The 72,089-nt window shown below is 42.7% G+C and overlaps 1 protein-coding gene across 1 annotated transcript; it reads left to right on the top strand.

Annotated features, from left to right (window-relative positions):
• Nucleotides 1-36,151: 36,151 nt before the first annotated feature.
• Nucleotides 36,152-69,768, top strand: LOC123944553 (aromatase). The gene is made up of 9 exons (XM_046009758.1): nt 36,152-36,296; nt 41,903-42,053; nt 52,809-52,963; nt 57,585-57,761; nt 60,121-60,235; nt 64,391-64,505; nt 64,936-65,098; nt 67,968-68,209; nt 69,414-69,768. Exons 1-9 carry the CDS (start codon nt 36,152-36,154, stop codon nt 69,660-69,662), a joined length of 1,512 nt encoding a protein of 503 aa, XP_045865714.1. The 3' UTR covers nt 69,663-69,768.
• The last annotated feature ends 2,321 nt before the right edge of the window (nt 69,769-72,089 follow it).

Raw genomic sequence — 72,089 nt, 5'->3', positions numbered from 1 at the left:
ACAGGTAAATTTTCCTGGATAGTTGGATCAGGTCTACTGCTGGTGACAGGGGCAAGGACAAGCCTTTCCCGAGCAAGTGATACACCGTGTCTGGCGTTGCTCTTTAGGCAATTATTGGAGAAGTAGTGGGAATGCACGTGGACAGGTGTATACCCTACAAATCTGGCATAAAATCTGGATGGGGGGGCAAGATGTTTAGAGAAATTTTTGCTGAGCAGCGCTGTGATGATGTGCCAAATTGGAAGGATGAAATGTGATGTCTTAATGCCACTGCAAAGAGGAGGCAAGACCGTAAGGGGGGAGAGAGAGGGGACAGGAGGTATGACCAGAAGAGGCAACTATAACCATGTGTCTTGGGGTCTTTTGCCATTGACCCAGGCCTCTGTGTCTCAAGGTCTTAGCATGCCAGAGTCCCTGTGGAATACTACGAAGATTTTTGAGGCTAGAGAGGCACTCATGATTGCACAGGGGCAAGCTTGGTTGCCATACCTCTGGCCGGGCTGAGCAGCTGCCTCCTGAGACACATCAGACCTTCTGCCCCTTCACCTCATGCCTCCCAAAGATACCCTAGAGTTCAGATTGAGGCAGTTGTGCTTTGCTGCCCTCACTGCCTAAACGCTACTTTTTAATAGTAACAGCTGAGCTGGGTGGCTAGAGGTGACTTTTCCAGGGCAGGCCTTTATCTGCTGCCCCCTGTGCCCTGGCTTCTAAGAGTAGCTTTCTGCCTAACACACTAACACAGGGCATCTGGCAAGGTAATGTTGTTTGGGAAAAGCAACCTTATTTAGTGCTGGTCAAGCTTCTACTAGGTTGCATGTAGAGGTCATCCTTGAGAGGACAGCAACCACTTGAAGCAGCGTCTATTCCTATCTAGCAGGTCATGGTCCTCTATAAGCCTCTTTTGGGAATTTCCTGGAGAAATATGAACAGAGTTGTAGACCACTACACTGAAACATCCCAGGATACAAGTGGATTCTTCCTACCTCCTACCTAAAAAAGGTCCAGTGTAAGCCTTTCTAGAAATGGGGTCTTGGCTTTTCCTGTAGGAGAGGAAAGTCCTGGAGGAACCACTGACCACTGGCAGTAGGCAGTTGATGGCATCAGGATCTTTGTGTTCTCAGGAGTGGGTTTGGGACACTGGTTTCCCCAGCAAAATGCACCAGCAGGGGCAGCCACTTCTGCCGAGAATGCCTTAGGGCTTAATGTCTCTCAGTGTATCATCTCCTGATGTCAAGGCAGGAGCCCACTGTTCTGAGTTCCCAGCTGTTCTCCCTAATCCTGAGAATGGGAGATGGAGCTTGCATGGGCTTCCCAGCAGAGGTGAGGTCAGGGTGTGGGGACTCTCTGTTTCCATGTACCTGTGAGTAAGTAGTCCGCCATACAGAAGGACCCAAAATGACACCAGACCACATTCTATTACAGTTACATGCATGCAAAAAAAAAAAAAAAAAAAAAAAAAAATTCCTTTCAAATCCTCAAAGTTGAGACATTTGCAGACAAAGCCCTTATGGATCCAAGTCTATTTCAATACTTCTGCCACACAGTGTTGACAACTGGGTGGATCCTTCACAGACAACCGCGATTCCCCACCTCCACCCAGGTAGATGAAAGCCTGGAGCCTGCAAGCACTGGGATCCAGAATCATGCCTCCTGATAAGCAGGAGAGGTGGGGGGCCTCATATCTCCGAGGTAGAAGCTAAGAATCCAAAGCAAATGGCCACAAGGCCAGGGAGAGCCAATCAGAGCCGAAGTAGAAAGACTAGAATGGATGGGTGAGAAGGAGGGCGGGCTTGTATTTTTGGATTGAGGTGTAAAAAACAAGTGTCTACAGAACATGCTCCTTGGAGGGAACCAGGCACACAGAATAGAGGGCCAAGTAATAATAGTTCAACCCCCTCAGGCCCCTTCCTCCTGCTCTTTTTGTCCTTTGACTTAGAATTTAACAAAAACATTTGATTGTGTTCTAAGCGCAAAAGCCCTGTATAAAGTACTTGGAATTGGGGAAAGAAAAGCAAAGATGGGGTTTTTTTTGTTGTTTTTTGGTTTTGTTTTGTTTTTTTTTTTTAAGATTTTACTTATTTATTTGATAGAGATCACAAGTAGATAGAGAGGCAGGCAGAGAGAGAGAGAGAGGGAAGCAGGCTCCCTGCTGAGCAGAGAGCCCGATGCAGTACTCGATCCCAGGACCCTGAGATCATGACCTGAGCCGAAGGCAGCGGCTTAACCCACTGAGCCACTAGGCGCCCCGCAAAGATGGGTTTTGCCTCAGGGAACAGATAGTCAAGTGCACTGCCCCTTTTCCCTCAGCCACCGAGGCCGCCTCTTTCTTATCCTTTCAACTAGCATTTCCTGAGGACCGACCATGAGTTTGGACATTTTCTTTATTTTATTTGACAGAGAGAAACCACAACTAGGCAGAGAGGCAGGCAGAGAGAGAGGAGGAAACAGGCTTCCCACAGAGCAGAGAGCCCGATGCGGGGCCCAATCCCAGGACACTGGGATCATGACCTGAGCCGAAGGCAGAGGCTTTAACCCACTGAGCCACCCAGGCGCCTCGAGTTTTGACATTTTTATTTCTCTTTCCTTTCTCCATCCGTAATTCCTCTCTCTCAGATCCCTTCTTTTTCTGCTTCCACTTCTCTCTCTCTCAAAAAAAAAATAGGCAATAAAGAGAAACCTGGGGGACTAGAAAGAAGAGGAAAGACTCTAAGGGAAAATGTATGCCTAGTTAGCACACTTGAGTTCATTCTGTGATGCTTGAGTGCTCTGTGTCCACGTCACTTGCAGCTTGGTTTGGGAAAATTCAGCACTTCATTTCCTCCTGTAATGAACTTCTACAAGCGTTAGCCCCTTTCCATTTGCACAGACTGTAATTTTTTTTAACTGCCATTTATTGCTAAGTAAATTGAAGCTTGTTGTGGGTCTTACATCTACCCTGTAAATGAGTGATGAGATGATGCTCTTCTAGCAGAGCTAGAGAGTGACCCTTCCGGACCTCTCCACCCCCTGCCCCTGCATCCGCCCCAGCCCGCAGCCCTCACTCCTCCTCCACCTGTACAGTGTTCATATCACAGTCAAGCCCAATGACAGGCATTTTGGTGGCTAGTAAAGGGGGAAAAAATCTCTAGGATCCCAGGTATTCTTTTTACCTCTTCTCTTATTTTATTTTATTTTTTTAATTTGCTTGCTTGCTTCTCACCTAAGATGAGACCGCAGAGAGCTGTGAAGGATGGGAGGGGGAGTGGAGGGAAGTGGACAAGGGAGTTATGTTATGGAGTCCTACAGTAAAGGGTTGTGTCCAGCTTTTTCTGGCTCCCAAATATCTGCCATCCTACCTACTAAGCTTGGAATGTCCCACCATTCCTTTAGAATGGAATTTAAAGGAATTTAAGGGTCTTTGATTTAAAACTAGGGTCCTAAAATGCCAACGTCCTTAGGAGGGGTAACACTTGGGTGGCAGTTTGAGAGGACAGGGGACAGGGGCTTTGTGGACAAAGCCACCCCAAAGGGGAAGAGGAAGAATGCCAAAGCCAAATCTTACAGGCTTAACCAGTTGTTCGTACTTCTATCTCCTGGTTAGTGCTGCATCTGACTACAGGGTAGGAGAGAAAAGGTAGATTTGTTTCGGAGCCCCCCTCCCCATAGCACACACACACCTGAAGCACTGACGGTTGTTCAGACATGAAAACATCTGGCTGAAGGCTAACATCACCTCAGATTTCTACCCTACATTTTCCTAATTTCCCTTTGGAAACGGCTCAAGTGGTTTCACAATTCCCATGTTTTCAGACTCCAAACTGCGCTCAAGTTTGCCTGGGACAGGCGTGTGTGTGTGTGTGTGTGTGTGTGTGTGTGAATCTATATTCCCAGGATGCACCCAGGACACCCACTGGGAGTCAAAGTTTCCGAGAGCCTCACGACCATGCGTCTCCTTCACAGGGAATCCGTAGCATTACTCTCTGCCCATGCGAGCGTACACACAGATCTTTTCTCCTCCTCATGGTTGGTTTTCTATTTGTGATTAGTAATTGGCTTCTCTTGGTACGTTACGATCTATTACAAAAGCCAAGAATTCAGAGGGCCAGATGAAATGACAAAATTTGGTTATAATTTATGTTGGCCCCTGACATATATATTTTTTTTAATGATTTGGTCTCTAAGCAACTGATCTCTTAGCAACAAGAAGCACCTTTATAAAAGATGGCACACAAAGAGTGATTGCCAGAAAAGCCACCCGGTTCTTAAACAGCCGTGCATCATTAGCAAAACTCACCATCTTCAAGAGTCCAAAAACTAGAAGTGACCAGCAGACCCAGGTAACCTTGATATTTGCACATTTTCCTGAAAAAGAAAAAAAAAAAACTCATGCAACTATTGAAGAGAACAAAATTCTTTGAAATATGTGCATTTCTTTTGAGATCTTACTAGTTGGTTTTGGCTAACTTTTAATAGGATGTTCTATTAAATAACTGCTTCTTGATTTTTTTTTTTAGACAACTTGGACTAAATTTTGTGATCAGAAAACAGTCCACTCAAAATATTTCATTGCCATGAGGATGGAAGGGGGGAACAATCTATCCTTTTCAGAGTTTATTTCTGTAGGTTTTCATTTGAAGGGGGAAAAAATCTACACTGTGGCAAAAATAATGTGCAGAATGTCACCCTGAGTGGTGTGCACTGCTAGGGGGTTACGTATATTCCCCCCAGGGTATTTTTAGACTGTTAAAATATTTAAAGAATAGCAAAATTATTTTACCTCCAAATTTAAGCCATTTAATACAGTTGTCAATTCCAGTAGCAAGTGATGTTCTTTTGTTGCAAATAACAAGGACTGGTTTTTCTCTCTCTCATAGCACAAAAACTAGCATTTTTCTATTTGTTTTCATTGCCATTGGGAAAAGTTTCATCCTAAAACTAAAAATAGGAGAAATTCCAGCCATCTGTACCTTGTTTGCTTTTTCAGGTACTCAGGTATTAAAGACTTAAATAAATGTCTTTCCAGAAAATTGGAGCTGGAGATGAGGAGCAATTGTTTTTTTCATCTGTACCCCTTCAATTAAGACTGTGTAATTACAAACCCACTTGGGGTACTCATGGGGCATAAAAAGGGGATGTTTTGTGAAAGTGAAATAAAAATCTTCCTGATTGAGCTTAGCAACATTACACAGAGACATCACAGATCTAAGCAAACAGACTTTAGAAAATTGCAGCTTTGATAAACCCAAGTGAGGATGGTGATACTTTGTTTTTTATGAGAATTGCATGTGCCACTTATCTTTAAATTGAGAGGCTAGCTGAAATACATCTTTAGAACCAGAGGGGACAGAGTCTACTGTCATCTTCTGAGAATCAGAAAATGGGATACTTTGTCTCAGATACAGAGCTTGGCAATAGGTCAGGGCATCCAGAATTGGGACAATCCTAGAAAAATCTGGGACTTACTAATGTTCTGCTGAGAAAAGGCTCCTTATCATCAGCACGGTATGATTACGCTTGATTTAAAGGCTGCTTATGACTTGTATTTCTGTTACCGCTAACAACTTGAGGCAGAGAGGATTTCTTCTTGTGATTGTTTTTGCTCGGAAGTTAGCAACTTGGGTATTTTAAGTTGAATTGTGGCAACTCTTTTTAAAGCAATGTAATATGAAAGTACAGAGAAATGTATAGCTTTGTCACTTAGAGCTAACGATTTTATGTACTTATATTGTAGTGTGAGCATTATTGTAGAAACATGTCTGTAGCTTTAAGTTAAGGAACTTGAATAAATAACAGTAAGCTACTGCTTTTGTTGGCTGTGTCTGGATACATTTCCAGTTTTAGGTATACCATGGTCTCCTAAATATGAAGGGGGAAAAATAAACAAAGATACCGTCACATATTACAAGTGACAGCTAAGTTGTTGCAGTGGTTCTTGAAGATTTTTCAAACTCTGTCCTTTGAGGTTCGAGTCATCTGTGTTTTGTCTATACATAAGGAAACAAAGAGGGCCAGGGGCACGGTAGAGCTTGTCATTTTGGCTGTCTTAATGAGCCGTCTGACGGACAAACAATGGCAAGATTTGAAATCTGCAATGAAATACTCCGACTAGGCTGGCCATTATAAACTAAGGCAATGCATTCTGCTGTGTCGGGATTAGTTACTTGAGATACACACATGTACACAAGAATGGTCTCAGTACAAATCCTAAAGCGGGAAATCAAAACAAGCCTCTCTATTAGCGAAAGCTTCCTAGGAAAAAGGACAGTTTTAATTTCATGAATGAGAATTTTCATCATAATCGTTATTTGGTATCTAAAAAATCCTAGACAAAACTTGGGGGCTCTTTTCCTTCACGTCTTGGCTAGGACTGGGTTGGTGGGGGTGAGGGTGTGTTGGGGGGAGGAGGCGTCGTGGCGGACACACCCACTCCCAAACATTCCTGGGGTGTGGGAGAGCTCGCAAACGAATCCGTTTAGTTTGGACACCGTAATACCTGAATTGAAATGATTAGGCAGGAACTTGGTCAAGTACTACTTTTAACAGAAAAATTTTAGCCCTCCCGAAGGAATCATACTGGGGGTAATCTGGTCTTTCTCTACTGAGAGGGAAGCAAAAAAACAAAAAACAAACTCTGGAGCAGCCACTGTGGCCTAGGCACTTTGCAATGTGCAGTTCTGTTTAATCCTCACAACAGCTGTGCAAAGCCATCAGCATCTCCATTTTACACATGTGTAAACCAGGTTTAGCAGTTTGCTGATATGTTCCCTAAACAGTGAATGGGCACACTGGGCTCGAAACCCAGGGTCTCCTGACACCAACCCCCTCCTGCTTCCCCTGCCACCGCCTAGATGCTTTCTTGTGCCACAATGGCACCAGTAATTATTTTAAGCAGACATTTAAATAGTCTCTGCAGTCTTAGTGAAGCAAAAACTCTGAGCAGTTGAGTTGGCAGTAGAGACTCGAGTAACTTTTCACAGACAAGACTTCTAACCCCCGGTTCTGTTGCCTGGGGGCGACTCCAATCCTGCATTTTCAATGTCTGCCACAGGCTATGAACTGGAGGTGGGCACTCGGCTGGGCTATTGCCACGGTGGGCCCCGGGCGTGTCGCCATTCCTTGCCATGATGCACATCCCAAATGAAGTGGGGTGTAGGGCTCTATGAGGGACACTTTCCTGTGAGGACAGAGACTGAGACAAGGCTCTCTGGGGGGCATCCCCACACCACAACAGTTAGGGATTGCACAGGTGGAGAGGAAGCCAAACCAAGATCCTGAATGGGTCAAGGCCAAGTTAAAGTGGCGGGGAAGAGGAACCGGGTATGAAAGCAGGGGGAGGGAGAAACGACGCTATAGAAAGCAGAGTTTTGTCCCAAGGACCTTGCTTCAAAGTTGCAGGACTGCAGAGCCCTGTCCCCTCTGATTCTAAAGCCTCTGGCTTATTTTGTTGCCCCCCCTTTAGGTTTCCTTAACAAAAGGATCAGTCTTAGATAATTTTAAAAACTTCCCTCAATCAGTTTTTGGGTAAAAGATTTGTAAAAGAGTTCAGCCATGACTAGCCCTGAAACAAAGCACCCTACACATTCCCATTTCTGTTAATCCTTATATCAATTGGCTCAGAGACCTAAACTATCTTGCCCAAAGCCATGCAGTTTGTATAGATGGGACTCAAACTTGGGTCCTTTAATTAGAAACCCTTTGGCTCTCTCCTACATCTGGAAAATATGATGGTATATATGGGCACATGTAGAGTCTGAGGTGTTATATGGATCAGGAAGGTTTGGAGCTGACAGTGCCATGACCTGCCTTGAACTTTGCATGATCATCAAGTGAACACCAGGGGCAGCTTTTCACCGCTACTCTGGAGTCCATCCCTGGAGAGGGGACTAACACACCAATAGGTAGAAGAGGCAAGCTCCCACTTCTTTTTCCAATCCCTCTCTGCTGGGGTATGCTGAGGGGTAATCCCTCCAACCATAAGTCAGAGGGCTGGTGCACAGTTTAGGAAGTCTGAAAAGAATGAATAGTGATAGGTTCGATTTTTGTACAAAAATAATGTTATGCTTTGTGCAAAAGCATCCCAAGTAATCCACATGCCTCTGCTTCCCTGGGTTCTTGTCCTCAATAAGATATGCATATACCTTCTTTGAGGTCCTGCCTTATGGTTGGCATATAGACGCCACGTATCTACTATGGCCAGCATAGGCTAATTCCCCCTCTCTTCAGAGTGCACAGAAAGCCTTCTCTCACCTGGCATCCTTGGGTAGAAGAAGGGGGTTATTTAACTTGTTTCCTTCCTTTAAAAAACCCATCATTTTAAGTTTGGGAACTGACTTAAAAATTGCTTAATTTACACATCATTTTGGAGGTGAGGGGATTGAGTTGAATGATATGCCCAAGGTCTATGCAGCTAGTCATAATGAAGGATAGAGCTCTGTTCTCTTGACTCCCAGTCCAGTGCTCTTTCCTCTGTATCATGATAAATGCTAATCCTAAGGGGGTGAGAGTACAAACTATTACCCCTAGTTTATGGATAGAAGAACTGAGGACATATTTTCATGTTAGGGACAAATGGCCACCAGAAGTATTAAAACTACTAAATCCATGAAACTCATTTAACAGATCTTCAGGATTAATAATTCTCACTCCCCCTGCTAGTTATAAATATGCAAAGTTCAGTGTTACAGTGAATACAGTGAGTGTTCTTCATGCTGTTGATATTTCCTCCGCCATGTGAAAAGTGAAGAAGGGGAGGGGAAGATCATCTCCACTGTCAATGAAGCCTGGCATCCAAACAGATTATGCATTTATGGGATCCCTTTAAAGGATAAACCAGCATGTATCTGTATATCAGAATTTTTGCAGCCAAGTCCCACACCAGAAATTAACAGTAGTCCTATTGGACCAAGATTATTACAACTCCCATGCTTGCAATTGATACTGCCTCAAAAGAAGACCCAGCAAAAATATACTGACATGCAAAAGCAATTGGGAGAAGTCCACGGTTCTGATAATATTTCTATAAAGTTAGTGGGAATGTGTGAACTCAAACACATGGCGCCCTCTGCCAAGTTCTGTGCTAGGACCTTTACATAGGTTTTCTTATTTAATGTTCATGACTTCTGATGTCAGTATTCTAAGCACAATTTTCCAGATAAGGCAGTTGAAACTCTTTTGTATTTAAGGAACTTGCTGAAGGGGGTGGGGGTAGCACCACAAAGTGGTGTTAATTTATCCAACGTATGTTTACTGTACTTAAATGATATGCCTGGCACTGTGCTGGGTGCTGGTGATATAAAGTTAAGTAAGACATGGTCCTTGTCTTGAAGAAGCTCATAGCCTCATGATATTCATTTCCAGTTAATGTGGGAACTTCTGTTCACCAGAGCTAGCTTAATAGCAAATAAGATATTTACAAGCATATCCTAAAAGATTTACCCTGGAACTCACATCTTGAAGGCTGGAAAGAGTTAGAGGGGAAGTCCTAGGATAAGAAAATAGAGGCCTCGGGTTTATAATGAGGGGGAAAATTTGAATATTGGCATTCAGGCAAAAGCAAGCAAGAGAGAATAATCAGGTCACATTAAGAGGACCAGCAGAGCCTGGGTTTCAGCTCTTGGCTGAAAGAGTTCCATATGGAGCAACAGTATGAATAATGAAAGTGGTGATAGGGGATGCTGATAGATGGATGACCTTAAACATCTGAAAAAGGGGTTCATATTTAGTGAACAGAAATTAGGGCGCCAATACGAAATCTGCTGGTGCAGACGCCTGGCTGTTGAATATCACTTGATTGTGGATACCCATGACAAAAAGTGCCAGAGGGAAAGGAAAGATTCTTGTCCATGTATTATTGACCCTGGCTGAAGGAGTCTATAGACTAGAAGGTCAGTATTTTGATATCCTTGACTCAATCAAAAGTGAACTGATGTGGCCCTGGCCTGGGCAACAGCTGCAGAGATAGAGCCCAACCCAAAACAGGTTAGAAGCAAACAATGGGCTAGGGTTAGTGGTTTAATGGGAGAAGTGAAGGAGGCAAGGAAACAAAAGGGTGGTGGAATCCCTAAAAGTAGGAGAAATTAGGAATTAGCTACCCATTTAGGTAGAATTATCATGAGCTTGTTTTTCAATGAGGTTTAGATAGATACTCTAAATATGCCCATCCAAGGGGGGACATTTCTAACATTTCTAAGGAGAAATGCTAACTATGTCCCCCAAAGTACAAATCAGAGGACAGATGGAAGGTGACCAGAGACTTTAGAAGAGAACCAAAAGCAAACTAGATCACCCAGGTCCAAGATGTTCTGTGCTAAGGCAGCAGAGAAGTAAAAAATGCTTAGGCCTGCAAACAGTCCATCAGATGGGTGAGCAAGAGGTCACGGATACCCTCCAAAAGCACTGTGGGTGGAAGAGGAAGCTGGGAAACAAGATTGGGCGGTCGGCACCCTGGGGGCCTCCTGACCTGAAAGCTCATTTGCTAAATGAATGCTAGGCTGAGCCAGTCTAAAGCCAAGGATTTCACAGCTGTCTACCTCTGTCAGCCTGGGAATAGCCAGGTTAGGGCAGGCGGAAGGAGCATGAACTCTGGAGTCAGACAGATGCATTTTAATCCTTCTGTAGACAGCAACTGACTCTGAGGCCATTTCAAGGAGATTTAATCTCTTATTTCTTCACCTTTAAAAGGGAATCATTTCTACTAATCTTCAAGGTATTTCTGTTTTCTCTTAAAGACTAAAATGGGATAAAACACCTATAAAATATTGGGGGAGACTCTGAGTAAATACCCCCTTCTCTGGAACAGTGGATTGTTTAGCTATGTTACTCAGAGTCTTGGGGCTCTTCAGAAATTCCCCAGATCAGTTTTGAAGGGGTGGGTTCTGGGGAGGGAGACAGAAGCTGGTAGAAGGAGGTAGCATCAGCTACCCACACTCCACTCTTACTACAGCACTGGGGTCCCAAGAAAATTTTATTTCAAAAGGAAAGGGGAGCAGAGACAAAATTACTGGCACTAGTATAGTAGCAAGGTTTCAGGATGCAAGACTAATACACAAAATTCAATTGTATTCTTAGGCATTAATAACAATCAATTGGAAAATAATTTTTAAAAATTCCAATATAGTAGTCCCAAAAGACATAAAAATAGTAAGTCCAGCAAGAGATGGCTAAGACCTCTACACTGAAAAGTACAAAACATTGTTGGGAGAAATTGAAGAATACCTAGGAAATGGCAATATGTATATGACATAAAGCTCAATATTGTTGAGGTAACAATTCTTCTCAGAGTGATTACAGAGTCAAAGAACGGCCAATTAAAATTCTGGAAGGCTTTCTTCTTTTTTGCTTTTTTTTTTTTTTTTGGTAGAATCTCATAAGCTGATTTCTAAAATGTATATAGCAATGCAAACACCTAAAATAACCAACGTTTGTCATTTAAGGACCTTTGAGAAGGTCAGACTTCTCACCAGGACTAGATTAGATATGGTATGCAAGAGATTTATAGGGGAAAATACTGGGAAGGATAAAAGAAGGGGGAGCAGGAACAGGTATGGAAGCAGTCAGAACCCAGTGCTAGTCTGACACCTGTGAAAGGAGAGAGGGAAGGAAGAATTGTATGGAGAGGGCTCGAGACCACACCGTAGTCCTGAGCAAAAGTTTTGGCCAGAAATGGAAAGCCCTGAAACAAAGATTTCCTGTTAGAAGAGTCTTGTCCTGCATGGGAAGAGCTAGCGCCAGTACCCCCACTATACCTAGTCACCAGTTAGGAAGTACCCAGAGAAGTGGACCTTTCTGTGAACTTAGTAGGGAACCACACTCCCAACAGCAGGTTCCTGATCAAGCAGGGACCCTGTCGCAGGGGCTCAATCCCAGCACACTGGGATCATGTCCTGAGCCGAAGACAGACCCTTAACTGACTGAGCCACCCAGGCGCCCCTATACTGCCAATTTTTAACTAAAGATACCAAGGCAGTTCAAAAGGTAAAGGAAAGTCTTTTCAACAAATAGCACTAGATCAACTGGATATCTAGGAGGGGAAAGCCCATCAACCCTTACCTCAACCATACAGAAAAAATAACTCAGCATGGACCAGAGACCTAAAAGTAAGATCTAAAACTATTAAACTTCTGTAAGAAAGCAATAGAAAAATCTCTGTGACCATGGAGCAGCAAAGTTTTCTTAGAACACATACAAAAGCATGAACCATTAGTAAAAGAAAAGCTTGACAATTGGGCTTCATCAAAAATTTAAAATTTTTGATCTATAATAGACATTAGGAAAATAAAGCAAACCACAAACTAGGAGAAAATATCTGAAACACAAATCAGACAAAGAACTTGAATCCAGAATGCAGTTTATAAAAATCTCTTAAAATTCAGTAAGACACACCAATTTTTGTTTGTTTTTTAGAGAGGGAGGTGTGGGAAGGGCTAGAAAGAGGGGTAGAGAGAGAATCCTAAGCAGACTCGACGTGGGGCTTGATCCCACAAGCCTGAAATCATGAGCGGAGCTGAAATCAAAGAGTCAGGACACTCAACCAACCAAGCCACCAAGGCGCCCCAAGACAAACTGATTTTTAAAAAACAGGGAAAGTACTTGACCAGACACTTCACAAAAGAAAATATATGAATGGCTAGGAAACTACTAAAAAAATGTTCAAAATCATCAGAAAATCAGGCAACTGCAAATTAAGACCCCAATCAGATACCTCTAGAATGGCTACAATTAAAAGCCTGGCACGCACCAAGCGGTCTGTGAGAATGTGGAGCAATTGGAACTCTTATATACTACTGGTGGGAAAGTAGGGGTATGCGGATCATTTGGCAGTCTCTTAAAAAGTTAAACCTTTATCTACCGTACAATGCTTTTGTATACTAGCATTCACAGTAGCCTTATAGGACACAGCGCAGGCTGGGAAACAACCCAGGTGTCCATTAACAAATGAAGGGATAAACGGACGTTTGACTATGCAATAGAACCCCACTCAGCAGCATTAGGGGACACACTGCTGATGAGCACAGCCGCGTGAATGGCTCTCAAAATCAGTGTACTGAGTGAAAGAAGCCAGAGAGAAAAGAGCATGGGCTGTAGGATTACCCTGCCATAAAAATCTAGAAAATGCAAGCTAATCAATAGTGACAGGAAGCAGATCCACAGCTGTTTGGGGGACAGGGCGCAGGAAGGGATGGATTACCAGAGGGGGATGAAAATACTATCTTGGTTCTGGGGATGATTTCACAAGAGTGTACGTGTATGTTAAAACGTATCAGACTGTACACTTTTAAGTATTTGAGGGTTATTGTATGTCAATTATACCTCAGTAAAGTGGTTTTAAAGGGATGGAGGGAGATGGGGTCTGATGTAAAGGACGCAAGACCCCCCTGTACACTAAAATGGTTTGAATGGTGTTCTAGAAGAAACCTAGGGAGCACTGAGCCTTCTACTTTGCTCTCCTCTTTGTCTGTTTTAATATGGACCTTCGCTCAGGATGGGTTGGGGGAGTGGAGCCAGGCACAATGCCTCGTGCACACTGGGACCAGCCCTGGCATTCAAGCTCCCTTGAGCATGAGGAGGAGGAGCAGGCAGGCCAGCTGCTTGGGCAGCCCATCAGCCAAGACAGTCACACAGGACTCAGAATTCAGGAGGGGCACCCACGAGCAGGTTTAATGCTCTGCAGTCAGAGGACGGAAGTTCTTAATCATTTTATCTTTGAATTTGTAAGCGAAGTCCAATGGGATAGTGGATGTATGGGGAACTTGGACCCTTAGCTCATGCAGGGTCACCTCTTCTGTGGCTTCCCTGGGAATGGGGATAAGTTCTACACGGCCTGATCTTTCTCCTCCCTGCCCAGCCAACACTGTTGCCCTCTGCCTGACAGTGGCCTGGGCATAAGAAGAACGGGGGGACTGGGTGCACAGCCAGGGGACTGAGTCATAGGGTGGGGGGGCCCCTGGGCAACTGGGAAGGTCTGTATTTGCCCATCGAGTATCCCTGTACCCGAAGTAGCACAACATTAAATGGCGAATGAAAGACACCATGACAGGTCGAAAGAAAGACTGTGAAAGAAAGAAAAAGTCCTTTTGCCTGCTTTCTGAAACCGGAAGGGGCTCTGCATTTTCATTTTGCACTGGGCCTTGCAAATTCTGCGGTCAGTCCTAGTTACAGAGCAGCCTGTTTGGGAACAGTGCTCTCCTTCCCCACCCTGCCTGCCCAGGGGCTCCAGCTACTGATTCCCGCAAGGAGAGGAGCTGGACTGGTTTCACTCCAGAAAGCATCCAGTGCCCATCAGGGGAAAGATTAGGCTCCATTCACCCTGACCAGGAGTGACAGAGACTGAAGCCCATGATGGAGAGTCTGGAATATAGGTTAGACTTGCTCTCCAGAGTAGGAAGTATATCAGGGTAGAAGCAAGGCAAGTCCTGCTCTCATTAAATTCTTCTGGTTACAGTCCTCCCTGTTCTTTGATTTCCTCTCTAGTGTGGAATAAGGGTAAAAGTCCCAATTTGTTGTTTTGAAGAAAGTAACCATGACAACAGCCAAGTCCACAGAGAGAGTAGTAAAATACATCAGGCTCTCTTTCAATACCTTGCCTTTCCTTCCAGAATGCATGCTCCTAGTCAGACAATGACCCAGCCGCAACAAAAGACCAGACCTTAGAGAAATTTCGCGTGCCTAACCCATCGTAGATTAGTGGCCGGACCTTTTTGATTTGCCAGTTCTTTGCCTCCAGCTTTTTCCACATGGCCCAGGTCAGGTTTAGAAAGCTTATTTTAAAAGATCAAGAGCAGATATGAGCTCTTTTTAGGAAACATGCCCTACAAATCTGTTAAAACTCATGGATTTAGAAGTAAAAATAAACTTGGAAGGTTCCACTAAATGGGTCAAGGCGTGGTAGAAATTTTGGACTAATCCTTCACTCCATGGGTTAGAGAAGGAACTGGCAGAAGCTTATCCTGCATCCACCTGTGTGAGGAGGGAGATGCTTTTCCTTCTGCCTGGCAGGGAGGGGTCTCGCACCCAGCCTTTCTTGGAGGCAGGATGAAGCAGTATAATAATCTGCAAGGGTACTGGCAGGGAAGAAGGAGGGCTGGGTCTTTACCACGGTCACGGATTAGCTGGGAGACCTTGGGTCCATAGTTTAACCTCTTAGGATATGCCAACATTCGCCGCTCTGTCGGCAAATATGCAAGTGCCCCTTAGTGAGAGGAAAGCATTGTGCACATAATGTGACGTGTGAGAGCATTATCACAGAGTCATCTCTGCCCTTCTGAGCCTGGCAGGGGAGGGCTGGTTTCTGTCCAGGAAGAAAGCTAAGTCTTCCTCAGCTGAGTCTGGACTGCACATCGGGTTAGATTTACAGAGTGAACAGAGGCTTAGTGCACCTCGGCACAAAGGAAACCGACTCTTTCTTAGTATTGGGGGAAACTAAGATTTGCTTTGTCTCTGAGGCTATAACTAGGTTTATCAAGCCTGGTCATAGTCAGTGACCTTGGCATGGTGGCCATCAGAGTGTGTGAATCTCAGAGCTACAAAGGTCGGGCAGGTAATGATGAGGGTATAATAATCGGGGGAAAGGAGGGTGCCTGCCCCACTGAAAGGACCAACAGGCTGTGGCCACAGGGAAATGTGAGTCCAGTGTGGCCAGATTTCCCGAGTTTTTCCTTAACAGAGGCCTGAAACCTGAATTTTAAAGTTTGAGATATTCAAAATTTTAAATGATGGCAGCAAAATCAAATTTAAAGCACAGCGTGTAAGTCAAAATGAGAAGGTAAGCAGGGTGAACGGGTTACAGATGGGAACTTCAGTTAAGGCAGGGAAATGCGACAGAAGCTGGTCCTGTGCCCTGCTTCCTGCAGAGAACCTTCTCCTCCAGGCTGCCCGGCTCCTGCATCAGCTTCTCCTTTTCCATCACTTCTGCCTCCCCCAGGAGGTTTCATAGCATCTACCCACTCACTCTGTCTCCCCTAGTCACAGAAGTCTTTAGTCTCCTTCTACATGTCTTCCCCTCGACCCCATCATCTAAAACAGCTAAATGTCCTTGTGACTGATGGAAGCAAGAACACCCTGGTTGCTGTGTTACCTGACACTTGCTCCTTCTGTGACCATCTCCCTCCTCCTCAGCCACTCCCATGGGCACAGCCGGGATCTTGGCATCATTCCAATGTGTACCTCCCCTGAAATCTCATTCTCTTGCCACCTGTTCCAGCTCGTTCGCTCAGGTGCCTTCACTGTGAGATCTCCATGCCAGTGGTCCCTCCACCGTCTCTGTCCGTGACCCTCCTTCTTTCTTTACTTCCTTCATATCTGCCTTAGAGGCAATAATTCTTCCCGAGTGCCCTAAACAGATTACTGAGTGCATCATGCTCTTTCCAAAAGTCCTTGCCTGGCCAAGACCTGCAGAACAGTCCATGCTTGTGCTAAGCAGATGAGCCTTACTGAAGAAAATGATCTGCCTGGACATTTTGTCATGGATCTCACTTCATTGAGTTCTCCAGCCTTGTTGGGCCCCTTGGCACTGGCCTGCAGTACTACTGCGCTTTTCTAGAAGCCCTCAAGCCACATTCACAATCATGATTTCATTTCCTCTGCTCGGAGCTTCATGCTTCCAACCCGTTTATTCCCAGAGAAGAGGCCTGGCAGAAAACACTGGTCAGTTGTGTCTGTACCTGTCCTCTCCTCATACCTATATGACAACAGAGCACAGGTCTCCCCTCCAGCCAAAATCTCATCTCCTCCTGCCTAAAGAAAGTCCTGCTCCATCATGATATTCGCTCCCTTTTTCCACCCAAATATTCAATCTCTGCCTCACACCTGGATTTCACTTAAACATATGCTAGAATCCTCCATTACAAACAAAGCCAAGCAAACAAAACTTCCCTTAACTGAACACATCCCTCAAATTCTCACCTAATCTCTCTCCCCTCCATCCACAGCCAAGCTTTTTTTCTTTTTTTTTAAACAGTTATGCACGGGCATTGTCTCCACTCTGTCTCCTTTTCTCCTTTCCAGTCTGGCTTCCTACCTCACCACTTGGCAGAAAGTGCTCTTGCTGAGGTCCCAGCAGCTTCCTTGCTTTATCAATATAAACTTTGTCTTCATCTGACTGGACCTCCCTACAACATTTGATAGAGTTGACCATATCCTGCTCCTTGAAACACTCTCTCCTCTTGTCTTTGGTGATAAATGCTATTTCTTCCTTATACCTTCTGACTAGCCTTTCTTAGGATCTTTTGCCTATTCTTCCTCTCCCCAAATTCTGAATATTTGAGTTCTCTGGGAGCTTCTCTCATTCATAGCACAGTGTTCCCTAGGCAATTCCAGGTTCTCCCAAGGCTTCAAATACCATCTCCAACCTGGTTTAATCTTTCCTGTAACCTCACCTTTTCTATCACAGAACTGCAGCTAAGTACTTAGTTGAGTGATTATCTGTGTATTGTTTGTGGGTTTCCCTTACGAGAACTGTAAGCTCCCTGAGGGTGGGCAATGCCTTTTTTGCTTACCACTTCTGTGATCCACTGGGGCCAGCTCAGGGACTGAGCTTCCCTGCTGACTGCTACTCCACAGGCCCCTGCTCTGCCTGCAAAGGAGAAAGCATACATCTGCCTTCTTGGGACAGTCAAACAGTTAGGACTTGTCACCGCAGTCTGGTTTCCAGATTCGGCCTACAGCTATCTTTCCTTTACTAAAGAACAGGGAGTCCAGATGTATTCTTTTGCCAAGAGTGGGGGAATCTTATATTAATAAAAGTAAACCTGGCACTGAGGAGTGGGGGAGGTCTTCAAGCTTTTAAACCGAGGAGTGCCGTGGTGAGTGCTGCATTTTGAAAAGCTGTCAGCAGGAAGGAGAAAGAATTGGTGGAAGGAAAGAAGAGGGGCAGGGGCATTTGTGTGACTCTCTTCCAAAGGAGGGCTGGCAAGAGCCTTAGCTCATAGGTGGCATTGAGAAGAAAGAGGCAGGAGAAAGGCAAGACTTGCAGAGATAAAAGGGCAATTGAATATGGGGATGGGATGGTGAGCAGGGACAGATTGCCTGGAATCAGAGGACTTTAGAGCCCATCACCCACTTCAGCAAGCCTTCGCAACCATGATGTTCTCTCTCCCTGGAAAGACCTGCCCCACACTTCCCTCTTTGGAATCCTATTGCTCCATGGTGAGCTCTATGAAGCCCTCCTTGGTTACCCCAGGGAGAAGGACTCCTTTTCATAACCACATACATAACACAAGTGCTCTTATAGTTGACTGTATCAAGGCATTTGTGCCATCTGCGATGAACTGGCTAGTTCAAACTGGAACACTTGCCTCCCCCAAAAATAAGAGAAGCATATTTACTATCTTTATTTCCTTATAATTACCTAAAGATATCTCCTTTCTTTTATCAAAGTTCTGAAGGGATATGTTAATAATGCTAATTACTCATTTCTTTGACAAGATTTATACAAAGGTCTTGGCTGATCCTGTCTGCCTGCTCCTTACTTTGGTTTCAGAGTCAACAAGCTCTTAACTCTAGAATAGCCCAAGAGGCCATCTCTGAGCTTCTAAATGATGCTTGTATCCTGAAAAACCCATGGTAATTGCTCTCCAGCTCAGCTGGTTCAAATCAACCTCTTTGTGAGCTTTGTGTGTGTGTGCTTTGGCAATGCAGCAAAGGGGTCAGACATTTTTGGTTACACTGGATGCATATTGTCACATGGTTTAACTCATATATGCTCTGGGTTGACTTACATAGATTTCCTCATAGTTAACGCTTCTCCTAAAATTTCTGAACATTCACCAAGGCTTCAGCAGTCCTTTAGGACCAATGCCTTCCATGAAAATGCTCAAAATATATCCGAGTTCATGTCCTATACCATTGCCAAGAGCACTTTGACATCTAGTTTCCGCAGAATCCTAATGATCCCACAACACCAGAAAGACCACCTCCTTGTGAGATAGTTCCTGATTTCCATCTTCTTCCTCTGATCAGAGTCAATCCTTTGCTATTCCACTGACATAATTTGCATACTCCTTTCCTGTGGAGTTATCACAGAAAGCCTTGCTATTTTTATTTGTATTCATATCTTTCTCTCTAACTGTATCAAAACCTCCTTAACAGCACAGACGGTCCTTTTAGTCCTCCCTACCTGCCTTGTTTAATACCATGCCTTGCACTTAGTTGGAGTTCAGAGTTCTAGAAAAGTCAACGAATGAGTCATAAGTATAATTTGGGTCATTTTTTTCCTGCAAAATGCATCACCTGTCTTTGCCCACATTGAAAATCCTCAGCCTCTTATCAGCCCACTCCTACTGGCTTCCTATAGTTTCTCCCCATCTGTCTGGCATTTCCCTCCACCCTAGAGAGCTTTCCAATCTGCTCCCTCTTTTGACTCATTTTTAAACTTTTTAATAGGGCTAGTTACAGGGTTTAGCATTCTTCAATTTGGAGAACTGTTCTACCATTCCTGGTTTCTCCAGCCCCAAGAACAATGCTCCCTGCCCCACCTCCTTACCCATGGCAACTCTACAAGAAAGCCTTATGAAGTTTCCCTTGGCAAAAGAGCTGGTCATCTTAGAACCAAAAGAAGCTGTGTGCAGTGTACAATTCACCCCTAAAAATCTCCCTTGAAACTGAAGAACACAATGTGTTCTCTCTCTCTCTGGGTAATTTCCTTATACCATCTTTTCTTGCACATAGACAAAATGTTTCCAGCTATCCTCAGTTATTCCTAAACTTAAGCATTTGCCAGAATCCGATCCTTGTGCAATGCATTCACCATTATTTTTCATGCAATTTCTTTTCTTTCTCTTTTTTTCTTTCTCCCTTTCTCTCTTTTTTTCTTTCTTCCTTCATTGCTTCCTTCCTCCTTCCTTCCTTCCGTCCTTCCTTTCTTGCTTTGACTACTTGATAATTTGACAGATGTTACAGGGGATAGCAATGCTAAGCCTTAACTCTGCCTAGCATAATTCTCTGGGTGCTTGTACTAGAGATTCACAATCTCCTCTAGTGATTACATCATCCTCTGGATGGTGAGAGGGCAGGGATCATTAGCTCCATTTTACAGATGTACAATCTGGGGCTAGGAGAGAGCTTTTGTGATTTTCCTAAACTGCCACAGCTTGTAAATCATGGTAGGGGCAGGGGGTGGATGTTAGTGAAATTCACAGCATCCTAAGACTTTCCCACTTTCTCAAGCTTTTGTCAAATTTGTCGTGAGCAGCATTTGCTGTGGTCCACTTTGGTTCCTTGGACATTCGGTCATCTACTTAAGCTGGATGACCCCCTCCCTTTGTTTTTTCGATTTGAACTCTTCTAATTGGTTAAATCAGACTTGCATTTTAAAGAGAAAACCACTCTTATAGTCCTCTTTGGTTTTTTGTAAATATTTGCAACGATTTCAACAGAGCCTACCTTAGAATTCCAGGCTGCCAACACTTAGATAGATATTGAGCACTTCTTTCTTAGCCCTCCTGCTAGACACAAAGAGGATGGTGGGAAAGAAGTACAGGGGCAGGAGGAACTGGAATCCAGTCCACTGAAGGGGGGAGCCTTTTCCAAAGTTTTCCTCCCAGATGTGGATTTTTCTAGATCATACAAGTGTGCTGTAGAGGCTGATAGGGGTCTTGCTGGGAAGTGACTGGAGAAAGAGGCATGATAGTTTACAATCTAACCTGAAAGTCAAGCCATATGCTTAAAAGCACCTGGGTTACACTGGGATAAAGGCATGTTAGAAATGTCACAAGAAGTGACGAGAAGTTCACAAGTGCTGACCCTGGTCGTGGGCAATAAAGAAGGACACGGGTGGGAGAGGGAACTGGGGAGATCTGGAAAGCTTTGTGGAGAAGAAGCAGTGATTTGGAAAGCACACAATCCTAGCTATAAGGATGAACATAGTTCCATTCTCTGGCAAGGCTCTAGAGTCCTACTTAGTGCCTACTCAAGGAGCCTCTGGTCCTTTGCAAGTAGGTAGCATATGTAACATTAGCTACCAGTACAGAGCAGTACAGAGCAGAGGAGAGAGAAGAAAGCAAGAAGCAGTAGAGAGGATCAAAGTATGTTTCTGAGCTACACTGCCGGGATCTGAGTCTGGTTCTACCGCTCAGTAGCTCAGTGACCTTGGGAAAGCCATTGCTAGTTTCTGGACTTCAGTATTAGTGCCTAACTCCCAGAGTTGGTATAAGGATTAAGTGAGAATACTACCTACAAGGTGCTTTGCACAGTTCCTGGTGCACAGTAAGTGCTCAATAAGTGTTAGCTATTATTATTTACATTTACTGATATATACATATAGGTAGGCACAAAATGTCTGTTGTGATCCACAAGTAGGATTAGGACCCACAGATTGAGAGTTATAGTCTAAAAGATACCACAAAGGGGAAAGAGGGTTTGATCCTCATGTTGCTGCTGTTTTTATATAGTTTAGCCCTTTGGGATGTTATTTTGGAAGAAAATACTGCAATGAGAATGGTGCTGTTTGAGACTGACCTCAGTGCCCTGGGCTCAGGCACTGGAGCACCGTGTCTAAGAAGATAGGGCCTGTTTGGAATTCCTCCCACTCTGGCATGGAGGCAAAGCTCCTGTTGGTCACCAACCCAAGAGCCAACATTCCTTTGAGCTCTGCACCCTTCCCAGAGATGTTTGTGGTTCAGACCCTGGAGGTCATGGGAGACCAGTTCCACTGGCAAGGGAAATTTCCAGAGTGGCTCTCCTCACTCTCACAGAATCACTACCTGTTCTGCCCTTCTCTAGACTGAAGGCCACACAGAAGCTTGCTACTCCATCCAGTCCCAAGTTCTATAGTTTGTGAAATCTGAACTCTTAGGCAAGTTATTTCATCTCTCTAAGCCACATATGTAAATGGATGTAAGAGTAAAATCTTTATGGGACTTGTTGTGAGGCTTGGATGTAGCAAGGTAAAGCTTGGTGTTCAATAAAATGCAACCATTATAATTATAGATAGCTGCAGTCACTGTACTGTGATGCTGCAGGCAGAAGGAAGGGGGTGACTTCTTCTGGAAGCACACTGAAGAATCACATATAATTAAGGTGATTATAAAATTTATCACTAAGCTGGAATACTTTTGAGAGTGAAGGGAATACTATTAATGGAGCAGGGACAATAGGTATCATTGGGAGTGTTTTGGGCAAACCAGTCCAAGAGTCTCTTTCTACTGTCTACCCCTTACCTCCAATGCCAAGCTGTCTGACTATACATCTTTTCTCAAAACATAGCTCTTAGTTGAATATTTTTCTTCTTCTTAACATCTTTGTCTTTTGACAGGTATTCATTTCACCATTAAGTTTCGCTACCACTTATTGGGGAATTAATATGTATTAGCCATTGTACTAGGTGCTTTAAGTAAATGAGCTCTAAAATCCTCACCAACCATTCTAGAAGGTAGGTGCTACCTCCATTACAAAGCTATGGAATCCGAGGCTCAGAGAGGTTAAGTAACTTGCCCAACCAAGGTTACAGGTCTATTAAATGGTATATTGGGGATTTACCACATAGGTCAAAGCCAGGCCTTTACTGGATCAGAATTTTTAGAGGTGAGTCCAGAATGATATATGCAGGGCCGTCATGCCCACCCCTCACCTGCTGGTCTTATGGGGTGAATGCCAAGGTAAATATCTTCCTCTCCTATAAATGCCAAATTTCCAAATTCTCAGGTCAGAGAACTGGGCTAAATAACCTGTGGCTTCTGCCTTGATTTTCACAGAAATGGGAGCTTCATAAATATAGGTTCTTGAACTTGCTCCTGGATTCTTTGTAAATGGAATCTTGTATAATTTTCATAAGACCTAAAGATTGTACAGCTAAGCTGGCAGCAGATTTTATTTTTATTTTTTCCATTTTAAGATCTCTAGAGTGGGGGCAGTGGACAGAGGGCAGTATCTCTAGGCTCAGTGCTTTTTTTTGATAAGCTGTACAGAACATTTCTTTCAGGAATGCCTACTTTGGATTCTGCCACAGTGATATAGGTACACTGCCTTACCCAGTAAGTATCTCTTGGTGGAAAGATATTAACTCTGAATGTCTGGTTCTATATGAGCAAAATTAGGGCTCCCATAAATTGAGGGAATAATACTCAGGATTTGGCTGAACTATTTGGGCCACTTCATCCTTTCTGGGGCAATAATTTTCAGTATGGTTCCCACCATGTGAGGAAAGGACTGCTTCTTATAGCACTGGCAGGAGTGTGGAAAGAGCTCTTTGGCAAACACCTTACTCATCCATCATTACAGAGCCTGTCACCTTCAGGATGCTTTCCAGACGTACTCTCTGCCTACATCATGTCCAAGCAAGGGGGAGTTTTCCTCTGTACCCCTTGGCTGGTATCTTAGGACCCTTATTATCAGCTTCCAAGTAGAACTTGGGATCAATAGCAGGCAAGTCACAACTTTTGTCTCAGCTAAACTTAGGCCTCAGGGACTGTTTCCATTCACGGGGTTAAAGGCTTCCAAACTTTTCCTGAGGAGTGGAACACCAGAAAGCCTCCCTCCCCGTTCACTTTAAGCAAAACAAACTGAAAGTGAAATTTCTTCTCAAAATATTCTGTTGAGTAAAGATTCCTTTGAGTTACTTTAACTGGGTTTTTATGGGAGACAGGGATCCCTCATTGTCCCCAAGTCATTAGTGACTTTAATGAGAAATGGTGGCAATCCATTCAGGCGAGTGCACCTGCACATGGGGCCAGTCCCCCATTTCACTCCCCTGACGAGTCAGGAAACCATGTAAGAACATACAGCCCAGCTGTTCCAGAGACCCTCCACACAAATAAGGTCTGCCTCCAATTACTGGAATAGTGTCTGCATAATTTGGAAAGAAGTTTTCCTACTTTTGGTAAAAAGCATTTTCTTCTTAAACACCAGAGCCTTTACACACACTGTTCCCTCTCTCTGGAATAAGTCACCCTTTTGCCATTCCTTCTCCTAGAAAATACTATCTTTCAGATTGAGCTTGAGTAGGCACCTGAGCTCATCTGGGGAATCTGGAAGGGATTTTCTGTTACATACTCCTATAGGACCATGCATGCTTTCTCTCTTATAAACCTTGTCTCAATGTTATGCTTACCAGTTCAAGGCCTGCCTTCACTACTAGGTCATGAGCTCTAGGGACAGGGTCTGTCAACCATGTTCCTCAGGTGCCCATCACCTGGTGTAGTACCTAGAACAGAAGGCCCTTGGTGAAGGAGTAGACTCCTTGAGAGAACATGTCTAGTTCACTGGCTGTGGCATTTCAGAGCCTTGCAGGGATCCCTGGAATGCTTACCTGAGGGTTTCTCTCTTTCAAGGGACTCTATAGATTGTTCATTTCTGCTTTGCTTCTGAATTCCCAAGAGAGAAGGAGCATCAGGCAAAATCATGCCTGCCATTTGTACTCTATCACAGTGTATGTAGATATTTCATCTAAGTTATCTCAAGGAAGAACACTCTATAATCTCCATTTTACTGGGAAGGAAACTGAAGACTCAGATGGGTTTAGTAACTTGCCTCAAGTCACACAGTATGGGGCTGTAAAGTGAATTATTCCCCATTATGACAACATAGCATGTCATAAAAACTCTAACAATGCTGATTGTCTCACTTTCAAGTTTCAACTGGTCACAGATCATTCAGAGCCTTGTGCAAACTGTTTCTAACACTTATGAAGGATTCACCCATTATCTTTTCCCAAGTTTACCCTGCATTAGAGAAATGTTGATCATTTTATTAGAATTCTCATGCCTGGCCACAATCTCCCATGTTCACTATTCCACCCACTCTGGGAGAAGCCATTTTTATGTGTGTGCATTTCTGCCTGTTTCTTTTCCCTCCAGCTGGGTCACAGACCTCCATGTCTGACCTATATTTGCTCTCCTGGGTCTCCTGAGTATATCACTCTTTGTTCTTTATCCCCTGCTGCTTCCTCTGTTTACCATATCCAACTCTGCACCCTCTGTGGATGAAGTCTAGAGCACCTCTGAAATAAAAAATGCTGCCTTATTGTCACAGGGTCTGGCCTCAGAGCCACACGACTGATGAGTAACTATTACATCAGACATTACAGGACCAAGCAGATGACACTCCTATGCAGCCTACTCACTCATTTCAATGACAGAAGCCAACACATCCCCAGAGTCGCTTCTTTGGAATTGCTTTCAGAAGCCTGTGACACTTGTAATCTCCTGAATAAACTCCTGGTTCAAGATGGTAGGTGAAGCACACATTACAGCCTTTCTTTGTCACCCCAAATCTCTGGAATTGATAGAAAAGATATTTTTAAAACCTACAACTGAACTCTAAAACAAGAAGGGAGCTCTCCTTGGGCCAGGAATTCTGAAAGTATAAAATCTGACAGGACTGACCTGATAGAGGAAACAAATCAACATACACACTGAAGAGCATCCCTACAATGAAAAGACAAAACTGAATGGGATTCCCTATGTGGAGAAAGTAGATTCATGAGAGCAGGAGGGAACTAGGGGCAACAAGCATGTTGAGGAATTGGCTTCAGGAGTTCCTGAATATCTCCTTCCCCCTTATCAAGCAGTAGCTAATGTAAGGACTCTTCCCAAAGGAGCTATTGGCACAGAGGGCTGGAGCGGGAGGTGCAGGGTACACCCAAGCCCAGAAACCTAACTCTAAGATATTCTGACTAGTGGCACATTTCACCTCTTTCTCACTCTTCCTGTAAACAGATTGGAATACAAACTGCACCAGAATGTCCTGTCTCTTCTCTTCCTCCCCCAAAAGGTGGACAAACAGAGGCAGCCAGATGCCTTACGGGGAATTTCAGCCACAAAAATGAGCACGTAATTAAGACTCACCAAAATCTGATGAATGCCAACACCATAGGACGAAGTCACAAACTGTAAACAGAAGAGTTTGCACCTGAGGAAATAAGACTTACTGGTCAATGAAAACAGGGCCCTATAATACACTGAAAAACAACCTCAGAGATATCAGCAGATATTGCCATCCATAAAGAAATTAATATAAAATGGATGTTAATAGTTTGATTTTTGAAATGGAAATCTGAATGGATAGACTGAAAGCCAAATAACAGTTGAAGACCTGGGAGATTCAATCATGGAATTATCTCAGAATGTAGCACAAAGAGGTAAAAGAGATGGGAAATATAAAAAGAGCAGCTAAGAAACATGAAGAATGGATCCATAGGGCTCAATATTTGTCTAACTGGTATTCTAGGAAGCAAAAATACTGAGAATGGAGGAGAGACAAAAACCAAAGAAATATTAGCCAAGAATTCACCAGAACTGAGGGGGGATTGCCCGAATTCTCCTACACATATCTCAAGGGGCCAATTCTTCGTTCACAAATGATAGACTTGATTTGGGAAGCTGTAAAAGGTCATTTGAAGCCATGAGTGGTGGAACAAATGGATGATCAAACCCAGTGCATGTTGAAAATGAGCCGTAAGTGAAATTAGATGTGAATTTAAAACATTTTTACAAGGCTCACAATTGGTTCTGAGGATGCCTGCACTCACATAGGCAGTTTAGTTAGTTGAATTTTCTGTTTGTTCAAACCTTCCCCTAGTTTCCTAGCACATGAACAAGCTAGTACATGAACAAGCTAGAAGCCAGGGGGTCAGCTAAGAGAATCCTGCCTCTCTTGTACCCTCCCTCATCATCCCCACCCCTGCTTAGAGCTCCACCAGTAGATAGTAATGCTTCCCAGTATGGATCCAGCTTCTTCAGTCTCGTTATCCCCAACCACTCTACTCATTCCTGCCTCCAAGCACCTACAAAACCCTGTCTTCTTACCGTTAACACTCCAACCACATTTCAAGGCCCAGAACAAGTCTCACCATTCATGCAAAGACTTCTTTGGCCACATCTCTGTGCTAATATCGTTTTGTACTTGTCAACCGTGTCATGCTTATTAGTTTTCTTCTCCTACTAGACCGCAGGCTCCCAGAGAGCTGAGAGAATGCCAAACATTTCTTTTGTGCCCTCCAAAAAACTGCTCCAGGCACCTGTTAAAATATCCCTAGGAGGGAGAACAAGTTGAAAGATTAGCCCCTGGAGACCAATTATTTTGATGAGATGATTTCTTATGACTGGGGAGAAGAAAGTGGGTGGATACAAAATGTGGGCAAATAACACAGAAAAGGAAGTCTGGGCGAGGAAGGGAGCTGGAGGCAAACATCAGTTATTCTGCAACTCTGCAGTTCTGTTCAGGCCACCTCAGCCTCTCTCACATGATCCCCAATTGCTCCATGACAAAAGGTCATAGAATCATTGACCTCCAGACCACCCACAAATGGGGCTTACGGTGCAGGGAGGTGTAGTGACTTGCCCCAAAGCACAGATGTCTTTGGTGACCCCCAGGACACCACACCAGTCCAGAGATTGCTGCTTCTAGCTATTCCTAGGACTGTCCCTTATAGTCTACGTTTTTGCTGGACACTGGAGACTAATAATAACATTTATTGAACTCTTACTACATGGTAGAGACACTAATAAGGTCTCAACATGCTATATCTCTTTATAGTTACCACATCAAGAAACTCTTTTTCTCCCTTTTATTCTGATGAAGAAACTGAGGCAGGGCTGTAGCAGTGAACATAAACAGTGATGGGCATCCATCTGAACACAGGAAAACTAATGGCATGGGGAGGGATGCAGAAACAGCTTTGAGTTTCCCCTGTCAATTCTTTTCTCATTCTCTTAAGCTGCAATGCCTTTCCTTCAATTTGATACCTTGAAAATAATGCTCCTCCTTCAAAGCCTGCTCACTAAACCATACCCAACCTTCCCACAATAATCAGTTTCTCTTGTCTTCCTAAGGATGCCCATGGTTAAACTTGTAATTTGACTTACGAGAACGGTAATACAGGTGGCTCTGTATTGTCCAAATTAACTCCTTGAAGGCATGGACCTCATTTTGTTCACTTATATATTCCTAGAGCGTAGAATAGTGCATAGGATGTTGTAGATACGAAACTTGGGGAGTGAGCACAGTAGTCTGCCTGCATGTGTGTTTTCCCATGAGATGGGACCTTCCATGGCAGAAGTCCACAGATCTTATGAGCCTTGATGCCTACCAAGGGTTAAAGTACAGCCATAGACAGTGTTAGTGAGAGGTAGGCCACGACTGGGATTTCAGGGTTATCAGACATTCTCCTGTTAATTTTTTCTAACTAGTTCCACTGGATGCTTAATCTACCACCTTATCATTAAGGTTTCTTTCACCTGTAGATTTAGGGTCCAGAAGAAATGTAAAATTCCCAAAGGAAATTCCACTCACAATCTGAAAATCACACTCTACTGGTCAGTGAAGGTAGTTTTGATGTGGAAAGGGTCTCTGGGATATTGGGAAACTGACGTGGAAAGTGGAAAAAGGAACTGGCTCCAGAGGTTGTTAATTTAAAGTCTGTGAATGGGCCTTAGGGGGTCCAGAATCCAGAATTGTATTCAAAAGCACTGCATGTTGATTCCTGAGTGTGTTTCCCAGACTGCAGTTCTCTAAGTTCTTTCATTTGGTTCTCAGAATGGGCCTGGGGCTTTAAGGAGAATGAGAAGAGCTACAGCACCCCAGCTTCCCTGACATTCCAGTTTTGCTCTGGATACCTGGGCCTATGGGCACCCCTGGCTGGCGTAAGGCAATGATAAACAAGGAAAAAGAATCAAGGAAGATGGAGAGAGAACCAGGAGGGGAAGCTAAGATAAAGGGTAAGAATTCTGGGAATCAGACACAGAACTAGAAAAGGTCATATGGCCCAATCCCTGTGTTTGAGATAAGGAAAGGAGGTCCAGAGGGGTTAAGTAATGTGAGCACTTGGGGTCAGCCAGTGGCTCCCTTGTCAGAGACTGGCCCTGCTCTAGGCCATCTCTGTGGCCTAGTTTGCTCAACAACAGATAAGCTCACAAGTAAAGGCCAGCCGCTGTTATCTGACTGTTTGGGTGGTGGCTGTAGGCCACTGAATTGCTGAAACTTGGCATATGTAAGCACAGATAGGATATGGAAAACATTCCCTTGCGGGTGTGTGAGTACATCATGTTTTAACAACCCAGGCCCCAAAGTTTAACCTGCTAACCATTCATGTCACTGACATTTACTGAGCACTTACTAGGCACAAGGCACTCATGTGGGCTCCATGGGAGTCACAGAGAGGACAGAGATGTGACTGTTAGCCCTGGAGGAACTTATGCTGTGGTAATGACAAAAGACATCCCACTGCAGAGGTAGCTGGATGTTCTATACAGGAGCCAGCTTCGTTATTGCCCTTAGAAGAGCTTATCACATCCAGGTAGGTAAGCTAAAGCAGGGCCACTTGGGACCTCAGTGGAGTAAATCTTGGACACCAAGGCTGAGGGAGGACTCTGGATCTCGCCACAAGAAAGAGGTTCTCTCTCTGGGCCTCCAGCTGGTGGCATCAGGGCTACCCTAGGCGATCCCACTTGGGGACCTGGCATAGTTGCTCCCAGAGTCCTGGAGTCCCACAATTCCATGTGCCACAGAGAGTCTGAGCCTGAGGAGCACCAGCCAACACCACTGGTGCTGGCTCTGGAGGTTTCACTTTAACCCTTGTCTCCATGTCCGAAGGTAGAGAGACTTGGTTTCCTCAGTCAGGGCTCAGGGAGGCTTGGGAAGCAAACAAGCTCACAGAGCTGGTCAGCCACTGAGACTTGAGCTCGGGCCCCCTCTCCAAACCTTCCTGTGATATGTGTCACTTCTGCTTTTTCCCTCTTCAGTTTAAAAGCCAAGATGAGGTTGAAAAACTCTGCTGCCTGTTCCTTCAGAGAGCAGATAACATGTTGGGTCTCATAAAACTGAACGGCCCATGGCGGGCCCAGGGCCCAGGACCCTGGGATCATGACCCGAGCCGAAGGCAGAGGCTTTAACCCACTGAGCCACCCAGGTGCCCCCTGAAAAGCTTTTAATGTCAAGATCTAGAAGGTTTTGCCAGGGATCTCTGCTAATGATGTTTTAAAACATTGTCTTGGGAGGAGATATCAGATATAGCCCATTGGGAAGACAATGGATTAGGTATCTGAGGGACAAGAGGGTACTCTCAGAGGGGCAAAGATGAAAGTAACAGAGCAGCCAGGCCAACTGGTAGTTGGCCAGTAAGCTCTTGCAAAGGAAAGAGTATTTCCACAAACATGCACTGAAGTCATGGGACCTCAAAGATGAGGAAGAAAGCCCGAGCCATGCCTGATGCCCAAGAGCTTTGGATCTGCATGCTCATGTGAAATGTGGGTTTGGGCAGCTGTGCAATTATTCGAGAGGGACACTTGCCTTTAACACAATGTCAATAGTCTTCCCTTTGTGTTTGGAGTGCCAGTGGCTCAGGTCTTGCCAGAGATCCCTAAAGGGGAGTCCAGGCCGACCACACATTGTTTTTCCCTCCAGGTGTCCCCTGGTGGTTCTTATTATCTCTCCTTCTCCAGAACAAGAAATTCCCAGAGACTCACTTGGAAGCTTGCTGGAAAGAATGACTAGAATCTGCAGTGTCATGACCCTAGTAGGAAAGCATCATGGAAATCATACTGTAGAATGTGCATGTGGGTAAACATTTTCCACTCTTTAAGGGACCACTGATGAGTGGATATTTACTTCCCTGGACCTCAGGTGGTTGGTTCATTTTTCAAGAGAGAAAACTATACTATTGGAAGATCTCAGAGTTTCTTTCCAGTTGTGTTTCCTTGATGTAGCAGTTCATGGGCAACTCTGCCTGTCACCCTAGAGACTTGCCATCCTCCCACCAGGTCCTGGCTTAACACCACCTTCCTTGAAACTTGCCTTATGCCTCTCATGTCTGAATATAGCATCTTGCTCAGACAATATCTTTAATAAATGCTTGTTTAATGAAACCATGACTCTTGAGTTATAGAGTGACTTGGCAGTCAAAAGCAAGAATGTCCCAGAACTAATATCAAAGAAAGGAGGGAGGGGTATTTATACCAGGTAAGAGATGGCTCAGAAATGGGAGAGGAGGAAGCATATCTTTCCTGTGAGACCTGTGGGGCAGAACCAGCCAAGTTGGGGAGATAGGAAAGGCATGAGGAAGAGATCCCAGGTAGGATGTCTGTGGGTCAGTGAGGAGTCAGAATGTTGGTGCAGAAAGCCAAGAAATAAGTCTGAATGAGGATGAATTTGGAAGCCTTGCAATCAACTAGAAGCAAGGAGAGGCTTAGCAAGGAACTGATGTCATGAAAACTGAATTGAAAAGAAGTCTGGCAACAGTGCACAGGACAGACTGAAAGAGAAGGTCTGAGAAGAAGGGTCTCAGGGAGATTGCACCGAGGAGTAAAACCTGAATGAATATGGAGACTGCAAACCCAGGCAACAGGCTTGTAGTGAGCATATACAAAGTAAAGTCCAGGACACTGTTCTGGGAATGGGATATAGTCTTGAAGGAGAAAGACACAGATCTTTGGCCTTGGAGAACTGCCCTCCAAGAAGGAGAAGTAACAAAAGGAGAGAACTTTTAAGGATGAATGCCTCATTTTATTCTGTAAGGGACTTACAGGGAGAACCAAGGTAGCTGGGTCACATTTCTGTGTGAGTGGGTACAAGAGGAGCAGACCAGGTATAGTGACGAGAAGGAAAGGAAGGGCAGGCTTGGCACCTGGCCCACAGACCCAGGGTGGAAGGGTCCCCTGGACAGGTTGCCCCCATACTGCAAGGCAGGATTTGGTAGGATCTGGCCCGGCCGGGTGGTACTCCTGCAAGCCTGGGGGCTACTTCCCCACCCTGCAGAGGGTCAAGCCTGTATTAGGACATCTGGGAACCCCTCCTGGTACTGCAGGGCTCAGAGTGTGTCCTGAGCTCAGGGCACCAGGACACCGAGGCTCTGCAGTGTCCCCAGCAATCTTTGCCCTGCACTGGGACTCTGGGTGTAGGACTGACATTTCCTCATCCTGAGGTTATGGGGCAGTAAGTGAAGGTGTTAGGATACCCGTGGTTTCACAGAGCACAGAAACACAGATCTGTTTCCTGTTTGGTACCGGACCCATGTGGGATGCCCAATGAGTGAAGAGTAGAAACTGCTTGGCAAAGAAATGCCTGGAGTCCCAAATACTTGAGATGGCTTTTGAAGGAACATGGCACTTGAGGGCCATGTGTGTGTGTATGTGTATTTGGGGGCAGGGGCGGGGGAGGTATTCATGGCACAGAGGACACCGAAGCATCCCCTAAGACGTTCTAGGACTTTCCTACATTCCTGTACCACTGCCCAAAGGTGTCTGTTCAACCAACCTGTCTGTGCAGCCCATTAGAATGTTCTACTGAACAGGAAAATCTGCAAGGAAAGAATTTGAAAGGACCTTTCCAGGTGTGGTATTCAAAGGTCTGAAAAGCTTACTCCTTTAAGTCATTCTGAATAGCTTCCAAATGAACATAAATAGCTTAGAATTGAAAAGTCCCTGAATGTAGAGACCCAATAAATCCCATAATAGGTATTAAAATGGCATGACTGAGAGCATGGGCTCTGCACTGGATGTTGTATGTAAGTGATGAATCACTAGATTCTACACCTGCAACTAATGTTATATTGTATGTTAACCTAACTGGAATGTAAATAAAAACTTGAAAACCAAAAGGGTATGGGCTCCAGGGACAGCCTACATGGACTTTAATCCCAACTCTGCAGCAAACAAGCTGGGTGCCCTACTTATCACACTTCCCATTTCCTCATCTGTAAAATAGGGATCATCTTACTTAGCTCAGGATGGTTGTGAGGATGAATGACTTAGTATTTAAAGCACTTAGAACAATGTCTGACAGAGAGTAAATGGTCTGTAGCATTAAAAAAAAAAATTCTCACACTCATCTTGAGAAAGATGAGGAAGGAGCAACCAGATGAGGAACCAGGCTTCTAAGCCCTATTAAGCATTTAGACATACAGGCAGTCTTTGCTTTACACAGTAGTACAAGACTATAACAAAGACCATAAAAAGTGAAACTGTAAAAATAAATAAAATAAAATCTCTACAAATCAAGAGAAAAGAATACACGTGTTCTATGACCTTTAAAATTTTTGTTGAATCATTAAAAACTTTCACACTACAGGTTTTAAATGTATATGGAAGTGAAAAAAATAGTGAGACCCAATACAAAATACACTAAAAAATTTTTTTAAGATTTTATTTATTTGAGAGAAAGGATGAGATAGAGCATGAGCAGGAGGAGGAGCAGGAGAGGAGAGGAAGACTCCCCACTCAGTAGGGAGTTCGATGGGACTGGATCCCAGGACAATGGGATCTCTATCTGAGCCGGAGGCAGAAGCTTAAATGACCGAGCCACCAAGGCGCCCCTTCACTTACACTTTTTTTTTTAATTTATTTATTTTTATTTGTTTATTTACAGCATAACAGTGTTCATTGTTTTGGCATCACACCCAGTGCACTTACACTTTTAACAAGGGGTTCAGGTTTCGTTAATATCAACAGAAGCCTTGAAGGTCCTGGCTGTCATAAAGTCACAGAAAGCTTATTCAGAATGTTGTAAAATTCCACAATGGAAATTCAATACCTAAAACTCAACCTGTTTCAAAGCAGCTCCTTGTTAACAAAGGAACCAGATGATAACAGACACACTTCTGACTTTTCAGCCTCATCTTATATACATTTAAAAACACCCAAATTGGGGCGCCTGGGTGGCTCAGTGGATTAAGCCCCTGCCTTCTGCTCAGGTCATGATCTCAGGGTCCTGGAATCGAGCCCCGCATCCGCATCGGGCTCTCTGCTCCGCAGGGAGCCTGCTTCCTCCTCTCTCTCTGCCTGCCTCTCTGCCTACTTGTGATCTCTCTCTCTGTCAAATAAATAATAAATAAAATCTTTAAAAAAAAAAAACCACCCAAATTGGGGGCACCTGGGTGGCTCAGTGGGTTGAGCCTCTGCCTTCAGCTCAGGTCATGATCTCGGGGTCCTAGGATCGAGCCCCGCATCGGGCTTTCTGCATCGGGCTTTCTGCTCGGTGGGCAGCCTGCTTCCCCCCCTCTCTCCGCCTGTCTCTCTGCCTACTTGTGATCTCTGTCAAAGAAAATAAATAAAATCTTTAAACAAACAAGCAAACAAACCAACCAACAAACAAACCACCCAAATTGCCCAATACACATACCGGCACTTTCAATGCCTTGCACTTAACTGTTAATAATTATTTAAATGGGGGTGCCTGGGTAGCTCAGCGGGTTAAGCCTCTGCCTTCAGCTCAGGTCATGATCTCAGGGTCCTGGGATCAAGCCCCGAAGCATCAGGCTCTCTGCTCAGCAGGGAGCCTGTTTCCCCCTGCCCCTGCCTGCCTCTGCCTGCCTCTCTGCCTACCTCTCTGCCTACTTGTGATCTCTATCAAATAAATAAATAAAATCTTTAAAAATACAATTATTTAAATGGTGCAATAATAGAATGAATCAATAGTATGAATCAAGCAAGTAAATAAATTCAACCATATTATGAAATTTCTCTAATTCCCAGAAATGGGTTTTTAACTGGATATTTAAGATCTCATATAGATCGAGGAGTGCCTGGGTAGGTCAGTGGTTTAAGCCTCTGCCTTTGGCTCAGGTCATGATTCCGGAGTCCTGGGATAGAGCCCCACATCAGGCTCCCTGCTCAGCGGGGAGTCTGTTTCTCCCTCTCTCTCTGCCTGCTAATCCCCCTGCTTGTGTTCCCCCCCTCTCTCTCTCTGTCAAATAAATTTTAAAAAATAAATAAAAGATCTCACATAGATCAGGGGAGAAATGTAACTATGTACTCCTTTTAAGAATCTGATGAAAGTTCTTTCCTTCTAAAAGTTCAGGTGAGGAGACATAACACTTCATGCAGCATTTCAGGGAGTTCACAGAGCATCCATAACCCAATTAGAAGATGTGGTTAAGAATCTAGAGCTATTCCTAGATAAAATCCTGCCAAAAACTGTTTCAGAGCCATTACAAGTCTTGCAAACTCAGGTCACTTTCCAAGGGAGGGTAATCCTCAGAGAAGTCGTCTGGCATCAGAACCACACTGAATGGCGGCTCTTGCCTTGGTATGCAAGTTTATTCAGTCTAGGTTCTTCAACAAACCACTATCCCTGAAGCTCTCCTCTGTGGGTATTGGTCTTAGAAAACCCTACTGAAGAGACAGTCTCAACATTACATTGTTGAGAAATACGACAGAACCAGCAAATCAAATTGAAAGTTACCTTGCACAGGAGGTTAGCTGCTGTGGACAAAGCACAAGTGGGACCTGAGCCTATCGCTGGCAGCATTCTACTCTTTCTGTCCTTTCTTCCTCCTCTCCATTCCTTCTCTTTCTCATCTGCCTTGATTCTCCCTCTCTCATTCTTCTCTCCTACTGTCTCTGACATTGGCCCCTGTGGACACTGCTTCATCCTGCCTGTGGTGCAAGAGATTTTAAGCCTTATTAAAGCCAATAGAGAAATGGGGCGCCTGTGTGGCTCAGTGGGTTAAAGCCTCTGCCTTTCGCTCAGGTCATGATCCCAGGGTCCTGGGATCGAGCCCCGCATCGGGCTCTCTGCTTGGCGGGGAGCCTGCTTCCTCCTCTCTCTCTCTCTCTCTCTCTCTCTCTGCCTGCCTCTCTCCCTACTTGTGATCTCTATCTGTCAAATAAATAAATAAAATCTTTAAAAAAAAAAAAAAAGCCAATAGAGAAAGATCGTCCTGAGCCACACTGAATTCAAGAAACAACCCAACAGGAGGCAATGCCCAAGGAACAATTCTTGCTCGGGAAGCTCACTCTTTGGGGGAAGGAAGTTTGAGCAAGGAAGGGAGTTAGATGTTACTTTTTAAAAAACTGATTTGATGTCAAGAGAAAAAGATTGCCTAAGCAGTATCTGCTGATGAAGTCACAGAACGGCTCTACCTCTGGAACGAGCTTCATTTTCTTATATTTTGGTAAGAAATTTGATTCTCAATTGGGAATTCAGCCCCTCTACCCACTCAAGGGCAAGATGATAAGGTTCTATCAAACCAAGTGTCTAAACAAACCTGAGACTCTACCAAGGTCAGAAATGCTGCACTTGAAGCCAAAAGATCTCTCTTTGGCTTGTTTTGACTTGTAACCACAAGTTTATCTTGTCTGGGTGTCCAATCACTTTATAAAACAAATGCTGATTTCCGCACTACAGCATCCCCTGAAGAAGCAACGGGAGTCCTGGATGTAACCTTTTGGGGATTCTCTAAATTTTTTTTTTCTCTCCTCTGATTTCCGCAGGACTTTAAGTTTTTTCTCCTGAGATCCAGGAACAAAGGATGGTTTTGGAAATGCTGAACCCAATGCATTATAACATCACCAGCATGATGCCCGAAGTCATGCCTGTGGCCACCATGCTGATCCTGTTGCTCACTGGCTTTCTTCTTTTGGTTTGGAATTATGAAGACACATCCTCAATACCAGGTAAGTCAGTCATTTAGTTCTGTAACTAAGGAGATTGTTTACTTGGGGCTCTCGGTCCATGAGGGTAAGGAAAATTTTACAAAAGGACAAAAGCAAACATGGGGAAATGGCAGAAGCCCATGGCAATGTTAGCAAATAAAAACTCAGGTGAAAAATTTTATACCAATTACCTGCACTTTTCAAATGAAAGCATTAAAAAAAAAAAAACAAAAAAAAACAACTTAGATAATCCCTTCCAGTCTGTGCTTTGCTTTGGTAAAGTAGACTTGGCAGAAGTATCCTTTCAAGTAAGTTTGGGGGGAAAAAATGGAAGAAAAAAAAAAACAGTAAGTTTGAGATGGGGTGAAGCAAGGTAAACCAGGAATTTTTTTTTTTTAATTGAAACTCATTCCAGTGTTGCTCTGGAGGTGAAAATGTCTCTGGAATGCCTTCTTTTTTTAAAGATTTTATTTTAAAGTAATCTTTACATCCAGTGTAGGGCTTGAGCTCACAACCTGGAGATCAAGAGTCATGCGCTCCTCTGACCAGCCAGGTTCCTCTGAGCCAGTCAGGTGCACCTGGAGTGCTTCTATACCCCTCTCCTTCTCCCTCCTGCTTTGCCTCATCCATGTGCTCTGCCCTCTTCCTTTTTTGAACTTATTTCCTCTCTTCATCCCACTCTTTCTGTCTCCTTCATCCTACATTTCTTCTTAGTCTTGGGGGTAGGTGTGATGGTGGTGCCACCCTAAGGGCTGGCTGGGTCCTGGGCAGTGGAAGAAAAATAGGGACCACTATGGTTCCCTTAGAACATCATACCCTGAAAGAATCATCAACAAGATCTATGGATAACCAAACATAGGGTGTCATATAATTATTCAGATAACTCCAAAAGAAACTGCTACCACTCCACACTATCAGACTTATTCAGAATTTTCAGAACTATTCCAATATTTCTCTAGTGTTCAGTGAAAATTGTTTAGGGCAGGCATCAATTCCCAGTCCCATGAGATGGCCAACAAGGCTTTACTTCAAGAACACAGTCATTATGCACTTCCAAGTGCCGTGGGCCTCATCACAGAGTGACTAAAGGTGGGAATGTGAAGCTGATGCCAAGTGCCCCGTGTCTGGTTCTTCCAAACCTTTCCAGAGAACTGTGTGTCCTGTTGATCTGATTTAGTGATCTGATCTGATCTAGTGTTGTACGGGCTGTCCTGTTGATCTGATTTAGCCTAGTGTTGTAGGGGGCTTTCATGCCCACTTAAACAGAGCACTCAGTTAATGCTGTTCTCTGCTCCCTGAGGGGTCTGAGGGAAGACTCTTTCATGGCCTTTAACTTGAGCTCCTTCCCACAACAGGCTCTTCCTCACTGGACTTCTCCCACAGTGGGCTCCCAGGTCAGGATCTGTGAATGGTGAGTGAGGTGGAGAGTATTTTTTAACAAGTCCCCCCAGACGTTTATGTTGCAAATGTTAGAAGTCGTCCCTGGATCTTTGAAAAAGGAGGTCAGCCTATGGGGGGCAAGCACAAGAACTGGCACCCCTGGAGCTTTGGATCAGGAGCCTAAGTGACAGCTCACTGTGTCTACCATTCTTGCGCTGGGGACATCATGTTGTCATATGCTAATTGTACTATGGTTCTCAGCCATGTCTGGAGCAGGGCCTGCATGTTGATATTGGAAAAAAAAAAAAAAATCTGGGATGCCTGGGTGGCTCAGCTGGTTGAGGGTCTGACTCTTGATTTTTGCTTAGTTCATGACCTCGGGTCATGAGATAGAGCCCGCCTGGCCCGCACGGGGCACCATGCTGGGCTTCGAACCTGCTTAGGATTCTCTCTCTCCTTCTCCCTCCATACCACGACCCCCAGCTAAAAAAAAAAATAAATAAAAATTTAAAAAACCTTCCCAAGTGATTTTTCATTAGCAGTCCGAATTGAGAGCCATAGATATGAACCCAACCCCTTCACTTGACAGAAGGGGAAACTGAGCCCCAGAGAAGTGAACGGCCTTACCCAAACAAACCATTATGAGAAATAAACCACTGAGTTCAAACCCTTCAGTGAGGGGTTAAAGCCCCCAAAAAAGGAAATGGTTTGTCAGCGTCTCAGCTTGAAAGGAAGTGGGAGTTGAGGGGCAGGGGTGTAACCAGGAATTCCTAAGTTTCAGGTTAGTGATCATTTTGCTAGCCAGGAATATTCTAGTCCCATGCTTTCTCTTCGGAAATGTGAGCTCTGGTCAGAATCCACTCGTGGCACAGACTAAGGTCCCATGGTGCCCAGCGGGGGAAGGAAAAGTGGGAAAATTGGCTTTGTTGGGGTGGTTCTTCCTGAGCTCCTTTTGGTAGTTTCCTCAAATCACTGGTTCTCTGGGTTCTTGGTTTTACAGGTTTGGGGGAAGCTTGGGGTCAGGGAAAGTCAAGGAGAGTTAAGAAGGTGTAATAATTTAAAAGCACTTAAGTTAGTTACAATATACAAAGCAGTTTCACATTCATTTTTCTCTTGTGATCGTCATAGCACTCTGGTGAGGTAGGTGTGTTTATGCCTATTTTGCAGATGAAGAAACAGATTAAAGAGGGCCAATGGTGTGTAGCTAATAAGTGATGAAACTGGAACTCAGAGCTAAGTCTCTTGAGCCATCCCCGAACCTGCATCTGGGTCCACTTCCCCAGAGCCTCTCTCTGCCCTGGGCACCACGTCCCCAGAGGGTGGCACTGGGAAAAGGACATGGCCACACATTTCCCATTCTCCCACTAAGAAAAGACTTCACAGAAAAGTGCACAAATAAATATGTCACCACAACACAAGACAAGAAACAGGGTGTTAGCATCTCAGAAATTTCTCTTGGGCCTCCTCCCTCACTTCCAGAGATTAACATTCTTCTGTCTTGTGCTAATCACTCCCTTGTTTTTTATAATTTTGCCACCTAATCTCATATCCCCAAATAATAAAGATCAATTTTACCTGGTTTTAACAATCGAGTCCTATGTTACTTCTATATTCTTCTTTTGCTCAGTATTGTGTCTGGAAGCTTCACCCACGTTGCGACATGCCGCTATAGCTCGCATGGTATGCAGTAGCACACACATCTCATGGTTTAGTTACTGATGTTACTGTTGGTGCACATTTGGGTGGCTCCAGTTTGAGACTACTGTGAGCAGTGCCGCTATGAACCTTCCCATGCACAGGTTTCTCTAGGGCGTACACATAGCCTGGAATGCAACAGCTTCTGCATTAGGACAGTGGGTAAGAGGTCCCAGCTGTTGGCATCTGGGAGGCTATTTCTGCACAAACACGCAGTGTAGTATTCATTGCTCCTCTTAGGGTATGGAAGAGCCTCCCAAAATCTCTGCAGGCCCAGATCATCCTTCCCAAATCCGACAGGCAGAGAGCAGCTTAATGCGATTGCAAGCAAAGTATTTCCTGAATATCGTACCCAAGTCTCTCCCCTCCGAGAACAGTCTTTTCTCAGATGGAGGGTATAAGATATACATGTAAATGAAAGAGTCACACTGTGTTACAATAATTCAATATTGTACTTTCTCCTCACATACTCTTCTCTCCTGGCTGGGACTCTGATGGGAACCTAGTTATGCATATCGCTCGCTCATCTCTGGCCTCTGACTTGTAGCTAGGGTCTTTACCTAGCAGAGTCTCAGTAAGTATTTGTTGGATGACTTAAGCTGACACACGACTGATCACTAGGGACCCCAGACTCGGATTCTCCTCTGGTTAGAACATTCAGGTTTTCAATCTGAGCAAAGCTCATTGTCATCTCCCTTTTTCAGTGGATAGAGATCTGCACTGTCATATTTTAAACTTGAATGGTGGTTCCCTAATATTAAAACTGTCTACATGGAACCCAACTGTTAGATTATAAAAAGGAAGAGTGCAGCTTTTCATTTGTGTGTCTTTGTTCCTCATGGGCCTAGCATATTAAGTAAGTAAATGTTTGTTGAATGAATCTATTCCCAAATAGCCAGATGTCTGACCTCCCGTAGACTAAATGTACATGATACAACAATATTTTTCCATTTTATCAAAATGTAAATACTACCTAAAATACTCTAAATGAGGATGACACTTAAAACTTCATCCTTTACATTATACACCTATTTCTAATTAATTTTAAAAATTCACCAGGAAACACTTATTAAGAATCTACAATGTTTCAAGTTGTAAACCCCAGCAGAGTAGTTTGTTGTTACGTACATTTTAGTTGATTAGAGATCTATATATCTGATGACCTTTAAGGAAATACATATTCAAATTTTCTTGATTCAATCTTTTAAAGAACTTAATGAAATTATTTAATATAAAGTCAGTCGTCTACTTATAATACAGTATTATCAGAACAATCAGAAGATTAAGAGGAACCCTTTGAAAATGTTTTGATTCTATAGATACTACCAAAGACCTTCACCTCAAAGATTTTATTTATTTATTTGTCAGAGAGTGAGCACAAGCAGGGGGAGCAGCAGGCAGAAGGAGGAGCAAACTCCCTGCTGAGCAAGGAGCCTGATGCTGAACTCAATCCCAGGACCCTGGGATTATGACCTGAGCTGAAGGCAGACTCCTAACGACTGAGCCACCCAGGCATCCCAAAGACCTTCACTCGAAAGAAAAAAAAACCTGACAGTCTTATTCCCATTAATCCAGCGATTGCAAAGGACTAAATCTTATTTGCCAAATTTGGGAATTAAGATCTAATTTAGATAATTTAAGCAGAAGCTTAGATTATCCAGATTTATTTACACAGTGCTTGCCCTTGGAATGAGACTATGGTCTCAAACCATTGTGCATGTTAGTTTCCTATTTTACTACTGGAATGGAATTAAAGGAGAAAGATTCAATGTAGAAAAGCTACTATTCCCAAGAAAACTCCTAAAACCATTCCAAGAAGTTTTTGTCTAACTTTTTACCACCACCAGTAAAATCAAGCTAGCAAGTTTGTTCTCCGGTCTAAGCAATAGCAAATTCCTCCATTTTTAATGTAAGCAAGGACATGAACAGTCACTTCTCTTGAATAAAACCACATCACTGGACCAAATTCTAGTCCAGACTCTGATTGGACTCATTGACTAATTCCTCAATGCTTAGCTGTATTTTTTGCATAATGAAATTTAGCTTAGGATTCTTCTCTCAAACGGAATCCTTTTTGAAGGAAAAAAAATGAGTGGTTAAGAAGTTTACACCAAAACTACAACCTAATTTTAACCCACACATTCCATCAGCTGGGCATTCAAATCGAAAGTTTTCAGACAAAACTAGACAGCCAAACAGATCGGTCAGCTTGTCGCGTGTCCTGGTCTCCGTGCTTGGAACTAGATGGACTGACTGACTTGTATTTAAAACTCACTGACATTGTTTAACATGGCAAGAAAATAGCAGACCCCTACCCTGGTTCATTCAGATCGAAATGAGGGAGACCAAATGGAACTACTGTGGTATGGACACTGAACTACTCTTTTTTCATGTTAAGCTTGTTTGTTTGTTTGTTTAGTGATTCACAGATATACATTGGAAGATATCAAAGACCTTTCAGATATAAAAGAACACAAGCAGCAATAACATAAAGCGGTTGCTATTTTTTGGTGTCTGCTAAAATGCTGACTGTGGTCTGATGACTCTCCTAGGTCCTGGCTATTGTATGGGGATCGGGCCCCTCATTTCCCACTGCAGGTTCCTGTGGATGGGCATCGGCAGTGCCTGCAACTACTACAACAAGATGTACGGAGAATTCATGAGAGTCTGGATATGTGGAGAGGAAACACTCATTATTAGCAAGTGAGTCTGTTATCATCAGAGACAAATTTTTAAAACCAAGGCTGTGTTTTTCCTATTAAGTAACAAACAAACTTACTTTGAAATTTTGATGCTTTCGTTGCTAAGGCTGTGGTTTTACTTCCCAGGTAGAAAAAAAATCTAACCCTATATACAAGTGGAATGCTCGAGTTTTGCCTAAACCCAGAGGTACATAGATAAAGAACTCTGGAAAACTGGGAAACTATTTGAAATTTCTCTGAGCAGTGAATGGAAACTTAGAATCCAAAGGATTTGAGTTTGACAAGACATAGTTTAGGGAGAGGCATTATCTTTTCCGCTTTCCTAAGATTTTGGTCTTATTGCTGTAAGGGAGCAGTTAAAACAAAATAAAACCAAACCCCTGAGAGAAAGGAATCTGCATCTATCTGCTAATATGCTTCTAATGGCAGGCTCTGGAGCACCTCTAGAAGGGGAAACAGTAGAAAAAGATGTCATTCTTTTTTTTTTTTTTTAATTTTTTTTTTTAAATTTATTTGACAGAGATCGCAATTTGGCAGAGAGGCAGACAGAGAGAGCGGGGGAAGCAGACTCCCCGCTGAGTAGAGAGCCCAATGCAGGGCTCAATCCCAGGACCCTGGGATCATGACCTGAGCTGAAGGCAGAGGCCTTAACGCACTGAGCCACCCAGGCACCCCAGAAAAAGATGTCATTCTTATGCTCCTATTCTATTTATGAGTATGGGCCAGTGTTCTCAGCTGAGTGACCTTAAATAAATCAGGAATATTTCCTATTTTTAAAAAATGATTTGTTATATTTTCTGGATAAATTTAGCAGATTGAATTCATCCAGGGATAATCAAATAGGCATTGACTGTAGAGATCTAGCTTTGTGAAATACTAGTTTTCTTATTTACCGATCATAGAAAATAGAGAGCACATTTCACTAGACTTTCAGCTATCTTTACTGGATATTTCACAATGTTATACTCCAACATTGTGTCATTGATAAGTTTTTACATTCCCTGACAGTAAAACTAGGGTTTTACTGATCCATTAGAATTTTTTGTCCAGATATATAGACTATTACTCAGAAGTAAGTGAAGCATTTTTGGAAACTACAATGATTTCTTTCAAGCCAAGATTACATGCATTATTTCATAAAATGGTAATCTCAAAGGTCAATTCTTTGAACCAAATAACACAGAAGGGAGTGGGGACCAATAATTATCCTTGGGTTTACTTCTCTGGGCTACTCTGGTCAGCCAGGATTCAGGTTTTAGAAATTAATACTTTACATTAGCAATGGTCTACAGTCTCGAAATGTCTCAAAATATCCTCAAAATGTCTCAAAATGTCCTGGGACTAATGACATGAGGGCATCGGGCTTGGGATATTTGGCCCTGTTCTTTTATCCACTGGCATAGCTAGTTGCCTTCCAGCCCTTCTCAGCAGACAGGTGAAGTGACCAGCAGGGTATTTAACCAAAAGGATATCCATCTACAGCTCAGGACAGAAAGCAATGGTTCTCACCCAGGGTGCACATTAAAGTCACCCAGGGAGCTGTTAAACATCCCAATGCCCAGGGCACACCCCAGCTTTCAGAATCTCTGGGGGGTGGGGTGGAACCTGGGCAGCAGATATTTGTAGAGCTCCCCAAGTAATGCCAATGTGCTGCAGAGTCTGAGGCAGGAGAACAACTAAGCAGCTGCCGGCACCAGGGGGCCTTGCCTTGGGGTTGGGGAGCAGCTAAGCAGGGCTGGAGTGCTTTCGTTTGATCATCTTACCCTTCAGTCTAGCTCGAGTGGTGGTAGTATAAGATAAGAACTGGAGTGACGAATGTGACAAAGGACCAGAGGACCAGAACACATACTACACATTTGGATCACAAGATCCAATCCTGGAAGCCCAAAGCCATTCCTGAAGTAGGATCCTTCAGTGACAGTGCAGGGTGGCATCGAACTGCTCTCTTGTCTTCATTAAGAAAGTCACTTTAGCGACCTGACCCAGACCAATTCAGGTGCTGATTCATGCTCAAGATGAGTATACAACCCATCCTGCCCTTCCCCCAGCTCTCCCAGTTCTCTCCTCATCCTGTCCTCACAGGCTCTTCACTGGTTGGAGTCTTTGTGTTCTCCTTAATTGCCTCTGAGCCGCTCAATTTTGTTGTTAAGGTCTGAGCTCCCTGAGGGAATAGGACATGTTTGTCCCTATCTCCTTCCTTTGCCTGTTCTTCAGGTCCCTTCCAGAACTACCCGTACCTCTTGAAAATACCCCACTGGACCTCAGAAAGCTTTTTATTTTTAGTTGAATAGTTTGCCAGGTTTTTTCTTTTGAAAAGTTTAAGATCTGCAGTCATTAAAACTGAGTAGAGATTATGGTCCAACTTTCCCTACCAGCATTGTCCCAAAGTGGTGGGGGCTGCAGAACTTCACAGGCAGGGGACGGAGCGGGAGTTGGGGTGGGGGGCGGGAAGGTCAGGCCGGAGTGCTGCCAGGATGTTTCCTGAGCAGCTGGGAGTTTGGGGAGAAAGTTTATCTCATCATCAGTCGATGAGGCAAGTGAGCTCTTAAGGGTCTACAGATACTGTACATGACACTGTGTGTTGTGTGTATATATTAGTTTTTGTAATGAATAAAAAAAAGAATATAAGTAGCATCCATTAAGGAGAGTTAGCAATTAACATGCTAATTAGGGTTATTTTTACAAACTTGTTAGTAATTAACATACTAATTAGGATTATATTTGTATATCTGTTTTTATCATGTGTACATTTATAGGGAATGCATTTATGTATTCTTTCAACATACATTTACTGAGAATTTACTATATACTAAGCACTGGATGATCCTAACATATAATTATTATTGGCTTCCATTCACTAAATAAATATTTATTGAGGACTTAACTATGTACATGGGGTATCATGAGCAGATCAGTCAAATATCCTTACTCTCATGAAGAAGTATATTGTTGTGTTGTTAATATACCAACAACAGATGAGTAAAACATATAGTATAGGAGTAGAGTAACCAAATGTCTTGGTATGCCTGGGACTAGGGGGTTTCACAGGATGTGGGACTTTTAATGCTAAAACTGGGACAGTCCCAAGCAAACCAAGGTGGTTGCCCATCAGGTAGATATGAGCTATATAGGAGACTGAAGTGGGGAGGACCAGTTGCAGGCAGTCAAGAACGGCCTCACTGAGAAGATAGCATTTGAATAAAGACCTAAAAGAAGCGAGGGAGTGAGTCATGCAGAGACGGTAGAGGAAAAGCATTCTGGATGAAAGGAAGAACAAGTGCAAAGGCACTGAGGTGGGAGCCTGTCTGAAATGTTCAAGGAACACCAAGGATACCCGTGTGGCTACAGGAAGAATAGTGGTGATGACATTAGAGAGGTATTAAGATACCCAGTCATGCTGGGCCTTGTTGGCCATTGTAACAATTCTGAATTTTATCCTGCATGAGATGGGAAGCCTTTGAAGAGTTTGAGCAGAAGAGTGACATATCTGACTCATTCATGTTTCAGCACATTCCTGGCTTCTCTACCCACATTTTACTTCCATTCTACCTACATTCTTTAAGAATAGGTGCTAAGGGAACAAGGATGAATGTACGGAGAGCAGTTATGCAGGAGAGGGTGGCTGGTCCACGTCAGCACAGTAGAAGTGGTAAGATGAGAGGTGAAATTCTAGGCATATTTTGAGGGCAAAGCCAGGAAGGTGGTAAGAGATTGGAAGTTGGGTGTAAGAATCAAGGTGACAGCATAATTTCTGCCTCCAGTACCTAGAAAAATGCAGGTATCATTACCTCAGACAAGTAGAGAAAGTTTGGGATGGGGAGAAATCAGGATTCCACTTGGGATATTTTGGCTTGACATGCCTAGTAGACAGCTGAGTGAGATGTTGTAAAAGAAGGTTTGTGTCTTTAGACCACCCCTCTCCCATTTCACAACCATAATCAGAAACTAGAAAAGGAGGCTGAGAAAGACAGCCAAAGAAGGGAAAACCGGAAGCATGCAGTGGTCTGAAAGCCAGGTGATGAATGCAAATCAGAAAGGATGGAATTGTCAACCATGCCAGAGAGTGCCTGGTGAATAGGAGATTTGAGTGTTGCATTTAGCAAAAAGGAGGTCATGGGTGACCTTGAAAAGAGCAGTTTCAATGGAGTGTTGGGGGCAAAAGTAGGACTACAGTACAGAAAGAGGGGAAAGAATTACAGACAGCAGGCATAGACAACTGTTCCGAGGAGTTTGTCTTAAAGGCAGCAGAGAAATGGGACAAAGAAATAGAAAGGATGTGTGGTCCAAGGAGCCTCTGTTAAGATAGGAGAATTTATCTGAGATGGCAATAATGGATTACAAAGCAAAATTGTTGATGGAAGAGAAAGGGGTGTGCTAGGTGAGATGGCAAGGGGGTCCAAGTGACAAGTAGAGTTGGTCTTGAATAGGGACATGGAAGTTCACCCACAGTAAGTTTGGGAAGTTTGAAAATATGAGCACAGATCCTAATAGTTGGTGCTTGCAGAGATTCTAGTTTCTTCTTTTTCTTCAGTAAAATAGGAAATAAAGTCTTTAGCTGAGACTGAGGGAGTAGAGTATTTGAGGAATGAGAAGTCAGGCTCTAATAGTCATCTAGAACAGTGACAGTGAAGGGACTTGAGGAAATGTAGAATTGCCAGGGGCACGAAGGGTCCACTTGAATTTAACTGGGACTTGTGTGTGTGTGTGCGCGCGTGTGTGCGTGAGTGTGCGCATGTGTGTGTGTGTGTGTATGAACATGTGCATGTGCGGTTTTTTCCCCAGGCACATTCAGCTGTCAGGAGTAAGCACAGAGTAAGCTAAGAGTAGGATTTAGCCAAGGGTGAGTTTTTACCAGGCAACTACGACAAAGTAAGGAGAGGGTCAAGGGAGTTGAGAATGCATGGGAAGAGAGTGATTTTAGTGATTGACAATAAAATATTTTTCCAACTTTTTAATTAAGAAAATGTTTAAATGAATAGGAAAGCTGAAAGAGCAGTACTCTCATTCCATGCCCCACGTGACACTGACTTTCTCAAGAGACCAAGTCAGTTGTCTTATGGGATGTTCTGCATTTCCAAATTTCTCTCATTACATTATGGTGTCACTTAACATACTCCCCTATTCCCTGTATTTTTTATAAACTGAAAAGTATGCATTAAGGCTCAGTTTCATTCAGGTTAAACACTTTCATAACGATACCTCCTCGGCAATATTGGGCACTTCATATTGCATCCCATCAAGAGACGAGAAAATGTTGTCCCACTATTAGGGATGTTAAATGTGATCACTGGGTAGGGTAGTTACAGGCAGATCTCTCTATTATAAAAATTGTTTTTCTCTTGCATTATTCCACTATTTAAGCTGGGTAAGTGAGAATATTAGAGTGGCAAAGGACAGGGGAAAGGCAATAGGATCAACAGACTGTTAAGTCTCAGGCACAAAACAGGTCTACACGGGCAAGTGTTTTTAAATATTTGGTACCAATTATTCCATTAGCTTCTCCTCCATATGTTCAGTACTCATCATTCTTGAACCTGGCCACAGAAGCGTGAGTCTTTTTTTTTTTTAAGATTGTATTTTTAAAAATTTTTTATTCTTTTGAAGATTTTCTTTTTAAGTAACCTCTATACCCAACACGGGTCTCAAACTCACAACCCCAAGATCAAGAGTCCTGTGCTCCACCAACTGAGCCAGGCAGGTGCCCCTATGTGAGTCCTTTAAATTCAGAACTGAAGGTGGCTTCCTCCTCAATACCTAAGAACTTACTCTGGCTACTTTTCATTTTGAATAGACAATAGGTTTGCCATCTTTGACAATGTCTTTTGACTTTAGTCATGTTTAAAGAAGAATAATAAAGGGGAAAGGGGGATATAGGCTTCTACTTATGGAATGAATAAGTCACAAGGATGAAAGGTACAAGACAGGAATACAGTCAAAGGTCATGTAATAGCACTGTATGGTGACAGCAGCTGTGCTCGTGGTGAGCACAGCATAATGTATAAACTGGTTGAATGACAACCTTGTACTTCTGAAACTAATGTAACACTGTGTCAACTATATTCAAATAAGCAAGAAAGAGAAGAAAAGAAAAAGAGAAAGAGGAAGAAAAGAAGGACTGAAGGATGGAGGGAGGGGGAGAGGGAGGAGAGGAAGGAAGGATAATGACCTCATTTACCATCCAGTTTACACTACCCACTACCGCTCCTGAGTCTGGGGACTCCCTTAGTCTCTCTTGAGTGGTAAGAAGTCCTTACTCTCCCAGTCAGTATAACCTCTCCCTTAACTGGTATTACAGGCTAGCCCACAAGGCTGGAGCAATGTCTCTACTATTTCCTGAATGTCCTGAGAGCTCTGGTCTGGAGTCCTTAGTTCTTCACCAACTTTCTTTTCTTTACTTTCTTGATTTATTCTGGTTAGATAAAGCCAGCCTACTTTTGATCAAAGACTTGGTTTTAAATTGCTCACCGGCAGCCGGTCTTCTCCCGAAAGGTCTCTCACTTCTGTCTTCGTCCCTTGCCAAGTCCGAGCCTCCGACTCAAAGAAATCACTGAGTTGTTGGCGCCCCCTAAAGAACACATTTATGTCTGAAGTTAGCTCTTTAGTAACTAATACACCTTTAGCAGGATTTAAGTCTGGGGTCCCTTGTTCTCTTTTTAAAATTGATTAGTAATTTTTCAAAGTAAATGGACAGGCTAATGTGGCTAAATGCAATATATAAAAGCTCTAGGGGTCAGACCAGAAAAAATAGTGTTCTGCTTTACCTCTGAACACTTAAAAATTTTAGATATGAATTTGTGAATAAAGAATGTACAAATCACTTACTTTCTGTTGTCATTATAGACTAAGGTAGGGAGAGGTAAGAGAAGCTAAAGTCCTGAAATCTATTAATAAGATTTTCAGTCCTCTCCTAGCATGATTTTTCTATACAGGACAAAGTTTTAGCTATTTGTCAGTCAAATTAATTCCCTAGAATATAAACAGAAGCATCGGGATTTTTGTTTTTGTTGCTAGGGAGAGAAAAAACTTGTGCAAAACACAGGGATCATTTGACAAATATCCAGAATCGAGAGAACATCTGACTTAATAGAGAGTGTTTTGATTTGAAAATAAGAATTTTTTTCCTTAAAGAAATTATCTAGTACATAATTTATTCATAAAATAATTGTTTTCATTTTTTGACACTGACATTATTTCAGGGTCTTTCTTTTAAAATTTAAATAGGACTACGGAACCATCATAAATGTTAGGATTTGGCTAATTCTTAGCCTGCAGCCTGATCTATTTAGCCAGAGCCCAGCTCCTTTGGCCCAATGCCTTCTTTGGGAATGTGTTTTCACAAGCACTAACTGAACAACCTCATTAAGGCAAAGTCATCCTTTTAGGAACCAAGTATCAACTTTAAGAGGGAAGAGCAAGTGGTAATATGGTCACTCCAGCCCAGTGTAGGAACTAGGTACATACACTGTAATGGCCACTCCCATCTCTAAGGGTTATGTGTTCAGAAACATCCCATAGTAGGAGAATTTGCAGTTGAAAAACAAAATTTCAGTGGAAAAGTGGAGAGGAAGAACTGAAGTCACAATGAACACGTGAAAACTTATATAAATATTAAGGTCACACAAATAGAAAAAAAATAACAGCGTCTAAAATGTAACACAGGTGATATTTTATGTATTTTGATTTTGCACATTTAAGGCACCATGCTGTTAGGTTTTTTTTTCCCCCCTCTACCTGCCCAGGTTCTCCCTCCTTTGCAGTAGCAGAGAGACATTTACAGATATACTTTGCTTTCTTGCAATAATATGCCTGTTTTCTTCCTATTCCTCTGTTCAAATGTTTAGTTCCTTTCTAATTTTGTGATCTCTTTCTCTGAACTCCACTCTGGTCTCAGAGACATGGAGTAATTTATAATTCTCAGGTGAAAAAAAAGCTTTGGGAGATCTATTTGAACTTACCTGGCAGACCTGAGTAGTTTAGTTCTTAAGCCCCAAGGTTAAGAGTTATGTCACTTGGGGTTTGCCTGAAATCTCCACCAGAGCATACACAGGTAAGTGACATTTATACATGGCCTGGCTCTGGCACTGTTAACACCGCCAAAAGCCAGACTCCTGACAGTTTACCCTGCCTCCACTTAATTCACACCTCCCATGGTTGCATGCCAAAAACCTCTATTCCTCCTCTGCTCACCACTCTGCCTCCTCTTTTAAATTCCCAAACCCTGCTCCCTCCCATTTTCTCCCTATCTCCAAGAAAAATGGCGATCCACTTGAATATACTTGAGCGGAAATATACTACAGAAGTAAATCTGCTTATGCTTACAGTTTACCAAGGGGAATTTGCGTTTGGCCATATTGTCCACATATACGTACTTGGACATCAGTCTTATGATCTGAAGAACCTGTCACCATGCACTTCAGAGGAGTCTGGGTAATGTATGTGCTTGGAACAGGCTTTGTTACCATAGGGAGGCCAAGGACGATACATGAGACTTTCTGAGCACAAATTCTGCAGTCCTCCGTGTACTCTGTGTTCCTAGTATCTACTTAGGAGCACAGGGATGTTGGAGGGCCCCAAGCCTCTGAAGTGGCATGCTCCAGCCTTCTGTATGGAAGGGCTGGGCCTTGAAAGGAAGTGGCTGACGTGTGACCTCCCTTCCTTCACTCACTCAGCCATGACCATGCACCACTGTGGGCGAGGATGTGGGGATCTGGCAGCTTGCACCCCCTTCTGCACTATTTTGTCTGCCTCTTGTTCTCACTCTGCCCACTTTCTTCAATATCATTTAGATAACCTCATTTGATTTTTTTCCAAGTGGGGTCTATACCTACAATATGATATTGGCATTTATGAAAACAATAGACATACAAGCACCACATGTCCTGTTTATTATCTTTTCCATCCTCCAGTAAACACTGTCCTGTCTGTCTTCATGTAGTGTCCATCTTGCTTAGCTCATGAAGTGTTAGCCACATAGCTTATTAACACATGCCATCTTGGAGTTCTGGCTTCCTGACCCATGCCATCCATGGCCTCAGCCATCACTTAGCCCTTGTGCAGCTAGCCTGCTTCCCTCTGGGCCCTGCATGAACCTATTTTCCAGCCAAAGCCCCATGCCACAGGAAATGCAGTCACCTGTAACATCTCTTAATTTTTCTCTTGGCAGGTGAAAAATGAATTCATTCCATCTACCCCGTAATTCTCAACTTCATAAATTACAGCAGACTTCTTTTGCTGAGTACTGAGCCAGGAGTCCTCTCTCTACAAATCTTCACTCTACAGCATTCATCTCAGCTCCCCACCCTCTCCCTCCCCATGCTGCTTGCACCCACCCTCCAATAAACCCACCTATTATTTATCCTGAAGAGAATAATTATTATTTTGTCTATTATCCTTTTTGATTATTACTTAAATTACTCATTTATCATTCTAATGCCATAGGCTAACTCCTAAGCAGTCTTAACATCTTCTCAACAAAGCGAGTCAGTCTCTCCCTACAGAAGAATTCTATCCCACTGTCCTAAGAATATAATACTCTACTCACATGTGTAGGCTCCTATAACTTCTTCAGCTTGAATTTTATAACATTTTCTAATTTTCAGTGCCTCATCATGCCCAAATTGCCTCCCTCAGATGTGGAGGGGCAGGAAGTAGCTCCTAGAGGAGGAAAAGTGTAGGGAGGAGAGAAACAGAAGGAGCTGCTGCCTCCCCCCTAGTTTTTCCCAGGCCTTAAAAGCTGGGCATGGCAGGGGATGGAAGCAAAACAGTGAAGAGGAGGTGAAAAGTTCAAGGAAGACTGTTGGCAAGGTCCCAGTGTTGCTACCTAAAGGGCTATCAATGCCTCACCATGCCCTATATCCTGAAAGAACTCTGTGACCCTGGAGACCTTGATGAGTCAGGATGGAATGTAGAGTCTCAAGATAAATGCTGCCACCACTACAGAGAGCCTTCCAGGCCCAGCCCAGCCAGTGAAGCCAGACCCATGAGTGCTCAAGAGATTCCTTCAAGCCCAGTGTGATACCCACCAGAGAGGTTAGGCCTGATGAGAGATTCTGAGGATAGGTGGTATGAGGAAAAACTGCTTGTTCCAAACAGAAGAAGACTTCAGCAATTCCAGGAACTCAGGATTCTGAGACTCAATCCTGCAGGGGGTGGTAACTGTCTGGAGTGGGGCTGGACTCTTCTGGGACTCAGAGCCTTGCAGCTCTGACCCCAGTCGTGGTTAGTATTTTTGTAATTTGGAATGAGAAAAAAAGGGGAGGGGCATAAGGAATGGTGTGTGTGTGTGTGTGTGTGTGTGTGTGTGTGTGTGTGTGTGTGTTTTCTATCTTTGGTGATACTCAAGCAGGGAGTCAGTAAGTAGGAATATTTCAACTGGAGAGGGATGCTCTTATGCTCACAAACACTATTCAATATGAATACTAGAATGCCTTGCATTTTAAAAAAAGATTTATTTATTTATTTATTTTTAGAGAGAGGGAGAGAGGGTATGAGTAGGGGAGGAGGCAAAAGGGGAGGGAGAGAATTTCCAGCAGACTTCGTGCTGAGAATAGAGTCCACCCTGGGGCTTAATCTCAAGACCTCAAAATCATGACCTGAGTCAAAACCAAGCATTGGACACTTAACCTACTGGCACCCCTCGAATGCTTAGCATTTAGAGCAACATACATTTGCTAAGAAAGCCACCTGATAGTCAAGATCACCATCATGAGTTCTCTGGACGCTTCAAAATTAACACAAAGTTTTGCTGTCTCTGTAGGTCCTCAAGTATGTTCCACATAATGAAGCACAGTCACTACAGCTCCCGATTCGGCAGCAAACTTGGATTGCAGTGCATTGGAATGCATGAAAATGGCATCATATTTAACAATAATCCAACCCTCTGGAAAGCCATTCGTCCTTTCTTTACAAAAGGTAATCAGATGCTGGTGACATTCTGTTTATAAATTTTTGTCTACAAATGAGCCCATTTTCTGGAACTTAAATTCTGCTGCATCACTTAAATTGAAATAATAAGATATGGTAGGCACTATTCTAAGTACTTGACATTTTAATCCCACAGCAACCCCATGGGGTAAATACTCTTGTCACCTACATTTTACACATAAGAAAGCTGAAGTAACTTACCCAAGGTCCCCAGATTAGCAAATGGTGGCCCAGAAGACAATGCCAGTGCCTACATTTTTAACCACCGCAAACTCCATTCTTCCTGTTGATACACAAAGCAATTCCACAGACATGAAGAAGAGCTACAGCTCTGTACTTGGGATCATTTCAATTAAGAATTTAGTGTGTCAGTCACATGTTTGGTTTAAACATAGCCAAACAATGTGTTCACTGAATCATTGACTGACATCTTAGATATTTTAACAGAAAGCAATTTGTGAATAAAATTAGAGAATTTTAGAACTAGGAAGGACTATATATATCATCTCATCCAGTCTCTGAATTTTATAGTTGGGGAAACGCAGTTCTAGAGAGGTTGTGATTTTTACTCAGTCAACATAGCAAATAATAGATGAGCAGAGACTTGGTCCCAAGGCTCCTTATCTAGGCCCCTTTACTGTATTTCACTGGAAAATGAAGCAGCTGGGGAATACACATGGCCAGTCTTTGAAATCAACATCAAGAAAGATAATCATGCCCTGGAAACACTGTCAGTGATAGAATCTGGGGCTAGATGGATCTTAGGCCTGACCATGCAACATTCTTCCCTCTAGCCAGTCTCTGTAGTGAACCTGGATGCCTCCCATGTGGCTACTGGGACCGGGAAAATCTATGCCTGACAAAGCTGAGCATTGATTCTCTCTACAGTTACCCATCAAGGCTCAATACAACTCTACTGTAGACTCCACTGTATTAGTCTCCTAGTGCTGCTGTAACAAATTGCCACAAACTTAGTGAGTACCCGGAATACAATGATAGCCAAGAAATGGTCCTTGCCCTCAGAGAATTTATAATAGGGGGAGGGGCAGATATCATATCACCAAATATCATCCTAGGTGATATGTTATGCTAGTGGTGTGTGCCGAGTGCTACAAGGCACAGAAAAAATGGGCCATGTAAAGTATTCTGAAGGGTCATGGGAGGCTTTTTCAGGAGCAGATGCTTGCAATAAGTTTTGAAAGAAGATAAAAGCTATCTACATTAAGAAGTTTGACAAGGACGCATTCCACAGAAGGAAAGAACAGGATACTCCAAGACAGAGAAGGGTGGATCAGCACTGTATGTCCATAAGTAGGCCCTTGTGCCTGTCATGGACACATGTAATCATGAGGCCTAGGTGGAGGCACCGAGTGAGTTTATCTCAAAAGTTATAGTAAAAAAAATCAAGATTTTAAGCAGAATGACATGAACATCTCTTTGTGACTTTTTTTAGATAAACATTGTATATAGAAGATCAGATTTTCTAATAAAAACATTATAAAACTATCCATATTAAATGCCAAAAATAGAGGTCTTCAAAAAAAAGTAGAGGTCTAATTACTTATTAAAAGTCCCCTGCTGTGTCTGACATTTTTAGTAATCAATGAGAGTCCCAAGCATTTTTTTTTAAGATTTTATTTATTTGAGAGAAAGAGAACATGAGTGAGAAGCAGAGGCAGAGGGAGAAGCAGACTCCCCACTGAGCAGGGAACCTGAAGTGGGGCTCCATTCCCGGGCCCTGAGATCATGACCTGAGTTGAAGGCAAATGCTTAACTGACTAAGCCACCCAGGCATTTCTTGAATCTCCCTCGAGAGTTATGTTTCTCATTAATTTTCCTGATATAGCAGAAATTTGGAGTTACCCTATGACCCTGCAATTATACTACTGGGTATTTACCCCAAAGATACAGATGTAGTGAAAAAAAGGGCCATATGCTCCCCAATGTTCATAGCAGCCATGGCCACAATAGCCAAACTGTGGAAAGAGCTGAGATGCCCTTCAACAGACGAATGGATAAAGAAGATGTGGTCTATATACACAATGGAATATTACTCAGTCATCAGAAAGGTGGCTACCCAACTTTTGCATCAACATGGATGGGACTGGAGGAGATTATACTGAGTGAAATAAGTCAAGCAGAGAAAGTTAATTATCATTTGGTTTCACTTATTTGTGGAATATGAGGCATAGCATGAAGGACATTAGAAGAAGGAAGGGAAAAAAGAAGGGGGGGGGAATTGGTGGGGGAGATGAACCATGAAAGACTATGGACTCTGAGAAACAAACTGAGGGGTTTAGAGGGGAGGGGTGCGTGGGGATGGGTGAGCCTAGTGGTGGGTATTAAGGAGGGCACAGACTGCATGGAGCACTGGGTGTTACATGCACACAATGAATTATGGAACACTACATCAAACACTAATGTTGTACTGTATGGTGACTAACATAACATAATAAAAAAAAAAGAAATGTGGGGGTACATTTTGGTATCTAAAGTAGTAACATTAATGAAGGCTTTGATTCCCTGGGCTTACCTATGGAGAGATAATGAAGAGCAGCCTAGGCAAATGGCCCATCCTGGAAAGATGTAGGTGGAGGGGCAAAAAATATCCTGTATTTCCTGTAACTGCCAGGAGAGTTCTCCACAGTGAAGGAATTATGTTGATTACTTGCTCACTTTTTTTTTTTAACCTAGATAAGATTCAGTACTTTTCCACACATTTTAAAAATTAAAATTATAGGGGCTCCTGGGTGGCTCAGTGGGTTAAAGCCTCTGCCTTCGGCTCAGGTCGTGATCCCAGGGTCCTGGGATCGAGCCCCACATCGGGCTCTCTGCTCAGCGGGGAGCCTGTTTCCCTTCCTCTCTCTCTGCCTACCTGTCTGCCTACTTGTGATCTCTGTCTGTCAAATAAATAAATAAAATCTTTAAAAAAAATTTAAAATTATATCCACATCAGACCACTGCCTATAAGCAATGATATTACTTTGCTTATATGTTTGAAACGTGACTTCCAGCTCTTGGACAGAGAGGCAAGTCATACATTGGTATGGGAGGAAACCACCAGTGATATTCCAAGCCAACCCTTCCACACAAAGGGCTGAATCATTAAAGAATCATTAAGGAATCCCACCTGGGAATGTGAGAGTCAGAAAGTATGAAAATCAGAAAGTATGCTACCAACCCAACCTTCCTTTTTCACGGATAAGTAGAAATTTTAGGACTCTAGAACTGCTCACCAGGCTTCCTTTCTTATTTGCAAAGTCTGCCTTCAGGGGATTCTGTTGTACAACTGATTTTTTTTTTTTTTTTAAGAAAGAATTATGGCTACAAATTTTCCTAGGATTTTTCATTGCATTTCAAGAACTGACTTTAACAGTAAGTCTGAATAATAAAAGACAAAAGTAGGAGAGATGACTCTTAAAGAAAACTTTAAAAAAAATAGGAGAAAGAAGGGTTTTAAGAGTTAAATTCTCTAGACAGATCATCTACCACCATGACCCACTAGCTACCCAGATGACCTAGAGCAGAGCCAGTTCACTCGGTCTTTACTCATTTATTCACCCATCCTTTCATTACTTCATTCCTCTATTTGACAAATAGGATTTGAAGGCCACCATGTACTGTGGACTTGAAGGACAGTGCTAATAGGAGGCTGTCATTGCACTTCAAGAATTCCCAGCCAGTTGGGAAGACTGGTACACAAACAAAAATTTGCTTAGTTGTCACGACCTTGGCTGAGTAAAACAAATCTAGAAGTAGTTTGAAGAGAAACCAAAATTAAGAGAAGAACACTTTTGGTAATTTCTAAGACTAGTGTTTTGAACTGCATAAACCACAATTAAACAGGAAGCACTTTAGATCAAATAGTCAAGGGCCAGTTTGAGTAGTTCGATAGCAATACCCTGCCACCTGTTGAAATCTAAACATCCCTCCTCTCTCTCTGCCTGCCTCTCTGCCTAGTTGTGATTTCTCTCTGTCAAATAAATAAAAAATATTTAAAAAAAAAAAGGGGGGCGCCTGGGTGGCTCGGTGGGTTAATGCCTCTGCCTTCGGCTCAGGTCATGATCCCAGAGTCCTGGGATCGAGCCCCGCATCCAGCTCTCTGCTCTGCGGGGAGCCTGCTTCCTCCTCTCTCTCTGCCTGCCTCTCTGCCTAGTTGTGATTTCTCTCTGTCAAATAAATAAAAAATATTTGAAAAAAAAAAAAGAAATCTAAACATCTCCCTAGCCAAATCTAGACCTTCTTTAGAGAAATACATATACAATAAATATGGAAAATCATTGATGTGTGATTCACGGCCATAAGTACTAAATGTGTCATTTGTAGTCTCACAAGTGATTTGCCATAACATGAAGAAGAGTTTAATTTTGAATATTTTAAGATTTTCATGCATTCATTCATTCATTCACTTTTTCCCATAAAGGTGATGCATGTTTGTAAAAAATTAGGAGAATGCAGAAAAGTATTCAAAAAGACATGAAAATTTCTGCCAAGTTATTGAATTAAAAAAAATCATGTATGGTGAAACTCCACACAGAAAAGGCCAAACTAAGCTGATTGTGTGTGTCCCTAAGTTCATGTGACTCCCTCTCCGACATGCTCCCCTCAGCTTTGTCCGGCCCGGGCCTTGTGCGCATGGTGACCGTTTGTGTTGGATCCATCCTCACGCATCTGGACAGGCTGGAGGAGGTCAGCAACGAATTGGGGTACATCGATGTGTTGACCCTCATGCGGCGTATCATGCTGGACACCTCCAATATTCTCTTCCTGGGGATCCCCTTGGACGGTACGTGAGAACTGACAGGCTCCCCTTTATTGACTAAGGGGACGGAGCGGGTGACAGACTCAAGGAGAGATAATGCTGCTTTTGTACATTGCTCGTATTCAAACATCTCCAAGTATTCTTCTGATTTTTTCCCCCTAGACTGTCTGCTTTGCTCCTTTATAAGTTTCTGTAAGGAGGGTCTGCCTTGCTCCTTTATAAGTTTCTGTAAGGAGGGACCATCTCCTCATTGCTCTGGGAAATATGACTCTACCCACAGTCAAAACTTGACAAATATGATCAGTTCATTTGGCCATGAATATACCCTACCACCAATCAAACAGATATATTTAACCAATTCCAACCATTCTTGTGGGCACAAGCCCACACACACACATACACATGTGCAGATATACATGAATATACATATATAGTCCTCCCTCAAAGCTACTAAGCATGAAAACTTTGTCTGTACGATAATGGTGCTGGTGCTGATGCTGCTGGAAATGATAAAAAGAGCTACTATTAGTTTAGTATCTACTATAAAAAAGTTGCTTTATATATGGAGTTTGTCATGTAGCATTATAACAACTCTTGTAAGAATGTCCTACTCAAAAAGCTACTCCCTTCACTATACTACAGAAACAAATATTCACCACCAAAAAATAAACACTAATCAGTTGGATTAATTCCATGCTGCTGTTGTCCAGGTTAACGTAATTTCCCCTGAATTCTAGCATGTTTGCCGACTCATGCATTCATTCAAAAAATATTTGCTAATTGCCTATTTATGCTAGGCACTGTTCTAGGTTCTGGGGACTGAACAGTGAACAAGACAGATAAAGTCCTTGCCTTCAAGGTGGTCACATCCCAGTGGCACTATAAACAGACACAAGTAAATATCTAATACTACATCAGGCAGTACTAAGTGCCCTGAAGAAAAAACGAAGCAGGGCAAGGGGATAGAAAGTGAAGAAGGAGGTGCATGGGGTGGAGGGAGTGGGTGTGGCTATCCCAGAGAGAGTTGTCAGGAAAGGATTGCACAGGGAGGACACCTGGACATCAGCCTAAATGAAGGGAGACCGGGAGCCACATCCAAGTCTGAGGGAAGAACACTTCCGGCACGAGAACAGGGCCTCATTTTAACAATGGCCCAAAGCAGCTGAGCTGTCACACCTGCTGCCTCACTGGCCACATTTGGAAGAACAGATAAGCTATAAGCCTCCTTTTCTCCTCTCCAGCTCGGCTTACCTCACGTCCCCTGCTCTTTATTTACTCCCCACAAGAGTCATAGAAACCTCGCCTGTCATTTGGATGGGAGCCCCATTCAACTCTGAGTATCTTTAGTCACACCCATTGCTTCATCCCCTTCAGACAGGAACTCTAACCCCGGCTGGCCTGTCCTACATGCCGCTCTCCAAAGGTCAGGCAAGTCCGTGTTTTATTAGTCTTGCTTCGTCTCGTTCCTGGCTGGCCTGGGTTCTTAGGAAGGATGTAAATCTCTCTGTAAACTTAGGGATACAGGCTGTGATGTTAAGAATCTGCAAAACTCATGCAGAGTTATGTTGATTCCCTTTCTCCGCACCCTGTCCTAGTTAAACTCTCAATTTGCCTGAGGGAGCCAGAGCGCAAGAGGAAAGAACATTGCTCTGAGGTCAGATAGGGCTGGACTCCAGCCTAAGGACCCGTCTGCCACACTGGCTGTATGGTGTTAGGCAAACTTCCCAGTTTCTTGGTCTGAAAAAGTGATGACACTATATTCTTCCCCTAGCAAGATTGTAAGGACTAAATGAGGTCTCTTTTGTAAAGCATTTTGCATGGTGACTGGTATTTAGCAGTTGAAAAGGAACGTCTGTTCCCTTCCTTCTTGCACAATTTGAAAAATTCAGGAGTTTTCTTTCCCCAAACATGCAATTTAATTAAAGGATGTTCATTAGGAGTTGACTATGCATGAGGCTCAGGACAAGGGATACTAAGATGAATTCTATACTCTGGACCAAGATGTAACCAGGAGAGTGACGTGGCTTTTTGCCCTCCCAGGTGTCAGAATTGAGGCCAATGACACCCATAATTACTGGTGTCCCTCTTATTTCCCATAGTCCAAAAAAACAGGAAGGAGTTGGACACTCAAAGAGGTGACATGAGATTCTAGGCTGTGTCTCTAACACAAACTTGAAAACTTGCAAACTCTGGTTAACTTGGTTGATTTAGATGTCAAGCAGAATAAGTTAATGTTGGTTTGTCTAGTGGCATTCATATGGCTGAAACACCTACTAAAGCCCACGCTGGTAAGAGACTCTATACAGGGGACTTCTCTTCTCAGATAACTTTCTTGGGCTCACATTTTTGCTCAACTACTCTGCTCTTTGTTTTGTTTTTCCAGAAAGTGCCATCGTGGTTAAAATCCAGGGTTATTTTGATGCATGGCAAGCTCTCCTTCTCAAACCAGACATCTTCTTTAAGATTTCTTGGCTATACAAAAAGTATGAAAAGTCTGTGTAAGTAACACAAGTTTGGAAAACTTATCAGTGAGATTGGATTGACTTTGGGTTGTGTCTTTGCTATTGTTGGCCTCTTTGGTTAGCTTTCTGCTCTTCAGAACCCACAGGGGGGCTGTGAATTAAGTTGCTGATGACACACTGTACAGCGATTTGGCTGCATGTGGTGGCCTGACTGGAGTAAGGGAAGCCTGAGGCCCAGGCAGCTTTTCAACAAGGGGGCCAAGTGGGTGGTCTGAGAGCCCCATGTCTGGAATTGGGACATGACAGTGTAGTTTCAGTTGATGAGATGGGTTGGCTAAACCTATCATTATTATCTGTAAAAATTCTCTTTTCATTTCTGGAAAGTAGAAACACAAAATCATTTTATAGCCCTGTTGCTTCTGAATGAATTTAACATAATTCAACTTGTAGGAATTAACAGTAGTCCCAAAATAATTTTTTCACAATGAATATAATGGACTTCAACAAAATGTGTGATTTCCTTTTTTTTTTTAGTCATATATATTAGTCTTTGGGGGATCCTGAAACTGTCATTAAATGGCTTTTCCTTGATTATAGACAAGTCTAGACAGAAACTAGACAAATGCCCAATGACCTACAGGCTAAAGAATAGGTTTCTAGAGTGTAAGGAGCCAGCCACTAAACATTGCCCCTCTAACCATCAGTGAGGAGATTATGAGGTTTAGAGGCAGACAGACCTGGTTTATATCCTGTCTCTACCGCTTAGTAACTAATTGGTCTTGGGCAGTTATTTAAAGTAAAATATAACCTACCTTCCAGAAAAGAGATATAGATTAATGAGAGCATATATATAGGGCAATATCACAGAGGATGGCACATAGAAGGCACTAAAGATGATAGTTTTCTCCTTTCCTCTGTTCATATCTTCTCCCAGATGTCCCTGATGATCTTAAATTATCCATCTCTGAAAGTTCCCAAACTTGTTTGAAGACCCAACTTTATCCTGTTTGTGTATTTTGAAACTTAATAATGTTAGTCTCCAGGAAGGAAGCCAACTTGATGTTGCTTTATATATTCTCATGTGGTTGGTGAATATTAAGTAGGTGATTTGGACACTTGGGTCTTTATATGTTTCATTTAGTTTTCACCAGAGCTTATTGTGACTTGAATCAATGAGATAAAGGATTCATCACTTCCATATGTTCAAATTTGGCAGTGGTTTGAAGAGTCTCATTTTATGCTTCCTGGTCATTAGTTTGGTTTTGGTTTTGGCCAGCAAGCCCATTGAAACTTATTGCATGAAACTATATAATGGTTTCTCTTAGGTTTCTATAGAAATTAGCTCCACAACATTCCTCTGTATATAATATTTGCCAATAGTTGTTAGTACACTAATCTATATATCCTATGTCCTAGAGCAGTAAAGACAGAGAGAAATCTTTTAATCTCCTCTCCCACCCATGCCCATTGTAATAAAGCTATTTTTTTAAAATTAAAGTATAACTTACATAAAACATTATATTACTTTCAGGTATACAAACAACATCATGAGTCAGTAATTTTAAATATTGTGAAATGATCACCATTATATCTCACTACTAAACTTTCTTCTCATGATGAAAACTTTTAAGATCTATACTCTTAGCAACTTTCAAACCTGTAATGCAGTATTTTTAACTATAGTCACTATGCTGTACATCATGTCTCCATGACTTATTTTATAACTAGAAGTTTCTACCTTTTGACTCCCTTCAGCCATTTTGCCCACCCCTACCCCCCTCCCACACCTCTGGCAGCCACCAATCTGTTCTCTGTATCTTTGAGCTAGGGTTTTGTGTTTTAAGAGTCCACATATAAATGAGATCATATATTAGTTGTCTTTCTCTGTCATGCCAGTACTTTTTAGAAATATACTGATAGAAAGGATTCTGGGACATCTACTCCCATCCCTATTTATTCAGTTTTATACTTCTGCCTGTCTTAATTCCCAATATTACAGCAGTATTGTTTTCTACTTTTTACTCTGGCAAGTTTAAGGGTTTTTTTTAGCCACAGAACACCTTAAATAAGTGTTCCTCGCCTGGACTGATAACCTAACCAACCTGTTTGGATGCAAAATACACTCAGAGTTCCAAACCACAGACCCACAGATACATTCTTACAATACATGTTTGTAAGTCGGAGATTTCCTATTTCCTGAACACTGTCGATGAACTCAATTCTCCCAGTTTTTAAGTGCATATAAATTCAGATGAATAGATTTATGTAAGACCAGCTTCTAACCTGAATAGGGAGGATTCCAATGGACATTCATAGGTCTCAATTCTGGCCCAGGGAGGACGCAGGTGGTCAGAAATGGCTGCAGTTCCATCAAGGAATTCTCCATGAATTTATAGCCTTAGGGCATTTCAACAACTCCTCGATATAAATTTAGGGGCCATGGCTCAGGTAGGAATGCTATGAGCATTCACAGCCCACCAAATGAGTGATTTTCTGTCCCTTCTATGTAAGAGTTTCAATAAATATTCGTTGAGTAAATGGACTGGTAGATGAATGAATGAATGAATGAATGAAAGTAAATTTATCCCTGGTGTATTTCTGGAGGTATGTATGTATCTACAGGCACACTTACAGAGATTCACAATAGATGGCAGCCTCATTTTGAATGACACAGTTACTATACTAGCCTGAAGAATACCTCTTCAAATGTTCAAACTCCTTTCTTGATGGGCGCCTGGGTGGCTCAGTTGGTTAAGCGTCTGCCTTCAACTCAGGTCATGATCTCAGGGTTCTGGGATCAAGTCCATCTTAGGCTCCATGTTCAGTGGGGAGCCTGCTTCTCCCTCTGCCTGCCGCTCCCCCTGCTTGTGCCTGTGCTTTCTCTTTCTGACAAACGAATAATAAAATCTTAAAAAACAACAACACCAAAAAAAAAACAAAAACCTTCCTTGGGATGCCCATAAAGAAACTTCAAAAAGTGGGAAGAATCTTAAAGAATGTTCCCTTACTTTTCCTGCTGAGCTGGAGTAAACATAGAGGTTATTTATGTCAGCACAACCCACAAGGTGTACAGGTGACCATGTCAGCAAATTTTTGAAAGAAATATTTATTGTACATGTAAGGTAATGCAAAATAGCATGCTCTGAGATTGGTAAACAATACACTTACAGGTGGATGCATACGGTTTAAGACAAAGGCAAGCATAGAATCTAGATCTTAAGATGGACTTACTGTTCATTGAGTCTGAGCCTTTCACTTTAAAAGAGATGTAAGAGATGTAAAGTAGGTCACATAGAAAGAGAACAATCTGAACTAGAACCTCTCTCTTTCCAAGGTGTTCTTCCCATTACCACACCATCAAAGCACATATAATATACATACTCTTATGGCTAATCAATCAATAAATATCTACTTCATGTTTACTATGTGGCAGAAACTGCAAGGTACAGGAGTAAATATCAAGAATAATATTTGATCCCTTGTGTTCACTTTCTAGAATAGGAAATCTCAAACTCAATTGTTTCCAGAGTTGGGCAAATAGAAATGGGCTGGGTGGTTAGGAGTCAACAGGAAGTGAGGGTGCCTGGGGCATATTGGTGAGTGCATGCCCCCACCAAAGACCTTCACTGGTTTTTGGGTTTCTTTTTCAACTTAGACACTGTACTGGACCCATCAAAAATCAGAAAACATGATTGGATTTATCATTATGGTACCAGCTTTCAACCCTTAACTAGAGGTTACAGCCTTCATTTTGCTACCAGTACCTACAAATCTTAGCTAAATTTGGTTCCTTCAGATGAAATGTAATGAAAATGTAATTTAAGGATCTTTGCGAAAAATTAAGTTTAAATTCAGTAATTCATGAGTGCTAAAGACCAATTAAAGCAGATAATTTTATTTAAACAAATGGCAAATGATTTCATTTTTGGGTGCCTGGGTGGCTCAGCTGGTTGAGCAACTGTCTTCAGCTCAGGTCATGATCCCGGGGTCCCAGGATTGAGTCCCTCATTGGGCTCCCTGATCAGTGGGAAGTCTGCTTCTCCCTCTGATCCTCCCATGTTTCATGCTTTCTCTTTCTCAAATAAATTTTTTTTAAAAAATCTTAAAAAAAATGAATTCGTTTTTCTAGATGTCTTAACTGACTACAGATAGGTTACACTTTCCTTTTTTTTTTTTTTTTTTTTTTTTTAGCAAGGATTTGAAAGATGCCATGGAAATTCTGATAGAAGAAAAAAGACATAGAATTTCCACAGCGGAGAAACTGGAAGACTATATGGATTTTGCCACCGAGTTGATTTTTGCTGAGGTATTGACCTGGATTAACCATAATTCCCACACAATATATGTACTCGACTGTGTGTAGGTTGTGTAAAGATCCCCTCTTGTAATTGTTGCATACTTCTGCTTTTATCTGCTCTAGTACTTCTATAATGATGACTCAAAGAGCCCATTCATTGCACATTCTGGTGAGACTGACCTTTAATATCGAAACTACTGTGTCTGCACTGTACAAAATATGAAAATGGGGGAGCCCAGAGACAGTAAATACAGATAATTGGTTAAATTTTTCTGATTTCACCTGAAGCCTATCACGAAAAATGTCCATAGTCAATTACAGAGGTGTAATATTTATGACTTCATTTTACTGATGTTTTTGATTCTGACTGTCCCTTCCCCTCCTTTTTGGAAGTTTTGAGTCCCTTTTCTAACTTTTCTCCCTTCTTGCAATTGTTCAGAAACGTGGTGACCTGACAAGAGAGAATGTGAACCAGTGCATACTGGAAATGCTGGTCGCAGCACCAGACACCATGTCTGTCTCTGTGTTTTTTATGCTATTTCTCATTGCAAAGCACCCTAAGGTTGAAGAGGCAATAGTGAAGGAGATCCAGACTGTTATTGGTAAGAACTGATCAAATAATAATAGAGCTTAGAAAACAATTCCTTTTGAACCTCAGCTTTTTATGTCCTAAGAATCTGATTTCAAAAAAATCTTTATTTTAATCCATCCAGAGAATAATAAAGGTAGTCATTTTGCCACACTTGGTTATGCCAGATAGATCGCAAATCCATCCTTACTGTGTTTTTTTTTTTCATTATAAAAATAGTGCATCCTCATTGCAAAAAAATTAAATAACACAGAGATGTATAAAGCAGAAAGTGACATTCCCTGACCCCTTCCACTCTCTTCACCAGCCTCATCTACATTCCCCAGGGGGAACCACTGTTAATACTTTGCTGTATATTCTTCTGCCTACCCTACCAGGGCCAAATGCTTTTGTGGCTCCTTCCAGGGAACTGGCTATCATCTACAGCAGTGTTTCTGGGTTTCAAGCAGTCTGTTTACAAATGAACTTCCAGTCAGTGGCAGAAGGACAAGGGGAGGATGACAGCAAAGGCACAAGAACGATCAGTTTCCCTCTCCCCCCAAATCCAGTGATGCTGGACCCTTCTTCCCCCCAACCCTCTCCCCCTCCACCAAGTCCTTGCTCAGCTCTTCCTGACACTAAATTTTCTGTTCTGCCTTTGCCTAAGCATCATTCCGCACGCTGCCACCCCCTTCCATACAAACACTGTCACATTTGAAGGAAATTGCTTTCTGCGGAACAAAACCAGAATTCCTTATTTGGAATGTCCTTTATGTGGATAATCTTTTTTCTTTTCTTTTCTTTTTTTTTTTTAAGAGGGAGAGCAAATGAGAGAGAGCAAGCACAGGTACCATGAGCACGGGTGGTTGGGGTTGGTGGGAAGAGGAAGAGAGAGAAAGAGCTGCCTCAGAATCCTGGGCTGACTTTGATTCTGCAAGAGTGGTAGCCCATTTGAGGATGCTCTGATGCAGGGCTTGATCTCACAGCCCTGGGATCATGAGGAGCCAAAATCAAGAGTTAGAACCTTAACCGACTGAGCCACCCAGGCGCCCCAACATAGATGATCTTTTTAGGAACACATTTCTGACATGTGAAGAGATATCAATAATGATAAAGACCTTTCTCTCTTGACCTTATACAATCTCTGTGAAAAGACTTACTTGGTTGCAGAGAGGCACCATCTTTTTAAAGCCATTTGAGTGTTACTTGAAATAGTTGACAGTAAGGGGAAATTTCAGAGAAGGTAGCTACAGATGTGTTGCTGTGGATGGGAAATTACCTGGGAAGACAGATAGCAGAAAGCCAGAATAATATCCAAGCCCCAATTTCCAGAATGGTTTCTCATGTGCCCCCTGTCAGGTTCTGGGTTCTGGGTCAGGCATAGGGGGACATCAGTGAATAAGCCAGAGCTATTCCTATACCTGTAGGGCTCACAGGCTGGCAGGAGAAAGAACTTAATAAGCAAGCCCTGTGGAGTGAAGAGAGAGCCATAGAATGATGGAGTTCAGGCAACAAGGGGAAAATTGTTCTTGAAACCATGGACATTTAATACAATTTCCTTGAGAGGTGAAAAGTGTTTGTGCCCTATGATGTCCCCCTGACACTCCAACAAACCTTTACAAAGATGGAAAACAGCTGAACCGTTTGTCCATGTGTTCGTGCTTCCTCCAGATACACATACATACTAATTACTTCCTAGGGAATGCCTCTGATTATCTTCTCTATCCTCTTCACTTCTATCCACCCCACCCCAGATAAATGTACCCCATGAGACACTTGAGTGTAAAAAAAAAAGCAGTATGCAAAGTGAAGGGCTGTTACAGTTCTTAACCAAATGAGAACTTTTCTTTTTCTTTTTTTTTTTTAAAGATTTTGTTTATTTTTATTTATTTGACAGAGAGAGATCACAAGTAGACAGAGAGGCAGGCAGAGAGAGAGAGGGAAGCAGGCTCGCTGCTGAGCAGAGAGCCCGATGCGGGACTCGATCCCAGGACCCCGAGATCATGACCTGAGCCGAAAGTAGCGGCTTAAACCACTGAGCCACCCAGGCGCCCAAATGAGAACTTTTCTGAATGGCATAGTTGTATAGGAGACAAAGCTGACTGTGGACCCTGGGTTGATTTTGGTTCTGCAAATTGGTAACCCATTTGAGAATGCTCTGAAGCTTTGCCAATTCTGGGAGTAATCCAAGCCTCTCTGACCAGTGTCAGGCCAATCTGAAACAGTGGAAGTATCTGTCAACCCTAGCACATCCAGAGTTTAGCTGAAGCACCTGTTTCGCTCTGGTAGGGAGAGAGGTTCTTGGCACTCTACTGCAGTAGGTTGTACTTGATGAGATGGAAGAAGGGGCTATGAGTGATGCATTCCAGGCAGATGACTGCAGAGGTGACCAGACAAGAAAATTTCATTGAAAGGGATTTAATTCACCATTTCACTTTGACTAGAGAAGGAGTGAATGTGCCCTAGAATTTAGAGGAGGATACCAAACTCAAAGACCTCAGAGGCCAGGCAGATGAAAGTTTGAAGCAGACTGTATAGGTCTGTATAAAACTGCAGGTGGATGCCCCTCTAAAGGGCTCATTGGTCACTCAAGGTCAGCCCGTCATTGCCATGCAGGGATGTGGGTCCAGTATCCCCAGGTTTTCTGATTTTTTCTAGAAATCCAGACTTTTCCATGAAATCTCCTAGGTTTTATAGTAATTAGCTTCAAGTCTGAATTTTTATAAAACATGCTGTGAACCAAATGATATATTCAGCCTAGGTTGCTGGTTTGCATTAGAATCAAGAGAAAAAATTTATTTTCAGCCAGGAGCAGACTTTTCTGTGGAAACTATGGGAGTTTTAATGCCCATCACATATTGTAACTACCATTACCTCCTTGTCCTGTTTACCTGTTCCCACAGGTGAAAGAGATGTAAGGATTGATGACATGCAAAAATTAAAAGTGGTGGAGAACTTTATCTACGAGAGCATGCGGTACCAGCCTGTTGTGAACTTGGTCATGCGCAAAGCCTTACAGGATGATGTCATCGATGGCTACCCAGTGAAAAAGGGGACTAACATTATCCTGAATATTGGAAGAATGCATAGACTTGAGTTTTTCCCCAAGCCCAATGAATTTACTCTTGAAAACTTTGCAAAGAATGTAAGAGCTCTTCCTTAAAGCTAAGCATGCCACTCTTAAAAATGCCAACTGTTAAATCCTCTCTGGTTCTGTGTTTGCACCATGTACATTTCATTCTATTTACTTGTTTCCCTCTATTGCCTCACCAGAAGCACATGTTTCCTCTAGTTTAGGACAAGACTACCATCCTCAAGCCAACAATGCTGGGTCTCCAGCTCTGAGAAGCATCCACATGGTGGCCACACAATGGGTCAAAGGTCCAGCCCTTAATTTGGCTTCCATGAGACAAATGTTGTCTTTTGTATACTTTTCCATTTCAACTTTTCTCTTTGTAATCATGTAGATTCAACTCTTGCACCACCTAAGCAAAGGAAAATCCAGTTGTGCTTCAGATGGAAATCAAACGAGACCAAAAGATTTAGTTTTCACAGTCTGTCTTTGGTTAACCAAATGGCCCAGTGAACCCGAGTTCCCATTCTCAATGGAATTCAGTACCTAGAAGAGCTTCAGCTTTTTTTTATCACTGAAATATAGTGTAGATTCTGTTTCAGTTATGTCAAATTTTAGGCATGATGCTTATTAACCAAGATTTTCCAGGTATTTCCCTCATTCTCCTCTTTTTCCATTTGTGTATGATGTATAAACCTGATCCCAATTAATCCAGTTCTCTAATTCATTCTGTTTCTATGTGACCAACCCATGCTATATTGACAACTGGTCAACAAAAATTTATTGAACATTTACTATGTGCCAAGTACTATGTAAACACAGAGGGTAACAAGACAGACAGATGTGGTCCCCATTAATTTTTTGCATATCTAAAAATATTTGGATGCTTGACACTAATGGGCCAGGAATCAACACCTTTGCACACAAAAAAAAAATCTCTGCCTTGGTGACATGCAGTAGAGTAATAAAGCTGTGGCTATCCCACAGACCTAGTTGAATGTGCTAACATTGGCTGTAATTAATTTGCTGGGATGTGCATTGCTTTATCCCAGCAAATTAATGTGAAAAGCAAAAGCAGGGACTGTCCAAGTTGGGCATATATCACGGGGTAAATCACACTGGATAAAAAAAGAACTTACTTTAGTTACACTCACTCATCTCAGTGAAGGAACAGTATGGTTTGGACTCTATCACAGCGTTCTGACCGATTGGTGGTTTCAGGGTGAATCAAAGAGAGACTGCATGACTCTGGCTAACTGTCTGATCATTTCCATAGGTTCCCTACAGGTATTTTCAGCCTTTTGGTTTTGGGCCCCGTAGCTGTGCAGGAAAATACATCGCCATGGTGATGATGAAAGTCGTCCTGGTTACACTTCTGAGACGATTCCACGTGCAGACATTGCAAGGAGAGTGTGTTGAAAGTTTACGGAAAACATATGGCTTGTCCTTACACCCAGATGAAACTAGCAACTTGCTGGATATGGTTTTTATCCCAAGAAATTCAGAAAAGTGCCTCAAACACTAAAGAAGGTTGATCAGTACCTACTCTGGAGCATTTCTCGTCGGTAGTTCACATGAAAATCGTCCGTCTTTACCAGGTAGTGTCATCCTCACAATGAACACTTGGTAGCCTGTGCCATTTTATAGGCGTACCTCATATGGACTGTCAGCAAGTCAGGAGACATTGCTCACCTGTTCTTTCCAAATCAGAGAACAAGACTTCCAGAGAGGGAAAATGGTCAATCCCACAAAACATGCTTTGGAAAAAGTAGGTCAACAGCAAAACTTAAGTCCTCCTTCCCACAAAATCTCCACTGCCCTGCCCCAAGAGCATTTTAATGTCTGGGACAGAAACACTCAAGTCCATTAGAAAGGCCAGCCTGATGTCCAGGTACTTAAGGCCCAACTGCTAATGTGAATTTTAGTTTTCAGTGGTAGGCTCCATGACATTCATATTCTTTGGAGAAGTGCTTACAAATTTAACATTTGATGTTTCCTATGAATTATTCAATTAACTCTTGATTACCCACAGGTGACTTGCTTGTGACAAAAGTAAAATAGGGGACTCTCCTTTCCCAGGGTCTCAATTTATGCCTCAGCCACTCACTTCCACTACAATAGACACAGATTTGGGTAATATAAAGTAACTTAGCAATAGCCTGAGTAAAATATAATCAGGACCACACATCTGCTGTAGGAAAAGAAAAATCACCCAATGCATTTCAAATTCAAATAAAAATTCTTTTCTTCAGGTTTGCATCATTGCTTAGCTCCACTAGTGCTAATCAAGAGATAACTTTAGATAATGGTATCTATGAACTCTTACAATGGCCCCAATGATTTGAGAGAGGAGAGCTCCTCTACATCTGCATCTAATTCCACAACCTAGTGGGTTCAAACCCATTCCAACCTCTTTCTCCCTCAACAGTTTCCCCCTCTCTTTCTTTCCGTGATTCTGAAGTTAACAGCAACAGATCAGTAGAGAAGATGGTCAGGGTAGAGGTCTTGCAATCATCTTTTATCCTACCTCGAATTTAATAGTTACTTTAGAGATTTAACAGCTATTGAGTTTATTGAATCATTATACATAGCCACAGATAAAATGCACACCTTATAAATTGGTTCTTTAAAGAGAATCAAGTATGGAGCCCCTGGGTGGCTCAGTCATTTAAGCATCTGACTCTCGGTTTTGGTTCAGGTCATGATCTCAGGGTTGTGAGATCGAGCCACATGTCAGGCTCCATGCTGGGTGTGTAGCCTGCTTAAGATACACTCTCTCCCTCTCCTGCCCCTCTCCCCACTCTTGTGTGCTCTCACTCTAAAATAAATAAGGAAATAATAAAAATTTTAAAAAATAAAGAGAATCAAGTAGACAAGTTAATTTTCCAAATACCACTTTACTTGTGTTAAATAGCCAATATGATTGTATCTACTGAATGCCATTTAAAAATTGTAAACTCATTTACAAGTAAGTAAATGTTTGCTATTGAGTTAAGTGCCATCTCAACATTTGAATATTTTTTCATCCTACTGTTTGGTAATAGGACAACAGATGAGAATAAAATGAGAGTATAAGAACCTTGAGAGTAGGAGCTCTTTTATTTCTTTTGTAATCCATCCCAATCCCCCATTCTGATTCTGTATATTTACCCTGGAAGAAGGATATCACTGAACAGACATTCTTGCTTATACATAATTTAAGTGGCCTCAGAATCCAAGTAAAGGGGAGGCAGGTATTCTAAGAATTCAAGGATAGGTATTAGTAAAGAAGGAAATATTTGAACTTGGAACAATATGGATCATTTATATGGCTTAAACATACACAGAAATATACCTATATACCTGGATATGTCCATAGTCAGGTCTGGACAATCATCCAAATAATTCAGACTCCAGTAAGAAAGGCCAGGACTTTATAGTTAATGTACCCATGTTAATTCACTTGATGACTATAAACACACACTTTACTTGGCCTCTAGCTGGAGCTGTAGGGTAGAGGAAAATAGACTTCAGACTGTATACTTTGCCCATCCAGTTCCCTTGGAACATCTACTGTATTTTGTATGTATGCATGTAGCCAAGGCCAATGTCCACACAGTCAAAGTCAAATGGAAGGTTTATATAGTTATACAGAGATATTGTAGATACAAAAATATGCTGGGGAAAAGCTAGGTATGGGGGTGGGGGACAAGGGAAGGATAGGAAGAGGGAAAGTGTTGGTTTGAATGAACCAAGAAAACTCCCAAAATCAAATTATCCCAGTAGTCATTCAACTTTTCATTCCGCTTGGTCTGTACTAACCACCCTCATATGTTTGTACAGGCTTTGCTCGAGGAATTGGGAGTATCACTGATTTTTCATTAGGTCAATCAACATATATTTGAAAATCCTGTTTTCAGAATTTTGCCTCATTGTTATGTACTTAATTATCATCTTGAATGTGCTGTGGATT

This window comes from Meles meles, chromosome 6 (assembly GCF_922984935.1).
Source record: "Meles meles chromosome 6, mMelMel3.1 paternal haplotype, whole genome shotgun sequence".
NCBI lineage: Eukaryota > Metazoa > Chordata > Mammalia > Carnivora > Mustelidae > Meles > Meles meles.
Note: the sequence above shows the minus strand (reverse complement) of the source record. Positions and strands in the feature narration are given on the sequence as shown.

Bases quoted from the DNA above. Each gene is read 5' to 3' on its own strand.
- LOC123944553 (XM_046009758.1), top strand. From the start codon at position 36,152: ATGGTTTTGGAAATGCTGAACCCAATGCATTATAACATCACCAGCATG. The intron at 52,964-57,584 runs GTAATCAGATGC...TGCTCCCCTCAG, and splicing joins TCGTCCTTTCTTTACAAAAG to CTTTGTCCGGCCCGGGCCTT. The intron at 68,210-69,413 runs GTAAGAGCTCTT...TCATTTCCATAG, and splicing joins TTGAAAACTTTGCAAAGAAT to GTTCCCTACAGGTATTTTCA.